Below are 72,055 nucleotides of genomic sequence, written 5' to 3'. Positions count from 1 at the left end.
GTGCCTGGTGCAGCCCCATCGTTCTGGTGGCCAAGAAGGATGGGACTGTGCGGTTCTGCGTGGACTACCGCATGGTGAACGACGTGTCACGATTCAACGGCGGTAAAACGGACTCTCTGTGGGGAGCCGCTCCTCCACACACCCAACTTTTCTCTCCCTTTTGTTCTGCAGACCGACTCATCGGACAGGGGGCTGGGGGCAGTTTTGTCCCAGGAGGTGGAGGGGGTCGACCGCCCTGTGGTTTACATCAGCCGGAAGCTGTCAGAGAGGGAGGCCAGGTACAGCACGGTGGAGAAGGAGTGCCTTGCCATCCGGTGGGCGGTGGACTCCCTGCGCTACTACCTCCTGGGACGCTCATTCACCCTCTGTTCGGACCACGCCCCGCTCCAATGGCTCCACCGCATGAAGGATACTAACGCCCGGATCACTCTGTGGTATCTGGCCTAAGTCGGGTGGTGGGGGTATGTGGTGGCGGGCGTGGTTCCAGCTCGGCTGCAGGGGGAGAGAGAGGGAGTGGCTCGGGGAACAGTGCCAGGTGAGAACGATTGATTGATTGATTGATGACTGACATGTGTATGTGTGTGTCCTCCCTACTTTAAAGGCAGTAAGGCGGGCGAGCGAGGGGGAGAGTACGAGCGAGCTGGAAGCCGACGCGTTTTATGGAGCAGTATCACGCAAATAAAAACATATTTAAAACTCGCCACGCTGGTGTGAAGTGCCTCTGTCCGGAGCCCGACCAACCCACATACCGTACAGCTTCATTCTTCTTCCCCCAGATATCCCGCTGATCCTAGGCCCGAATAGTTCCAGTTTTGTCTCATCGCTCCACAGAACAGAATTCCAAAACTTTGGTGGCTTATTTATATGGTTTTCAGCATATTGGAGCCAACTTTTCTTGTGCTTTTGGGTCAGTAGTGGTGTGCGTCTTGGAGTCCGGGCATGGAACCCTTCAGTGTTTAGAATGCGCCTTACTGTGCAAACTGAAACCTGAGTGCCTGCTGCCACCAAGTCTTGCTGCAGTTGTTTTGCAGTCACTCAAGGGTTTTTGACCACTTGCCTTCTCAGGAATCTGGTGGCAGCCGCTGATGGCTTCCTTTTTCTGCCACGTCCAGGTAGTGTAGCCACTGTTCCTTCAACTTTGAACTTCCAACTGTATTTCTAGGGACATTCAGTGCTTTTGCTATCTTTTTGTATCTGTTTCCTTATTTGTGCAAGGGAATGATCTTTTCTCTGAACGATTTGGATAATTCTTTTGACTTAGCCATATTTCTAACATGTTATTAAACGTCACTCTCAACAAACCCCTAGCCATACCAGGTATTTATGTGTTCTAACTCAAGCACACGTGAACTAATGAAGCCCTTGATTAGTTGCACCAGGTGTGCTTGATACAGGGAGTTGAATCATTTCAATGGGTGCTCTACTAAGTACTGAAGATGCTTGTCATGTAGGGGTTGAATAATTTTAAGACTGAAATAGTGATTAAAAGTAGCATTTCGTGTTGAATTTGGATGAAACCAATGGAAATAGTAGTTTTATTTAATTGTTCTTGTCTGCTTTGTTTTTTGCAAAAATTGTACAATTTGCCAATGAGCCTAATACGCAATGAGGGTTGAATAATTTTGATTGTACGTTTCACCAATACACACAGGACATTACAATATGGCGAACAATGAAACAGCCAGTCTGTCTGGTAGAATTTTGAACACTAACGTGTGTTACACTTACAGTAAGAGAAACACTAACTCAATGAATCAACAAATATATTTTGTGATGGTCTTGTTGGCAACTGAACATGTTCTAACAAAATGATATTAGTCGTAAGGATAGTGTGCATTGTCTCATTTTCTGGACAGTTCTTTTGCCAGTTGAAGGTTCTTTGTCCAAAAAAACCAAGCATGTCAACATGCTCTTCACTCAGCCTGGAACACCTAGGACTGCAGATAATGCCTGTTATGCTAAACACCAGGGCTGGGACAAAAAAATGGCCCTGGCATTTTTGCTCAGACCGGCCTACCACAATCGGTCGGCCACAACCACCAAACAATACACCGTCTTGCGTCCCCTGTAGATGTGCATAGCTACTGTTCCGTTCCCAAAAACCCATACAAAGCTGAGAACTACTGTTAGTGCCATGGACCAGTTTACAATTGCAAGTATAGGTTAATTTGTTTTAAAGGGATAGTTCACCCTAAAATGAAAATTGTGTCATCATTTACTCACCCCAAGTTGTTTCAAACCTGTATGATTTTTTTATTCTGCTAAGCACAAAGAAAGATATTTGACAGTTGATGGACCCCATTGACTTCCATAGTATTTGTTTTTCCTACTATGGAAGTCAATGGGGTCCATCAACTGTCTGATTACCGACATTCTTCAAAATATCTCTTTTTGTTTAGCAGAATAAAGAAATTCATACAGGTTTGAAACAACTTGGGGGTGAGTAAATGATGACACAATTTTCATTTTTGGGTGAACTATCCCTTTAAAGAGCACAAACCCCTCTTTAATATGACACCTAACAACATTTACCTCTAATTGTTGAGATACTTCCCATAAAAAACCTATACAAACAAATTACTCACACAAAACGTCCTGATAATATATATATAAAATTTAGAGTATTCACTTGCCGTAATATTGCATATTGATGATATTGGAAATTCAGAAGAAACATTAGAAAATATCTAGTTAGTTGAATATACAGCTTTCAAAATGCAAAGCGGGTTTTTAACCCCCAAATAACATACGTTAGCGACCTCTTCTAACGTGTAACTCGTTGTGGGCGAGTAATAAATAAAATAATCAAATGGCATCATTTCAGTTTTTTTCTAGAGAAGAAGGGCCGTCGACGTTATGAGTTTTAAATGTTTACATTAGAATATCCCAAGTTGCAATTGAATTAGTGAACTCTCAACTCTGCTAGTTACAAAAACAGTGCAAAATAGCTTATGCTGTGTTATTTGACTTTAGCTGGGTGGCCATTGCAGTAACTTTTAAGTGACAATTTGACAAATGGCAACCTGACACTCAGACTTTATAATAATAGCAACAACCGACAACGATTATGTTTGTTGCCTCATTATAATATTCATTAATTGAGGTAACTGTTAAATCGTCATCATATTGGTTGTGGCCCAGCCAGGCCCACACACACTATCCTCATGCACCGCCCTGATTAACACTCCCTCCCTGTTCATGTAGCTACCTGCTTGCTTACAGTTTCAATGACACTCTCCTGCTCACTCTGCCCCTCCTGGACTTCACTGTCAGACTCAGATACCTGCTGCACCTTCCCCTCTGCTGCCTGCGAAGCGTCCCGTATTACCCGGGACATCCCGAATTATGGGCAATTTCGATTTGTCCCGGCCGGGACAGCGCCAGTACCGATTTCCAATCACAGCCTGCTAAGTCAATGATGCGCGAAAAACTCTGTTGTTGTGAAGTTGTGACGCATCAGACCAGTGTGCGCGCGGGTGCCGGGTGAGAGCTGTCCTCTCTGTGGAAATGAGCAGTGAGGCTGGCGCTGCAAAGAAAAAATAGATTGTGCAAGCCCGGCCGCCAGCACCCCCCGTCAGCTCGCGAAAGTGTCCCTGATTTGGGGTTGGGAGAGTTGGCAACCCTATGTTTCTGCAACATGTCGTCAGGTTCTGTAGTAGTTATGACAACTCAAGCTACAGCACTAAACATGTCGGTCATTTTTGAACATGTTGAGGCATCAAGCTCTAGATTTTTTTTTGGCCCACAATTTCTCCGCACCCCCCTGCTCTTAAATCTTTGTTTCTCCATCCTAATCCACACATTTCTTGCTGGCTCTGAGCCACTGAATGCATCTGACTGACACACGGAGAGGGAGGGGGTGGAGCCTGCTAAGAGATGATTGGGCCCGCCCAGTGTCAGTATGGAAAATGAACCAATGGGCCGCTGTCCCTGCTTTATGGGCCGGTCGAAAGCAAAAAAATAAAAAATTGTATTGGCCTATCGACCGGCCCCCAAGTGCGTCGGCCCACCGGGCATTTGCCCGGTATGCCCGATTACCAGTCCAGCCCTGCTAAACACTCTTTCTGATGCACAGCTTGTGGCAGGAATGGACCATTACTGTAATGGTACTGTACTGGCAAAACAACACAAGCAAGATTTGGCAGAGTGGAGTGGCACTTATTTCATTCATGTGTTTGTACTGTAAGAATTCACTTCTTAGTTGGTCAGCTGGTTGAATGGGGTCAGGGTCACTAGCCTCTTCTGACCCCTTCTTTTTAGATTTGATGGTTAACAGCAGACTTTAGATAATTTTTCGTTTTTTTTGTCCCTCTTTGACCTTACTGTGTGTCTTCATATCTGGAGGCAAAGTGTGATTGTATGTGGTCTTTCATAGCACCTGCAATGACGCGTTCTCCATCCCTTTTCTCCAGACTGGACAATAACGTCCTTTTCCGAAGCAGCACAGAAGACAGAGTGGTACCTTTTCTCCACTGAGTGGGTCAAGTCTCTGAATCCGAATCTTTTGGCATCAGATGCCACTTTACATTACATCATTTGGCTACATTGCATTTTTAACCCATATTTTTAGATTTGCCTGTGGAGCAGTTAGGGGTTGGGTGTTTTGCCCAGGGACACTTTGACATTGGACATGGAGCAGCCATATTTTAAACTGCCAACCTTGCGGTTCCCAGCGAACCATCTCTTATCCATGCACCAAATCGCCCCATACTTCTTTGATTTCTGCCAGAACAGCACAGACAGCCGATTGCTGTTGACAGAATCTGTCCACCATCTCAAAGGTGGAATTTCATCGGGTGGGCTCATCAAGAATGATCTTTTGCACAGGAACATTTAAGATCGTCTGTTTTTCAGGCTCCTTTGAATCTTATTTGACCTAAAAATGCTGATGCCTGGAGAAGCTTGTTTAAATGTTGTCCAGGGCTAAAGCCTTGCCCACTGACAACTGTAGATTGTGTCCAAGGGAAATTTCAAATACCTTTTGTTGTTGGAGTTATTGTCAGTGGTTATAACAGCCATATTAGACATGTTCAATACCCATTTCTCACATACAATCGTCTCCAGCGCTTCATGAATAGAATCCGCCGTATTACATTACATGTCATTTAGCTGACGCTTTTATCCAAAGCGACTTACATTGCATTATAACCCATGCGTTACATTTTGCTTGGGGAGCATTTAGGCATTAGGTGTCTTGCTTAGGGACACTTCGACATGGCACACAGGGCAGGGACTCAAACCACCAACCTTGCGGCTCCCAGCGCATCACACTACTCCATGCGCCAGCATCGGCATCACCATATGGTCTAAATACAGAGGAGAGCGCAAAACAAGGCTGGCATTGAAGTTGTGCCTTTATAACCTGATTGTTCTCATTGTATATTTGTGGAATTTCAGTATTCATGAAATAATCTCTCCCTGGCATATTGTACTTTCTGTCGAACGCATTCACAAGATTCCTAAATCCATTTTTTTCGACGTGAACAATGTGTCACCATCGGACAATGGTCCTGAACTCAAATGCACGACGAAGTTCACCAAAAAAATCTGTTTATTAATGAAAAAGGGGCAAGAGCCGATGAAATGAAAATCACTTGTGGAAGAGGAAAAAACCTACACTAGATCGAAGAACAAAAACAAATCTATAATATAAACACTGGCTGGGACGAGGAGTCAAACGGTGGTTCCATGGCTTGGGAAAAGACGAACTGGCACGGGACAAAGGGAGACTCAGACAATATATGCACACAGGGTAGGGGCACAGGTGGAAACAATCAGGGGCAGGGCAGACAATCAGACCAACACAGGAGGAAGGGGCAAGTTGCCTGACACAAGAGGAAATAAAACAGGAACTCAGAAGACAGACAACTTGACTAACATATTTTCCTGGACATGACACAATGCTTCATTTACTTGCATATAGAGTTTGATATTCTTACGCTAGTGTCAGGATTTCTGATCCCTCCGAGTTGGTTGATGAGAAGAATCTGACATCAATCAATTAAAGGTAAATTTATCTAGAAGAGAAAAAAAATACATGAGCAATTCCCGCAGATAATCTGGAGACTCCAAACGCGCATCAAAATCCATCAAAGACTGTCTGCTGTCAAACTGTGACCTCTTTTATATTCACCCCATACCCTAAAAACCAATTTGAACCCTTTCGTCCTAGATGGTTGTTTCACAGGATGTTTCTGTGGTTTCCACTCTGTGCCAGTTTGTTGCAAGTGTACTGTTGCTGTTAGTTGTTTGTCTTTGCGCTTCTGGTATTCATCCCCAGTCCACATGTTTGCCTTATATGGTCATTACAAGCACAGCGTTATTTCCTGCATTGTCACAACATTTGTTCTACAAGAAAATATATATAAAAACACACAGACAGGAACATACATCTCACATTCGCCAACATAGCTACAGGGCTGCCAACTCTCATGGTTTCCCCATGTGACGCGCTTTTGCATGTTTTCACACTCACTCACGCCACACATCCAATTTCTTACGCAAAAATAAAATCTACGCTGCTTAATCTCCAACCTCGCCGATGATAAATTGTACGTCTGTAACCCTATTCACAGCACGTAGCGACAAAATCTCAAGGTTTTGTGAAAAGTTGGCAGCTCTGTAGCTATAGTAGATAGCTGCAATACCATAATCCATGCCACTGACGTCATAATATTCCTAGAAAAATCCAAAAGATTGCTTGTTGCGTGTCTATAGGAATGCAAACTAGATAGAAAATAAAGACAGTGGTGAGAAACATATCAAAACTTGCAGCAGCAGACAGAAGTCTTCCCCATTGAACTAGCAGCTATGAATTGTTCCCGGTGGCGCTCAAGGGCATTGATAATCAATCTTCGTGCTCATTTAGGGAGACACTGTTCTATCCTGGTTGAGAAGTGCAAGGTCAGAGGGCAAAATCAGAAAGTGCCAACAAGGCAGGCACAGATCTGATAAGGATGAAAGTTAGAGACACACCAAGCACTATACAACACTCACGCTTTGTTCGTTATGTTTACATTAATGTTAGGAGACCACACATTGTTTGTGGTTGGATCTTGTACTGTGGCGGGAGGAACTGCGCCTCCTTTTCTTCTATATCCAACAACAAGTACAAAATGTAATCTGTGATCTAACGAGATTGTCCCAAACCAGGCTTCCAATTTTTGATCACGTTCGTTCAATTAATCCATTCTTTCAGCATCACAGCCACAGAAGGATCCGGAAGAGCAAGAGATAAAATAAGCACATTGGTAGGATTATGCAACTGCTCAAAATGACCAATGACAATAGAGTTCCTTAAAATTTCTGACGTTCTGAAGCCAGACTTTAGAGGGATGCTTGCCGGCTTTCTTCATTCACACCAAACGCGACGCAAGCCTTTTGCGCCAGAGGATTACATACAAAGTCTATGCACAGACCCGATGACACTGAAGCTTTGCAAATCTGCAATTAAGTAGCGCGTTTCTCATGTTGAGTCGCTGCAATTTTAGCCGAAGTCGCGTCAAACACCCAAACGCTACGGCAACAAAATAGCCTGAAGCTGCGGCGGTGTCTTTACTGACATCCTGCAGACAGCCGTACAATCAAATCTACAATATAAGTGTACCTCTGACATCTGCTAAATTATTTTGAAATGAAAAAACACCTTAATGGTAACTGATATATTTTCAGACTGCTTTTCCAGACATTTTACCCATTATTCAATACAATTCATTTATTTTTACATTTTCATAGCCCAAAATCACAAATGTCGAAATATTTCCACTCTTGTGAAATGAACCGCCTCTCGCATAATTTGAAAACTCGCATAAACTGTTGAAAATTTGCGTTGTTCGCTACCATTTGCATCTCTGCATTGACTTTGTATGGAATCTACTTGCGCCTTGCTGGTGCAGATTGTTAGGGAGCTAGGGCCACAAGGACCGGGACTCAAAAACAGACTCAAGGCGGGGTAATCAGGGGCAAAAAAAATCTTTACTTCAGGCAGGGGTTTGGTACAAGGGTACTCAGACAGAGCAGGTGGATCAATCCAGATCGGGGGCCAAAGATTAACGGGTGGACAGAAACAAGTCCAAACACGGGAAGGCACACTCGGGAAAAATCGCTAGTAAGCTCATTAGACAAAAAAGACAAACTGGCAAAGAGACAAACTTCATACACAGGGGAACGAGACACAGGTTGAAACAATGAGGGTGGGGCTTGCAATCATAGAGGGCGGCGGTACACAGGGAGGAGGTGTCTGAAACAAAAGGGAAGGGTGAGTGACAGAAAACATAACAGACAACCACCCGTGACCGAACGCCCCAGTCTGGGTGTTACACAATTAGGGAGGTTTCCCAAGGTCTCTGACAATTTGAGCTCATGTACTCCTATAAAGCCAGGGGGATCCTGGAAACAACCGAGGAGTTATACTAAATAACTTAATTAAAGTTAAAAACAATAGTGCAAAAAATAGGAGAATTAAAAGGGGGTCTTTTGTCACGGAGGGAGCTCTTGAGGAGGACTTGGAAGCAGAGTAGAGGTTCAGCTGACAATCTTTTATTTTCCAAAGAAAATACACAGGGAAATCCTTAGAAACACACTCCTCCGAAGAGGAATGAACAGGGAAATGCTCTGGCTAAACTAATAGAGCTTGGCATTACTAAAGTGACGGAAAGCAAACAAAACCCTCTCTTAGCAAGGAAAGGAGAATAAAACAGGAAATCACAAAACAAACTTGGAGACAGGAAAATAATGCAACTTGACATACAAGTGTGACAGCTTTTGAATACTACTCATTATCAATAAAGAAAAAAGAAACTCCAGATGTCTCTTCAGCTCTGTAGCCAGACTGACAGAGAGTCACAGCTCTATCGAGCCGTGTAGTCCTTTGGACCTCACTAGTATTGACTTCATTATTTCCTTCAATGATAAGATTCTGACTATCAATGAGAAAATTGATGGTCTCCTACCTTCAGCCAATGCCGACCTGTCCTTGGATGTAAGAGCCATGCAGCAGTGGGCCCTGATGCCTGCTTGGGTGGCTTCTCTGCCATCAACCTTAATTCTCTGACCTGTACAATTTTGATCAAGGATATATTAGATATTATGAATCTTTCTTTGATGACAAGACTTGTACCACATTCCTTCAAGGTAGCTGTAATTAAACCTCTTTTTAAGAAACCTACTTTAGCTCCAGAGGTGTCGGCTAACTACAGACCTCTCTCTAATCTTCCTTTCCTCTCTAAGATCCTTGAGAAATCAATTATGTGACTTAATGATTTGTTTGAGGATTTCCAGTCAGGATTTCGAGTGCATCATAGCACACAAACAGCACTCATGAAAATTACAAATGATCTTCTACTTTTCTTGTCTTGCTCACCATTGATGTATCCTATTCATCAGATTGATCCCGAGCAAGACACCTAACCCCTAATTTCTCCCCAGTAAGCCAGGGGTGTCAGGCCAGATACCGCCGACTTCGACCGAACACGGGCCACTGACGATCGGCCCTGAACGGCTGGCGGGGGGGGGGGTGGTGGCGCTTGTAGGAGCCACGAAGGTGATTATTATATACGTTCTGACTAATATAAAATGTTAAAGTGGAATAGTTTAATGGTTTATATTTGGGACACATGGGTTGTTATATTTAGTTGTTTTTGTTAATTGCATATCACCGTAATTGGGGGCGGTAACTTTTTAACTGATTATAATAGCAGGCACAGACTGAAGTAGCGAGGAAAGAGAGAGAGAGGGTGAGTGACGGGGACGCCGAATTTTTGTTGACCACTGTTGTTGCTACGCTGTGATTTTTCTTTTACTTTGAGCACTTAAGGCATACTGGATTATGTTGGACTAATATTTCAATAAACCTGTCAAAACGCATCATCAGATTGGAGCGGACATTTTCTTTGGTACAGCGCGTCACAATCCGCTACACCCATACCTTAGCCGCTCAGCGACTGTTTTGTTTGAATACATGTCGCTACAGCGCTGGCATATTTTCAGTTTATGGGAAAAACCACAAAAGAAAATTACGGAGTAAATTGTTGTTGGTGTGGTTTTTTACGGTAAAAGGAACGATTCAATTCATTTTATTTTGTATAGCCCAAAATCGCAAATTACAAATTTGCCTTAGAGGGCTTTACAGTCTGTACACATGCAACATCCTCTGTCCCGAAACCGTCACATCGTCACAGGAAAAACTCCCCAAAATATGAAAAAAGCCTTCAATGGGGAAAAAAGGGAAGAAACCTTAGGGAGAACGTCAGAGGAGGGATCCCTCTCCCGGGATGGACAGACTGCAATGGACGTCATGTGTACAGAATCAACAATGTAAAAGATGTACAATACATTCAATTTCTTTAACAGAAATGATACAAGTAATTGCAAGTATCAGAACAGGTGTACGGCAGGACCACTGCAAGGACAACCACCATCAGGAACCACCATCCACAGAGGCTTCTGTGGGGAGGGAGAGCAGAAAGATGTTGGTTTATGATGACAGTAATATGAATCATATTTAAAGTAATGATGATGGCAGGTGTCAGCAGAGCCATGTCAGGAGTCAGAACCGGGGTTCGCATGAAACTATGATGCACGGAGACCTGCTAGGCGAGAAAGGACAAAAAACTCCCGGAAAGAAGCTTAATTAGTGATGTACATTAATAAAACATGGATGATTGTGGAAGGAGAGAGTGAGAGTGTGAGCGTGAGAGAGGGGCTCGGTCTGTCCTAAGAAGTCCCCCGGCAGTCTAAGCCTAGAGCAGCTAAACTAAGGGCTGGTCCAGGCTAACCTGAGCCAGCTAACTATAAGCAATATCAAAGAGGAACGTTTTAAGCTTTATCTTAAATGAACTGACCGAGTCTGCCCCCCGGACTGAAAGTGGAAGCTGGTTCCACAAAAGAGGAGCTTGATAACTGAAGGCTCTAGCCCCCATTCTACTTTTTAAAACTCTAGGAACCACAAGTAGCCCAGCATCTACGTAGTACAGATGCCTTGTAGGACAGTACGGTGTAACAAGCTCTTTAAGATAAGACGTACCTTAAATTCTATTCTTGATTTAACAGGAAGCCAGTGCAGAGAAGTTAATAGAGGAGTTATTTGATCCCATTTCTTACTTCTTGTCAATACACGTGCTGCAGCATTCTGAATCAATTGGAGAGGTTTAAGCGATTTACAAGAGCAGCCTGATAACAAAGAATTACAGTAATCCAGTCTAGAAGTAACAAATGCATGAACTAGTTTTTCTGCATCACTTTGAGAGAGGAAGTTCCTGATTTTCGATATATTACGTAGATGAAAAAAGGCAGTCCTTGAAGTCTTCTTTATATGAGAGTTGAAGGACATATCCTGGTCGAAGAGAACTCCAAGATTTCTGACGGTGCTGTTGGATACTAGAGCAATTCCATCCATAGAGACTGCATCACGTGACAGCTGACTTCGAAGGCGCTCTGGGCCTATCATGATAACTTCCGTTTTTTCCGAGTTTAACATCAGGAAGTTGCAGGTCATCCAAGTTTTGATGTCTCCAAGACAATCCTGAAGTCTAACAAGTTGGTGTCTTCTGGCTTGATCGATAGATACAGTTGAGTATCGTCTGCATAACAATGGAAGTTTATGCGGTGTTTTCTGATAACGTCGTCCAAAGGAAGCATGTACAGGGTAAATAGAATCCATCCAAGCACAGAAACTTGTGGAACTCCGTGACCGACATTGGTGGTCCTCGATGATTCACCGTTCACAAACACAAACTGGGATCGATCCGATTTAAGATTTAAACCAGCTGAGTGCAGTTCCTTTGATGCCAATCAAGTGTTCCAGTCTCTGCAGCAGGATACGGTGATCGATGGTGTCAAATGCAGCACTGAGGTCCAGCAATACAAGAAGAGAAGAGACAAGTCCTTGGTCCGATGCAAGTAGAAGATCATTTGTTATTTTCACCAGTGCCGTTTCTGTGCTACGATGCACTTGAAATCCTAACTGGAAATCCTAGAACAAAGCATTGTTTTGTAGAAAGTCACATAATTGATTCGTGACAGATTTCTCAAGAATCTTAGCGGAAGGGAAGATTAGAGATGGGTCTGTAGTTAGCCAACACCTCTGGAGGTAGAGTAGGTTTCTTAAGAAGAGGTTTAATTACAGCTACCTTGAAGGACTGTGGTACATGTCCTGTCAACAAAGACAGATTCATAATATCCAGTAGGGATGTGCTAATTAACGGAAAAACTTCCTTAAGCAGCTTAGTTGGAATCGGATCCAGGAGACAAGTGGATTTCAAAATTGTAGAAGTCAGTTGATCAAGGTTGATGGAAGAGAAACCATTCAAGTAGGTATCAGGGCCCGCGGCTGCATCCAAGGATCCTACATCCGAGGACGGGTTGGCTCCGTTTGGGGGTAGGAGACCATCAATTTTCTCTTTGATAGTCAGAATTTTATTATTGAAAAAAGTCGTTACTACTGAGGTCCACAGGAATACACGGCTCGACAGCGCTGTGACTGTCTGTCAGTCTGGCTACAGTGCTGAAGAGAAACCTGGAGTTGTTTTTATTTTTCTCGATTAATGATGAGTAATAAGATGCTCTTGCGTTACGGAGAGCCTTCTTATATGTTTTAACGCTGTCTTGCCAAGTTAGCCTAGATCCTTCTGATTTGGTGGAACGCCATAACCGCTCAAGTTTCCGTACAGTTTGCTTTAAGTTCCGGGTTTGAGAATTATACCAAGGGGCGAACTTCCTTCTTGTTGCCATTCTTCTTTTGAGGGGAGCAATACCGTCCAGTGCCATTCTCAAAGAGCCTGTGGCAGTATCGACAAGATGGTCGATTTGTGACGGACTGAAGTTTTCACAGGAGTCTTCTGATATCTTGAGACAGGACACTGAACTTAGAGCAGAGGGAATGGCTTCTTTAAATGAGGCTACAGCGGTATCCGATACACATCGACTGTAGAAACCCTTGGTAGGAAGAGGAGATTCTGGCAGTAGAAATTCGAAGGTTATCAGACAATGGTCCGACAGGAGAGGGTTCTGTGGAAAGATTGTTAAGTGTTCTATCACAATACCATATACAAGAACCAAGTCGAGTCTGTGGTTAAAACAATGAGTTGGTTTATTTACTATCTGACAGAAACAGATTGATTCCAGCAAAGAGAGAAATGAAGTACCAAGGCTGTCGTTATCGACATCCACATGAATGTTAAAGTCACCCACTATAATTACCTTGTCCGTTTTAAGGACCAAACTCGTTAAGAACTGTGAAAATTCAGAATAAGGACCTGGGGCCCTGTACACTATTACAAAGAGAACCGGCTGGATTATTTTCCAGGTTGGGTGTGAAAGCAAGTGACTATGGCCCCTGGTTTCGCTAACTTCACGTTTCTCAGAATGGAGCTACCTATAACCAGAGTTAGCTTCTCAGCGGGTGTGTCGCTGAGTGGGGAGAAGCAGTTTGAAACGTGAAGTGGTTGGTGGTTAACAGTGTGCTTCGACTTAGACTTATGCTTACTCCGGACAGTCACCCAGCCTCCCGGCCGCTCGGGGTTGCCAGGGGACGGTTAGCAGGAGCAAACGATACGTCTATGTGGTCCGCACCGACTATAGGAGATGGCTGGTTAACAGCGGCTACCTCCATGGTGCGGAGCCGTGCTTCTAACTCACTAAGCCTCGCCTCCAAGCGATCAAATATACTATACTTCTTACATGTACCATTATCCGTAAGGGAGGCAGAGGAATAGCTAAACATGTGACACACCAACCAAGAGAGAGCAGGGGAGGTAGGGAGGGAAGACATCACAAGGTTAGCTGCTAAGCTAATGCTAAAAGAGGTAGCGTTAACGCTAAACAACGTCTAAGCAACTATTCGTTTAAACGACAAAGTGCTGGGCGGTGAGGCGTTTAACAACGTCTCACGTAGATAATTTGCCGCTTGTACTGACAATATCACGACAGAATCAACTTGGTATTGCAAGAGTTCTGAAAAAGTTCAATGACATCAAACACGCTGTCGACAGGAAGTGACGCATCAGACTCATCAGCAATCTGCTGATAAGGTACACAACGAAAGTTGACAAAAGCGGTATGTAATACAGACTGTGAGGGGAGCTATCGCGGGCCCGCGAATGCGCGCCGACACACGGAGAGTGCATTATGGGATTTGTAGTATTATGGTGATGCGTGTGACATACCGGCAGGCCAGCTCTAATAGTAAATAAATTTGATCATGCGGGCCAAAGAAAATTCATTCACGGGCCGGATATGGCCCGCGGGCCATGAGTTTGACACATGTGATGTAAGCCATAGGTTAAAATGCAATGTAAGTTGCTTTGGATAAAAGCGTCAGCTAAATGACATGTAATGTAATGCAATCTCAGTTTGTGCTTGTAAACGGTGAATCCTCACACAAACGGTGAAATATACATGAATGCATTTCATCTCAGCAATAGGAAACAATGGCAATGAGCAATGAGGAAAATATACCCAACTGAAAGTCAGAATGTTGTAAAAACGACTTTTGTTAAGTCACAGAATGTAATTCAGCTGTTCATTTTTAATCCAATTTTTTATTTTTATTTTAGGAATGGTAAATAGAGATTGTTCATTGATAATTAAGAGCCTCAGGTTAGTGATTTAAGTGTGTTTTTTTTGCTTGCAATCTGCTACCTTACCAATAGATGCAACTAAATCTCTCTTAAGCTGCAAGTGTTGACATATAAAAAACAATAACACACACATCCCTGTTTTTCATGTGCTGTTTGATAGTGATGAATGGTTATGAGGATGTACTGTATCATCTTATTTATAATATGTGTGTGTATGTGTAGATTACCATGTCTATTCTTAATACTCAGATATTTGATCAATTGAAGCAGTCAAACGTGGACCATCCAGAAGTTTATTTAGCAACAAATAAACCAACAGAACTTTGCAAAGAGCACGTCGTGCAGCAGGCTTTACAGATGTTGCTCTGCATTGCAATACTGTACAGACATGTACAGTATGAGAGAGTATAGTGACAGTCCATGGGTCTGTGTGTGAGACAGTCTACAGTTGGACACTGGACGCTCAGCTGCAGCAGGCGCCGGAGCAGGTTCAAGTTTTTCTATGTGTTACTATAGCAATTTAGCCAAACCTGCTTCGGGGAACCGAAAAGCCTGATCTATGTAATTTTATTGTGAAAATTATCCAGCTAACTCAGTTAGCTGCGTACAAGGAACAGGGCCCTGGTATGATTAAGGCTTTCTGGTTATGTATCAGTCAACACATTCAAATTAACCACAATTAAGATAAGAACTAATAAGGCACAACAGTATCATAACAGTAGTTCTGGCCTTTCATAGACCCACCGCAGAGTCTGACCAAAAATTAAGTTCAGCTTTGTAAAATGAAAAATCTTGGAGATATATTCTTCAGACACTGGGGCCTCTACAAGGTTCCGTTTTAAGTAGGAGTTTTGCCCTAAACTCTGAGATGGGAAACTTTGAGTTAACCCGCTTTTTGAAAAGGACCCCAGGTCACTACTGTTGCCCTCTTTCAGAATGATGGGAGCAACATTACCCTTTTTTTAACATGATTTTTGTCTTCTTTTTGCTCTTTTCTTACTTGCTTCAATTCATAATGTGAAAAGAGTTGTTTCTGAAACATCAGCTTTAAACATGATGCCCGAGGTGAATAATTGAAGTGCCTTCCTGAACCAACTATAAAAGAATGCATAAATGAAAGGATTCACAGTAGAGTTCAAGTAGCCCAACCATACAAGCGTTTTAAACAATGCTGGTGGTGTGGAGTAACCAATAAAGGGATCAATGATGTTACAGACAAAAAAAGGAGTCCAAAAAGAAAGAAACGCCCCCATTATGATAGCAAGTGTTTTAGTGGCTTTTTTCTGGTTCATGTTTGATATTCCTTCACAGCACACACGACTTGCGATCTGTATGCTATGCAACTGTCTCCGGGCCACTAAAAAAATCTTAAGGTAAACGCTGAGCAATATTATTCCTGGAATATAAAATGAAAGCACTGATGATATTATACTTGACAGTCCAGTCTGAAATAAAATACATTCCTCTTCACACACAGTGTGGTTACTGTAAAATTCCTCAATATCCCAAATATTTAACTTGAGAAAAATCATTCCAAAACCAATGAAGCATGAAATAGTCCAACTGAGCAGAATCATGATCAACACAACATTAACAGACATTTTTTTCCTGTATAGTAAAGGTTGGCAAACGGCATAGTGGCGATCAATTGATATAAATGTCAAATTTAGAATTGATGTTGTACATAACATGACATCAGAACTCATGTAGACTTTACAGAAGACGTCACCAAAATACCAGCAGGACTCTACGCATTGAACCATACTGGGGAACATGACTAATAGCCCTAAAAGAAGGTCACATACAGCTAGAGAGGAAATCAAGTAATTGGTCGGAGTATGAAGCTGCTTAAAATAGGCAATTGAAACAGTGACCAAAAGGTTGCCAAACACTGTTAGAATGACTGTCACCCCTAGAATCATGTAGACAGTGATTTGTATGGGTAAAGAGTAGATGGTACTCAGACATGATCTGTTTCTGGACTCGTAGCAGAGCACTGGCTCCATCTGTGTGAAGGGAGGCAAAAAAGATAGGTAGTATTTTCAATAAAGAAATGTACCTTGTGCTTAAAAGAAAGTTACAAAATTACTTTGTTACTTTGGCATGAACCTACTGCAACAGTCAGTCAAGTAATTATCTAGTTTAATCAGATGTATACAGTGCTGGTAACTGGCACTGAGATGGACAATGGATAGCCTCTTTAAAAAAATGTAATTTGCGGTCTTGAATTTAACCTATTATTCTTTCAAACTGGTTTCCCTTGTCTTAATAATTAAGATAGCTTGTGCCTTTGATAAAACAGTTTAACAGGCTGATATAACTCCAGACATAAGATGATACATTTCCATTCACAGTTATTATCTGCATTTGTTCACTAGAAATCCAGAAATATGTGACAAATGTATTTCGGTGTCTCTTAATAAACCCATCGATCTTATATTGGCTGTATGCAGGAAAAATATTGTTTGGCTTTTTCAGTGGTGATAAGCTATAAAATCACTTAGAAAAATATTTCTGGTCAATGAATGAGTTAAATCCATTAAAAAGCACTGAAGTATGTCAATTAGGTAGCTCCTTAAAGCATATTGAAACCCAGTGTTGGCAATCCAACACTTACCTTCCATAGTAAGCATTTGCCTCAAAATGTGCCTCATATGTGGTCAATTTGAGCTTGTATCTATGAGTGCTCTGTCCCTTGAGCTTGTCACTTCAGATTTAAATGAACAGAGCCTAAGGGAGTAAGGTTAGGCATAATGTCCCAGTGGCTATTTTAATAGCTGAATATCCGTTCACAAAGCACTACATAATATTTAAAGATGAAAAGTAAATGCCATGCTGCACTGTAAAAAAAAATCTGGAAAATACTGGGAAATACTGGCAGCTGTGGTTGACTGAACTCCAACGTAAAAATGACAACGTCAACATATTAGACATTACAGTATGTTTTAACTGTAAATTTCACAGTTCAGAACCATTATTTGTTAACAGTAATTTACTTTAAAAACAATATACGGTTAAATACTAGTACTTATACGTCCACGTATAAAGCCTGGAACACACCAGACGGTCGGCTGTCGGGCAGTTTTTGTGCGTCGGCAGACTAAATCTTCTCAGTGTGTTCCGCACCGTCGGCCGAAGTTGGTCCTCGTCGGCTTTGTAACGCCGTAGACGCTGCCGACGTCGCTGCCGACGTCGCCACTAGTTTGTCGGTGTCGGCTTGGTGTGTTTCAGGCTTAAGATATTACGTTGTTTTTTGAGAGTTGTAATTTCACAGTTCAAAAATGTTATTAGCATACCTGCCAACTTTTCAAAAAACCTTGGAGTGAGATTTTGTCGGGGGTGACTAAAATCATGCCACGCACCCAGCCACACAAGTTGGTGGCTCATATAATCAGAAAATTGGAATTAATTTGCTGTTGAACCCATGTTGTACCCTGCATTCTAGTGGTTTGTGGGGAGGCACAAAGCCATTGATAGGGGCAGCCTATTGGAGGTGGACAATATTAGTTACATTTTGTGAAGCAGACATAGCTGAAGGTCCACCCCCCATGACAGTTTGGATTATATAGATGTGATTTCCTGCATTCTAGTGGATTTTGAGTGGTCTGCTAAACGTGCAATACCTGAACTTATTCCGATTCATCTTCAGTATTCTAGACTTGAGCTGAACATTCAGAAAACTATTGTCTAAATGACTGCCTATGCACCACATGTAAGCCTTATTCATAGACCAGTGTTTAAGATTTGACCTAGGTAGGTAGATTGATATTTTGATTAGAATGGTATTATACTAATTCTTAACTGAAACCATACCCATGTTGTGAATAGCTGTATTCTTAAAGAGCACTTCAGGATTTATGTTCACATTCACAAATGAAAAATTTCTTTCGAGATTTAAAGTTTAAGAGAGTGAGTAGTGAATTGGATGCTATTTCATTGTTACATACCTAGCTAGTCGGTAGTGACCGTTTCTTCGTCCGTTTATGTTTTCTTTCGCACCACTGGTATCTCTTCTTCTGTCACTTATTTCGGGGTGCAGCGCATATGGTTCAGTGGCACTCATCAGCGCCATCTATCTTGGAGTTTTGAAAAAGGAACGAAAGAGTTTCAGCTGGATTTTTTTTTGCGTGAGAAATTGGATGTGCGGCGTGCGTGTGGAAAGCGTGAGAGTTGGCAGCTCTGTATTAGTTTAGTGCAAATGAATATTAAAAAACTGAAATATTATAAACTTGTTGATTTGATTTAATTTGCATTAAAACAGCTTTTTTTGTTGAAAATACGGTAAAATACCGTACTGTGTGCTCATCTTTACTCAAGTCGGAGGAGAGGAAAACAGGCCGACTCGTTAGGAGACTCCACAAGCATGGTTCTCGCACACCACTGCCAGGAATCTTTCTCTCCAACATGCTCTCACTGTGCAACAAACTGGACGAACTTCAGCTGCTGGTGAGGAGAGACAGAGACTTTTCTTCATCCTCAGTTTTGTGCTTCATGGAGACCTGGCTGGATCGATACCGGATTCAGCGCTCCAGCTGGCGGGCTTCCAGCTGCTCAGAGCGGACCGCAACACGGAGCTCTCCGACAAGACGAAGGGTGGAGGAATCTGCTTCTACTTCAACAACGGGTGGTGCAACGACGTAACAGTGAGCCAACAACACTGTTCTCCTGCTCTGGAATCTTTTATCATCAACTGTAAACCCTTCTACTCCCCCCCGTGAGTTTGCTTCATTCATCCTGGTCGGTGTTTACGCGCCGCCACCAGGCAACGTGCAGGAGGAACAGCGGTCACTCGTTGACCAGATACGGCGTGTGGAGCGGACCAACCCAGACTCTTTGGTTATTGTCCTCGGAGACAAACTTCAGCCACGAACTTCCTAAGTTCAAACAGCTTACTAAATGCCCGACCAGAGAGAACCCGCTGGATCACTGCTTACACTACAGTAAGCAGGGCTTATCACGCCATCCCTCGTGGTGCGCTGGGACACTCCAACCACATCACGGTCCACCTGATTCCTGCATATCTGCAGAAACTAAAACTCTGCAAACCTGTGGTGAAGGAATCCAAGAGACATACAGGTATAACAACTGTCCATTGTCTGTTTCTGCCTCGAATTTTCCCATTTTTTATTAGGGGTTTTTCTACATTTAGCTCTGGAAAGACGTACCTTGTACATACTGGACCATTTTTTTCAGAATCCATAATGAAAACCGTATAAAGGATTTAAACACTCCTATAAACGAGTGATTTTATGTACCCTGAACTTTTTAAAGATTATTTCCTCCCTTCTTTTAGTATTTTGGCATAAATATATTATATAGCCATTATACTTTTAATCTCTTATTTCCGAAACAAAAGAACAGAAAATATAATACATAAGAAGGAATTAATCTCATAATACAGCAAGTTCACCCCCTCTTTTTGATTTTCTTTTTGTTGCTGTGAACAAGAATGTTACTATAACAAGTACTTACCTTGGATTACCATACTCATGACATCCACATGATGCATGACCTCACGGGGTCACCCCAATGGCTCCTCCAAGAACCCATGGTGGTCAGCTTCCGAACCACCTGAAAAAGTTGGAAAAGAGATATTTTAGATTACTGCAAGCAATCCACCATGCCAAGGTTTTAAATGACGCTCTTAGGCTACACAGACCTCCGACAAGTCCACCAGTTGGCAGTTTTCATTAAACCTTCATCCCCTAACCAAGAGACTACAAACAGAATCTTCACCACTGGATGGAAATGTGTCTTCACACATTTCAACAACATTGTGACCATATCCTTGTTAGTACGCGGGAGCGAGGGCAGGGAGGGAGGACTCAGACGCGGAGTAAATGGAAAAATAAAAGGACTTTAATAGTCAAAACTTGAAATCAAAATCACTCCAACCAAAAAAAGGACCGGAAGGAGGCAAAAACAAAACAGACAAAAACAGGGACCTGGACTTGAAAACACGAATAGACTTACTTGACATGAACGTTGACATGTAATGACGCCACACAAGACAAGAGACTCACAAGGCTTAAAGACACAAGGGACGTGCAGGTGATTGGACACAGGTGGAAACGATCAGGCACGGCAGACAATCACAGGAGAAGACAGGTTAAGGCAGGAAGTGAAGTTACCCAGGAACACAAGAGACATGAAAACTACAAAATAAGACAAGAAGCAGACCCAAACCGTGACAATCCTGAGTTGAACACTTACCCCCTTTTGATGAGAAAGCTATGAAAAAAGCATTGTCAAATGGAAACAAACGCTACAAAAAGCGACTTACGAGCTCCTCCATCTTGAGTTTCACAAATCTATTGAATGGTGGAGCCCAGTATTTACCATTGGAAGCTGACAAAATGGCTTTCGCGGACCTCATTGGGGAAGTGGGGGGATCCCATTCGGACCACGGCGCCACAGAGGTCACCCTCACCGACCCCCTGCAGTTCGCCTACAGAGCTAACAGGTCTGTAGACGATGTTTTCAACATGGCCCTCCACTTCGTCCTTCAGCATCTGGACTCCCCAGGAACCTACACCAGGATCCTGTGTGTGGACTTCAGCTCTGCCTTCAACACCATCATCCCGTCTGCTGCAGGACCAACTCTCCCACATGCAAGTGGATAACTGACTTCCTGTCCGACAGGAAGCAGCACGTGAAGCTGAGGAAACATGTCTCTGCCTCTCGGACCATCAATCACCATGTGGTACTCTGCAGAGAAGAGAGGGTGATTGGCTGAAATCTGTTTTCTCTCCAGGACTTGTTCGCTTCCGGGACTCTGAAACGGGCTAGTGAGATTGTTGCCGACTCCGCTCATCCCGGACATAAACGGTTTGTGCCCCTTCCATCCCGCCGGAGGCTGAGATCCATCAGGACTAAGACTTCCCGTCACAGTAACAGTTTCTTCCCATCGGCAGTCGGGCTCATCAACAGAACCTGGGTCCCCCCCTGACTGACTCTCACTCTCTAGATGTACATACACTGTCACTTTCTGATTTCTGGTGCACTTTTGAATTTTATCTGTATTTCTTAACTAACCCATAGATTTAGCATACTAACCCATAGCATATATTTCACTAAATTTAATTATTATATTTTTACTATATTTCTGTGTTGTCTGTTGTGCATTATTGTACTGTCTGCCGTCATGCACCAACCGCCAAGTCAAATTCCATGTATGTCTGACATTATGGCAATAAACAATTCCTGATTCCTAGTACTGAGAAATGATAGATAAGACATGGTATGGTGTTTTGGCAACTTTGAATTTCACATTTGAGAAAGGTTTTTCATTTACTCCAAATGCAAAGATGTAATGTATAGCTTTAAGTCAACGTCAAGCTATCCTTCACACAGGGTGGATTGCGGGGGAGAGGACGGACTCAGGCGAGAGACTGAGTGACACAAATCATTCAAACTTGCATCCACACTGGAGTGACCAATTAACCTAATTGTGATTGTGTTTTTGGACGGTGGGAAGAAGTTTTTGAGGGGAAGAACTGACACAGACACAGAGTAGAATCAAACCAGAGATCTTTGTGGTATGAGGCAACAGTGCTAACCACCGTGCCACCAGTAAAGGACTATTATTTTTAAAAGTATAAACTCATTTTCCTTGAACACATTTTTGAACTGTGAAATTTACTACTGCCAAAAAAAAGGTAATTATTAGGGTGTAGTTCTATCAACCAGTTTCACCGTATGAACAGATTTTTTTTTACAGGGTCTGTATAAAGTAATTTATGTAAAAAAATCGCAATACTGAATAATATCCATATTACGTTGCATTTCTGTTGTCAGTACAATTTCTAGTACGATTAACATTGATTAAATGTATTTATTACAATATATGAATGCCAAAATAACTTAGTGTTTCACTGTCAAATAACGTTGCAATCAAAATTATTCAACTCCCATTGCGTATTAGGCTCATTGGCAAATTGTACAATGTTTCAGCTGTTTGCAATAAACAAAGTAGACAAGAACAGTTGAAATAGTTCAATAAAACTATTACAATGGTTTTCATTCAAATTCAACACGACATGCTACTTTTAATCACTATTGCAATCTCAAAATTATTCAACCCCTTCATGACAAGCACCTTCAGTACTTAGTAGAGCACCCTTTGAAATGATTCAACTCCCTGTATCAAGCACACCTGGTGCAACTAATCAAGGGCTTCATTAGTTCAGGTGTGCTTGAGATAGAACACATAAATACCTGGTCTGGCTAGGGTTTGTTGAAAGTTACGTTTGATTGCATGTTAGAAATATGGCTAAGTCAAAAGAATTGTCCAAAACGTTCAGAGAAGAGATCATTGCAGTCTGTCCATCCCGGGAGAGGGATCCCTCCTCTGACGTTCTCCCTAAGGTTTCTTCCCTTTTTTCCCCATTGAAGGGTTTTTTCATATTTTGGGGAGTTTTTCCTGTGCCAATGGGAGGGTTTCGGGACAGAGGGGGGGCACTGACATTTACAAAATACAAGCCAAAACTTAACATCAGATCTGTACTGTCATCATCTAGGACACATGCCATCACACAGAATTATCAGTTTGATTTTTCATGCAAAGGCTGTGTCGCCATGGCAACAGTTTCCTCCCCAATATTCATGGTAAACTATCATCAAAATTTTGAGGCTTTCCTTCACCAATTTGTTGATCTGGTTAAACTGCTTGAAGTAGCACATCAAAGGGTAAAACCTTTGAATGCCCTTTGCCAGCAAGTGGCGCTATAATTTTTGAAAGTCCTTGCATGGCCACTTTAAGGCCTGCACAGGCATTCTGAATAAGAGATTTGGGCTTGAATTGAGAAAAGAGAGTACCTTGAGCATTTTCAATTTTATAGACACCAAGCCACACCCAGGTTGATGAACAAAAACTCTTAATTTTAATTTTTTTTTGACAAGAAAAGGAGTCAGGCTCATACCGCCAAAATTTTAAATTGATTGGGTTTTAAACTCTGAGGATTCTTTTTGTATTAAGAACCCCTAATCTAGCCTAGTTGTAGGGGTTTGTATCTAATAATCTAAAGTTTTGTCTGTAATTGTGAATCGCACATTACAATAACAAGTTATTTTTCTTTGTAATTAAGGCAACATAAACACCCTTTAGAAGTGATGGTCTTGAGGGTATGCAGGTAGATGTCAGACTTCAAACACCTCCGGACCTGGGAACTCATTACCACTGTCTGCATTCTGACACCTCCTCAACAAGGGAGCTCATTATTTTCATAAATGTAGTCAACATTAGCTATGCAATTGTAGATGTATAAATGTGTAACCTCACCTTACTCCAGAATGAATTAATCTCCCAGAGCTGGAAAGGCTTTTAGAAACAGCAGGTTTATTCCCCATATGTGTCAGGCCCAGACAGAAAACAGGCGCAGAGTCTTTTCAGGCGTGAGGTAGTCTTTATTGGTAAGACGGTGGACCTCAAACAAAAATCACTTCTAACGGAGGAAAACAGAAAGGACTATGAAATTTTAACACTACCACCAAACCTAGAATACAAAACTTAAAAATCAAAAGAAAGAAGACAATCAGACTGGTGACACATGAGGAAGGGTAAGTGACATGAAACGAGGAGTTATTTTTTCAAAATAAAGGCGGAAATAACGATACATAAAGATGTATCGTTATTTCCGCCTTTATTTTAAAAATAGAACAACCCTGACAACTTCACTGTGGTGTGACAATATGGTAGAATGGGCATCAGTTGTGGACAACAGCACATGCTATTTCTTGTGGACAATCCTTTTACTTTTAGAATTGCAAATACCATTCCAGAAATTGTGTACTATACTTTTTTAAATACACTGATTGTCATGGGAAGCTGGTGCAGGAACCGGAAGGGAGGACTCATACGTAGAGTTGCAAATGAAGACCTCTTTTATTGAACCGAACGGTGAATAACGCTGTCAGGAACAGAAAACACCACGTGTAACACACAACAATATGCAATGACGCGACAGGGGACACCAGGCACACAGGGGGACACCAGGCACACAGGGCTTAAATACACAAGGGAGGTGCAGGTGATTGGACACAGGTGGAAACAAATCAGACACAGCAGACAATCACAGGAGCAGGCAGGAAGTGAAGCTAACCCCAGGAGTAAGAGACATGAAACAACAAAAAAAGAAGAAAAAGACCCAAACTGTGACAGAACACCCCCCTCAAGGACTGAATTCCAGACGGTCCAAAAGGGAGGGCAGAACCAGGGACAAATCAGACAAGGGACGGGAGGGTGGGGACACGACGTCGGGCAGATCAGCGACCGGGATTGAGAGCCTCCGGGGGCCGGCCGGAACGGGCGTCGTGGAGACAGGACGGGCAGAGACAGGCGTTGTGGAGACGGGACGGGCAGACACGGGACTGGTAGAGACAGGGATCGTGGAGACGGCACGCACAGAGACGCGAGCCGCTGCGACCCGGCGCGGAAGTCTGTGCGCTGCGTGGAAGGCGTAACTGGCCTGGAGGTGGGCAGCCTGCTGGTCCGTATTAGTGCATCATGACACGTTAATAACTGCCAATGTCTGTTAGGTGCATGCGAGTTTAGGGGAAAAAAGTATTGTGACTTCGTCAACCACCAACAATTTTGTCTCGTTTCTTTAATGAAAGTTAGAATAGATTGTCTATTTTTTAAGATCCGTTTTCGTTACAGAAAAAGGTTAAGGAACATTTTTCATCATAGTTTTTGTCGACAAAGTATATACATGAATATATATCGCTATTTCTGCCTCAAAGATGCAAGATTATGTGTGTAGTTTTTCGTCTAAAATACACGCTTTCTAAAGTGATTACTCATTACTCATAAAATTAGATCTTTAGAAGAAAAACACCTTTAAATCGTAAAAGGAATTGTGATTAATTGCATTGCAATGCGCACAATCCAATAATTAATTGAAAAGTAGTGTATTGCACACTTTTAATTTTCAAGCCCTATTCCCTTTACACAGTAGCAGTTAAAATGTTTCTTTCAAACCTCAACTTAATCCAATCAGTCTTATTCATAAAGCACAGTTTAAATGAACACAAAAGGTTCCCAAAGTGCTGTACAATACAATAAATACAATTAAACATAATAAATAAATCGACTGTCCTCCCCATTTAAAATATCCGTGCACATAAAATCAACAACCTACGTAGTGTTGAAATCCAAAGAAAAGCGATGCATTTTAAGAAGAGTTTTAAAATTAGACGGTGAGGAGGCCTGTCTAATGTGCAGTGGCAGTTCATTTCATAGTTTTAGAGCTACAACAGAAAATGCTTCGGCTGGGTGTGTAGGTGTTCAGAGGTACGTTGGGGCAAGACCATTTAGGGATCTGCACAAGTAGCCAGTGGAGTGAAACTAAAATCCGTGAAATGTGTTCAAACTTCCAGTGCCAGTTAAAAGGAGAAGAAGAATCTGACAAAGTAAACATTTGTTTACAAGAGAAAGATTCTGTCTGCTGTCTGACCCTTTTTATAATCTCCTCATGCACTTGAACCGGTTCATCCTGGATGGTTGTTGCACGGGTGGTTCTCTGTGATCTCCCCTCTGTGCCATTCTTGGCCAGGTGTACTGTGTCAGATAGTGACTTATCTTCCTTCTTCCTGGACTCCTTCATCCCTCATTTCCTATATTTGCCTCATATGATCACAGCGTTATTTCCTGCATTGTCAACAACATCTGCTCTATTAAAAAAATGTAAAAAGCACACAAAAAGGAACATACATCTCACAAAGGCGTGTGTAGGAGGTGTGGGTTGTTCAGACTCTGGACACAGCAACTCAAAGTCAGGATTGGGTTTCAATAATGTTTTTATTTTCTTCTGCACCGGAGTCCGGCTCACTCGTCGGTCCCTCTCCTCCTCGCTCACCCTCGTCTTACTGCTTAAGTAGGGGAGAGCACACACACAATCACCGCCAGCTGGTTGTTATTGTTTCCACCTGGCACTGTTCCCCGAGCCACTTCCTCTCTCTCTCCCCTGCAGCCGAGCCGAAAACCGCGCCCGCCACCACAGCGTGCAGCTGCATTTTGCACCAGTGAAAGACGTGCAATGGAGGACCCACTGATACCCATATAAAGTGCGTTCCAGTAATCCAGCGGAGTGATCACAAAGGCGTGGATTACTCTTTCAAAGTGTTGTCTCCGTAGAAAAGGTTTTATTTTTGCAATCTGCCTTAACTGGAAGAAGCTTGCTTTCACCACAGCTTTGACCTGGCTGTCAAACTTAAGATCCACATCCACTTTTATCCCTAGATCGCTTACAATAGGTTTGGCATACTGTGCGAAGGAACCCAGGTCGACCAAAGACCATCACTTCAGTTTTTTTCTCATTAAAATATAAAAGATTTAGAGCCATCCAGGTTTTGATATACTCTAAACCAGTGGTTCTCAACTGGTCTGGCTCCGGGACCCACCATCACCCCTTAATGACAAGCCGCGACCCAAATCGAGGTTCAAAATCAATAATTTTATATTCAGGATGTTTAATTATCCTAAAAACCCAATGTCTCCCCCATATCAGAATGGTTTGACCCAACCTGGCACACGCTGCTGAAAACATGGCCGAGCCTGGCTGCATTAAAAAAAGTCCCTTCAAAATAAAATCACAGGAGGAATTTTTTTTTTTTAATTCTAATTTTTATTTTCCCATGCAGAGGCCCACCAGTTGAGAATCACTGCTCTAAACAGTTTAACAGTGCCTTAAGGGGTACATATCTGGCTGTCATCAGCATAACAATGGAATAAAATGCATTGCTTCCTGAGAATGGAACCAAGTGGGAGAAGGAACAAAGAAGAAAAAAAAAGAGGACCCAGCACTGTACCCTATGGGACCCCACATGGGAGAGGAGCTGTGGAGGACACAGAGTCACCAAGGCTGATACAGGATGAGACAGGTAGTACCTGAACCATTCCAGCGCCGAGCCTCTGATGCCCACCCACTGCTCCAAACGATCAGGATGTCATGTCCAAGAGCACAAGGATTACACAGTGACCAGAGTCAGTAGCTAAAATGGCATCATTAAAAACTTGAAAAGCACTGATTCTGTGCTGTGCAATGTTCTAAAACCAGATTGGAAAAATTCAAGAACATTTTGTTTGTTTAAAAGTCCATGAACTCCAAGTAGACAATCTTCTCTACGGAGAATGGCTGCTCAACTGCATGTTTGACTATATAAATACCGAAGCATTGGTGACTAAAAATAGCAAACGCCTTTTCATTCTATCCAGCATAATGGCGAGAGCGATCAATAACAGACACAAAGTCACGATAAGGAACCACTCCTGAGGACAGACTGCTATTAATGATGCAGTGTAAATATGGCCCAACAGTGGGGAAAACCTCCTTAAAAAGTTGAGGAACAGGGTCATTGGGTGGGCTTTTAATATGCCCTTTCTCAATATGTGTTCTTGTGGACTCGTGAAACGTCATCAGTCACAGCCCGAATACTGTTCAAATTCTAGCCCACATCTGGCCGAGAACGGTCATAATACCCGGATGTGACTTGCCCGGCCCATTTTACCAGTGTTGGGATTTTCAATCCCTCCGAGTTGGTTGATGAATGAGCAGAATTCATTTCACCTCAGCAACAGGCAAAAAATATAGAGGAAAATAAACACAACTGTATGCTGAAGTTTAACAATGCTTCTATATTTAAGTAACAGAATGTAATTTTAGGACTTCTTCAGACGAGAACTTAGTTGTAAAGCAGCATTTCTGCGGTCGGTTTGTCAACATTCAGCCTCAGGGAACAATTTGCTCCGTGGATGTCGCAGATGTGAGATGTAGTTAACGGGACCGTCAGACCCTCCAGCACCGGGCTGGAGGGTCTGCGGCCCGGAGATAGCAGCCTGTTTTCGCAAGTCTTCTGTGAAATAATCCGCTGGTTTTCACATCTCCGCAGCGGTTATACATGAGATATAACTATACTATAACTGGGCTGAGTCTTCATAAATTTTAATGTGGTGACTGATGTTGTTCACCGGTAACGTTACGTCTGTTGGAGGGCAAAGTTGAGATTCATAACTTCATATTTAAATGTAACTTTAACGTCTTGTCTTTACCCACAGAGTGCAGCTTGTTATTGTCTATCATTGTGCATTAAAACTAACAATGATTTAATTAAAGGACATAAAGAGACCGTCATTGAGACACTAAACCGGCAGCAGGACTTCAGCTTCAAAAAAACTCTGAATTGTAATAATACTGTCGTGGTGTGATTTTTGATACTTGTTGTTTTTTGTGTTCTTCCATTTTCCTGGCAATAGGAGACGGCGGAGGGCGAGGTTGGTGCTGAACGAGACACAACTTGTTCCCATCCCACTCAATCACTTGTGCCATAAAGACAGGCTCTGCTCGTCACTCCAGTGCCAGAGTATCCCCGCTCGTAACCGCTACAACTCGTGGCTCCCGGCCTTTTTCCCCCGTGCTCGACTCCAGCCCAGCCAGCTCAACCTCCGTCGTCTCCTCCGTTTCCAGCGCTTTGTGTTTTTTTGTGTATACCCTGCTGTGAGGATTAAACCTTTTGAAGACCATCTCGCCTCCTGTCTCTGCATTTTGTGGTCCACCGAGAACCGCACCGTGACAAATACATTTTTAAAAATTCTCTGTATGATATTTAATGTCTGGTCAGCTACTTGCATATGCTTTAAAATGTTTATATTTGTTTCAGTGTTTGTACAGGCTACAGTTATTTTCAATCAAGTAAAATATATACTGTTAATTGTTGTTACTGTACCCAATGTCCTCCTTCATGAAACCACTATAAAGTGTGAGATGTATGTTCCTGTTCGTGTGCTTTTTACATGTTTTTTCTATAAAGCAGATGTTGTGACAATGCAGTAAATAACGCTATGACCATATAAGGCACACAAGAGAACTGAGGGATGAAGGAGTGCAGGAAGCGGAAAGATAAATCACTATCTGACACAGTGCTCCTAGCACAGAATGGTACAGAGGGAGGGGGGACACCTGGGCATCTTGTACATTAGCCGTCTGAGACCAGAACTAGCTCAAACTAGTCTTTCGATCCTCTCTGCAGTCAAGCAGGACAAGCTAGGCCAGCCACTCACTGTGAAACAGTTTTAGAGACTGTTAGGTCTCCTGGCATCCTACGGGATCCTTTGCATCCCGTTACACTTGAGACCGTTGCAGTGATGGCTCAGGGCCAAAGGGTTCCCCCTGAGTGGGAACCAGCGCCGTCTGATCAAGGTCACTCGGCGTTGCCTGCGGGCTCTGGCCATATGGGGGGCAGACGCCCTGTCGAGACAGGGGCCGAGGCCCGGGGACTGGACATCACCCCGAGGTGGTGGAGCTCCTGTGGAAAGGCGGTCTTACCGAGGCTGACCTGTTTGCCTTCAGAGAGACTACTCACTGTCCTCAGTGTTTCTCCGTCGCGCATCCTGCAGTGCAGGTGCAGGCATGGCCGAGGTCATGTCTGTACGCCTTTTTCCCCGGTTGCTCTGCGCCCGGGGATTCTGGAGAAGGTCCGTCAGGACGGTGGTTGGAGCCCCGCTCTGGCCGGCCCTAGTATGGTTCGTGGACCTTTTGTCGCTCCTCGCAGGTCCTCCGTTGGAGACCTCCATCAGGGTGGACCTGCTGTCTCAGGCGTCGGGGTCCATTGTTTGGAGCTATGGAAACTGTCGGCGTGGCCCTCGAGGGGACCCGCCTCCTAGGAGCCGGTCTCTCGACCGAAGTCGTGGAGACCATCCGCCACTCCAGAGCCCCCGCCACGAGGAAGGCGTACACAAGCGGTAGATGGAAGCTCTGCCACTTGGTGTGGGCAACGACAGCTGGACCCAGTTAACTGCCCAGTCGGTTCAGTACTGGAGTTCCGGCAGGAGCGTTTTGCCACAGGTTTATTCCCATCCACCATCAAAGCATATGTGACGGACCTGTCGGCGGCCCATGCCCCACTAGACGGGCGTTCTCTGGGGAGACACCCGCTGGCATCCCACTTCCTTCGTGGCACCCTGAGGCTAAGGCCAGCAGCCAGCACTAGAGTTGCGTCTTGGGACTTGGCCATCGTACTAGAGGGTCTCTCCGATGCTCCCTTTGAGCCCATGGCGGAGGTTGCAGTGAAGTATGTGGCTTTAGATCCTCTTCCTGCTCGCTATTTCTTCCCTCAAGAGAGTTGGAGATATGCAAGCCCTCTCGGTGGCCCCATGGCTTAGAATTTGTACCCGGCATGGAAGGCGTTCTTTCTACCTTCCCCCGGCTATATTTCCAAGATTCCGTCAGCTACGGTCGGGCCTTTTGTGCTGCAGGCTTTCTGTCCTCCCCCGTTCCTGAGAAGAAAAGCATCGGACCAGGCAAAGCTAACCTCCTCTGCCCATTCAGAGACCTAGAACTGTACGTCCGCAGGACCTCCCTGTGTAGGCTCTCCGAACAGCTGTTCGCGTGTTTCGGGCCTCCCAACACTGGCGGCCCGGTAACTAAGCAGAGGATGAGCAAGTGGGTGTTTGAGGCCATCACACTTGCTTTCTAAAGCCCTGTTGTCCGGAAGAGTATCGCTACACAACGTTTTCATGGCGGCAGGCTGGTCCTCTCCCCACACGTTCGTGAGGTTTTACCACCTTCGCCTTAACGCTACACCTGGAGCACAGGTGCTCTCGTCTGAGTGTGCGTCTTAAAAACTTCACACCACGGTCACTTGCTCGTATGGTGTGGGAATTGGGTTCCCACAGCGTCTTTACGCAGCTCGAGTTCCCTGGGAGGGAACGTCTCTCGTTTACGTATGTAACCTTCGTTCCCTGAAGGGAACGAGACGCTGCGTAAACGTTCTGCCATACTCCCGGCCTGCCCGTGGCACTCGATTCTGTCACGTATTGCCTCCACTGGAAAAGACCCAAACGCAGATCTGTTAATCACCATGTACTTTATTCGTGAACAAAAGGGGGCACCGGACTAGGAGGTGACGGGGTGGTGACGGCGGTCCCGGATTCCCGGGGAGGTGCGTAGGCCACGCAGCCCGTTCAGGTGCCTGGGTTGAAAAGAGGAAGACAGGACACTGGTTAGTTTAGAACAGCGGCCTCTGACTTCTTGCTGTTCTTCGACCTGAGTTGTCGGTCTGACTCACAAACAAGACTAGCAATCCGGCGGGGAGGAGGCTTCGGGGCCGCTCCTAAATACCTCCCCTGATTGGAAGGCAGCACCAGGTGCGTGATTGTGGATGAGACGCAGCTGGGCCCTGCTTTCACCTCCGTGCTGACGTCCGGCCCCCTCGAGTGCTGGTTGGTGCCAACACACCGACGCCTCCTGAGGGTGGCGACCTGACAGATTCGGCCTTTCAGAGATGAATGGTCCTGCCCTTCGGGTCCCTTTATAGCGCCCTGGTCCCGGCGTCCCCGCCTATAACGTACCAGCTCGCCATTGGTTAGATTTCACACGTGCTTCATGACGCGGTCACGCAGAGGCGTTCCCACAGCGTCTTTACGCAGCGTCTTGTTCCCTTCAGGGAACAAAGGTTACATACGTAACCGACAGACGTTTTCTCTAGGAAAGAGAAATCAGTTGGAAACCAGAGGTGAGGTCACCAGCTTGAAAGATAGGACTCCATCCAAGATTTTCCCAGGCCAGTGCAGAGATATAATCTCTCCACCTAGTCCTGGGTCCCTGCGGTCTTTTCCCAGGTGGCCGTCTCTGGAACACCTCCCTGGGGAGGCGCCCTGGGGACATCCTTACCAGATGTCCAAACCCCCTCAACTAGCTCCTTTCAACGCAAAGGAGCAGCGGATGTACTCTGAGCTCAAATGGCTGAGCTTCTCACCCTACTTGCTTCACTACTACTTGCAACTTGCTTCATTTGAGCAAGATAGATAGAAATAATATATATGTATTGTAACCGCTGGGTTCGTGGGGGATCGAAATAACAGCCGGACACGTATTCATCGTTTGACGATCAGTTTATTCTCACAGGTTTATCCCACCCCCTCACTCGCTCCCCTCTCACTCCTAAATAGCTTGGGGAGTCATTGTGTCAATTGTCCTCAGCTGGAGGTTCATTACCTCCAGCTGACAGATACCGTACCTCCCTCCGTCCAACTGCACACTTCCCCGGGTTGGCGGTGAGCCCGGCCTGCCTCAGCGACACCAGCACCGCGTCCACTCGCCGCACATGCTCCGCCCAGGTGGTGCTGTGGATGATCACGTCGTACAGGTACGCGGCCGCATATGCGGCGTGCGGACGCAGCACCCGGTCCATGAGGCGCTGGAACGTGGCCGGGGCACCGAAGAAGCCAAAGGGAAGCATGGTAAATTGGTACAAACCATACGGAGTGGAGAAAGCCGTTTTCTCTTTGGACTCTGACGACAGGGGAATCTGCCAGTAGCCCTTAGTCAAATCCAGGGTCGTAAAGAAAGGAGTTCGTCGACCCGGGGCATTGGGTAGGCATCGGATCGTGATACGTCGTTCACCTTGCGATAGTCCACACAGAACCGTACAGACCCATCTTTCTTGGCCACCAGAACGATGGGGCTACACCAGGCACTGTTGGACTCTTCTATTACCCCCATCTCCGCCAATTCTTCCCGAACCACTTTTCTTTTGTGTTCGGGCAGTCTGTAGGGTCGTGACCTCACCGTCACCCCCGGGGGAGTCTCGATTCTTTGCATTATCAGGTCGGTCCGGCCTGGCAGGGGGGAGAACACATCAGCAAACCGCTTTTGCAACTGGGCAACGTCTGCCCTCTGGTCCTCAGAGAGCCGACCCTCACACGGGAGCGGGGTGGGATCGACCGCTTTTGGCACCTCCGGCCCCAGGTCCTCTCTTTCCGATACTGTGGACACCAGAGAAACAGATTCCGCCTCCCTCCAGGATTTAAGGAGGTTGAGGTGGTATATTTGCGTAGCACCGCCCCTGTGAGACCGCACCACCTCATAATCGACATCCCCCACCCGGCGTGTGACCTCGAAGGGCCCTTGCCACTTAGCCAGGAGTTTAGAGTTGGAAGAAGGAAGTAATACAAGTACCTTTTCTTCCGGTGTGAATTCTCGCAGCCTGGCTCCTCTGTCGTACAGCGGTTGTTGTCGTTCCTGGGCCTGGAGCAAATTCTCCCGTGACATCCTACCCAGTGTGTGGAGCTTTGCTCTGAGGTCCAGAACGTACTGGATCTCGTTCTTACCGTGGCTCGGACCCTCCTCCCAGCTTTCTTTAATAAGGTCCAGCACCCCTCTTGGTGATCTGCCAAATAAAAGTTCAAAGGGAGAAAATCCTGTGGAGGCCTGGGGGACCTCCCGGACTGCAAACAACAGAGGATCAAGCCATTGGTCCCAATTACGTTCATCTTCGCTAAAAAATTTACGGATCATGGACTTCAGAGTCCTATTCATGCGTTCCACCAACCCGTCGGTCTGGGGATGGTACACGCTTGTGCGGACCGACTTAATGCCCACTAATCCGTAAAGTTCTCTCAGTGTGCGCGACATGAACGAGGTGCCCTGGTCTGTTAGAATCTCTTTCGGGATTCCAACCCGGGAGATGACCTGAAACAGAGCCTGCGCGACGCTCTTTGCAGAGATATTGCGCAATGGCACTGCCTCCGGATATCGTGTTGCGTAATCCATGAGGACTAACACAAAGCGATATCCGCGTGAGCTCCGGTGAAATGGCCCGATTAGATCCATTCCGATTCGCTCGAACGGAACCTCCACCAAAGGTAGCGGCCGCAACGGGGCCCTCGGAATGGCTGGTGAATTGACCAATTGACACTCCGGGCAGGACGCACACCAGCGGCGCGCGTCTCCCCGGATGCTTGGCCAATAAAATCGGGTCATTATCCGGTCTAGTGTCTTCCCGTATCCCATGTGACCCGCCATCGGATTATAGTGAGCCGCCTGGAAAATCATTTCCCGGCGGCTTTTCGGCACCAGCAACTGGGTGTTTTCCTCCCCCGTCCGAGTGTCACGACTCACTCTATACAGCCTGTCCCTAATCAATGAGAAGTGCGGGTATGACTGTGCTGCGTCAGGGCGCACAAAATGACCATCAATTCTTATCACTTGGTCGTAGGCTGAGCGTAGAGTATCGTCACGAGACTGCTCGAGTGGAAAATCTTCCATGGAGCGGAACTCGGGAACCGCTGGTGTCTCCACGGGAGGCTCCGCCGGTTCCCCCTCCCCCTCGGCAGCGTCGGACGACCTTGTGTCACCGCTGAGCACAGCACACATACCGCATGTCCCTGTCGGTCGTGAACGCACCCCCGCAGCCTGCCCCATTAGCGTGTTAAATCCCGCCCAATCCGTTCCCAAAATTACGGGGTGCGTCAAGTGGGAGCTAACCGCGACCTTTATCCTATATTTTTTTCCCTTGAACCTAAGTTCTACGGACACTATGGGATACTCGTGAACGTCCCCATGCACACACCTAATTTTCACCCGCGATGCCTCCACCAATGCCCCGGGCCGAACCAGGCTCTGATGGATCATAGACTGCGAACAGCCCGAATCCATCATCGCCTGGCGTATACCCCCCTGGATTCTTACCGGAACGCGGTACGTCGCTCCCGGGCCGGGGGAGGGTGATGGAGCGCCGGCAACCCGGATCACCTGCCCCACCTCCATCAGCGGGCATTCTCTCCGGAGGTGTCCCGGCTGCCGGCACCTCCAGCACGCCTGCCCTGACGTTTGAGACACTCCCGGTGGGTCGGAAATGGCGTCGCTGTCTGCTGCGGCCGGTGTGGGTCGCTCCGCGGGCCCCGGCTGTCTGGCTCCTGGTCGGGTCGCGGTCGATGCTTCCCCTTTGCCTCCTCGCCCGCTGGGATGCACGGACAGATGGTCCTCCGCCAGGGTAACCGCTGCTTCCAAGGTCGGGGGGCGGTGATACTGCACCCACGCGGCCGTCTGGTCTGGGAGCCCCGCCATGAACTGCTCCAACACTACTTTATCCAGTACCGCCTGCGCCCCACCCGGCCCGTTCGGGAGCAACCATCGGTCCGCCGCGTCCTTGAGCCGCTGCCCGTATGCAAACGGCCGATCCTGTGTGGAGTCTGCATGTTCTCCTTGTGTCTGTTCTCTCCAGGTACTCTGGCTTCATCCCACAGTCTAAAGACATGTCCTGGGGATTAGGTTGATTGGAAACTTAGGTGTGTGGATGTGAGTTTGAATGGTTGTTGCTCTCTGTTAGCCCTGCGATTGGCAGGGTGTACCCTGTCTCTTGCCCGAAGATGGCTGGGATTGACTCCAGCCCCGCCACAAACCTGTGTGCAGGATAAGTGGTTTGAAGATGGATGGATATTGTGTATAAAAACAGAATGCAATGATGTGGAAGTTTCACATTTTATTCAGAATACAACATAGATGACATATCAAATGTTTAAACTGAGAAAATGTATCATTTTAAAAGAAACAAGTTTATTTTAAATGTCATGGCATCAACATATCTCAGAAAAGTTGGCGCAAGGCCATGTTTACCACTGTGGCATCCCCTCTTCTTTTTATAACAGTCTACAAAGGTCTGAGGACTGAGGAGAGAAGTTGGTCAAGTTTAGGAATAGGAATGTTGTCCAATTCTTGTCTAATTGTCTTTTAGTTACTCAACTGTCTTAGGTCTTCTTTGTCGCATCTTCCTCTTTATGATGCGCCAACTGTTTTCTATGGGTGAAAGATCTGGACTGCAGGCTGGCCATTTCAGTACCCGGATCCTTATTCTACGAAGCCATGATATTGTAACTGATGCAGTAGGTGGTCTGGCATTGTCATGTTGGAAAATGCAATGTGTTCTCTAAAATAGACTGGGAGCATATGTTGTTCTAGAACTTGGATATACCTTTCACCATTGATAATGCCTTTCCAGATGTGTAAACTGCCCATGCCACACGCACTAATGCAACCCCATACCATCAGAGATGCAGGCTTCTGAACTGAGCACTGAAAACAACTTTGGTTGTCCATGTCCTCTTTAGTCCGAATGACATGGCGTCCCAGTTTTCCAAAAAGAACTTCAAATTTTGACAGAACAGTTTTCCACTTTGACACAGTCCGTGATGTGAATTACAATCTTAATGTATTTACAATTATCTATCTATCTAAGTGCATTTTGGAAACCTTAATGCAAGTTGTCTTCATGTTTGGATTTTTACTCAGAGAAGAACTGTAAATTATAGGTCCTTACATACCTAAGATACCTTGATCTCGTTCAAAACACTGCCGCAGTACCAGTCAAGTTTTAGATGTCTTTATATATTTTAATCAGGGCAAACCGAATCTACTTGAGTTTAACTTGGTTTGAATAGTTGAGTTAGTTAGTTGTTAGTTAGTTAAGCTTGTACCTGGCTTAATTGTAGCAATACTTACCCTACAATTTAAATGTTACAATGGGAGGTGATTAGCATAAATCTCAAACTGAAGCTGGAATTGGTAAAAGATTGAATGGCTGTCTATACCAGCCCCAGAAGAGTGCAACGTGTAAAGAATAGCTGTGCATGAGTATTTATACATTCCATGACTAAATGAAATTTGAAACTTGATAACTGATAACTTGTTTTATGAACAATAATTTATCTTACAAAATGAAATAACAATTATTTAGTTATTATTAGCTGGAACATCACATATTTGTATCACAGTACATATAGCATATTTAAAGATAAACATGCTTTACAATCATGCTGATTCATTGTGTTGATACACCCCATAAAATTGCAACAAGTCATTTTGCAGTAAACTGCTTTTATAGTATTCATCCCTTGTGTATATGTGTGTTTGTGTATGTATACTACTGTTGTATAGAATATTTAAAAGAGATAATCCACACAAAATCTTTTCACTAGAAAACACTTTAGGCTCTGAAGGTGACTATTAGTTTGTAGTTATTTCTTTGACAGAGAACAAAGATTGCTTCTGACTGGTGTAAAATGACACTTTACTATTATATGTTATAATAGCAGTGGGTAATGCACAGGAAGGTGCCACCTGTAAAATATTATATATTAAAGTATATCTTACTGCAATCACACTTTCTGATGTCTGTTTGCTATATTTACATTCAGTATATTCTGTATAGCAAGTTATGAGTTATTCAATCAAATTATTCTTTGTGCATTTCTATTGCCACTGATTAATGTGATATATTCTAGTCCATTAATGTGTTTGTTTTATCGTGTGATATCTAAGAAGAAGATCTAGATGTGTTGCAGAAGCTCCTAACATGGCGCCAGCTGAGCAGGAAGCTTGTGCATAGGGCGGTAACGTACGGAGAAAGCAAACAGTGGTTACCTTAGGGACAGTGGGTGCTTCTCCACTGGTCAAGAGTTAGGTGTTATCAGCTCTAACAGCTGAAGGAAAGCGGTTCAAAATGGCCAAAAAAGGCTTGGTTCACATATACATTACTCTATATGTTTGCATAGACACTATTTGGTTGCCAAATTTACCACTCTGCACCCTGGCAGAGGAGAGACATTCAAGAAAAATGTATATAAACATACAATATGCCTTCAATATCAAAACTGAAAAAACATTGCCTGGTTTTTAAGTGTATGAAATTAAAACATGAATACATTTAAGGTTAGATTAGCTCTAAGGGAGATGTGATTTTCTTTCATCTCTTGTAATGAACTACATAAATTAAAGAGACATAACATTCAAGTAGATGAAAACAGTCTTTTGCACATATTTCCCCACTTTTCTTCACAATCAAACTAGTCTTATGGAATAAAACAGAAGAGCATGATTTAAATATTGTGGTAAATATAATGCAATTTGACAAGGTTATTTATATCAGATCTAATGTAACCAACCAGGGGTCATGAGTAAATTGCAATACAATGGCTACGCTGCAGCTATGTCCTTCTAAAACAATAAATCTGGCCCTAAAACAAACTCTAACTACTGTAAAAAAACAGGGACAAGGAATTTAATTTACAAGACTTGTCAGATGTCATTTAAATATAATTAGGTGTGTAGACCATAACAGACTGAGTCTGTTTTGATAAGGGTATGTATGTTCTGATCAGTCACCTTGCCAAGCTCTTATACTGTTCGTCGTTCTACATATGAAACATTTTAAAGCCAGCAATCAATTCTGGATGTGAGCAGTGTTTCAAATTCAAAAGATTTTTGGTGGAGTATCATTCCAGTTTTCTCAATTATTTGATTAGTTATAGGTGCAGACTTGATTTTAAATTCACGAAAAGTGGTCCTGTAAGCTAAATGCATTCCATATATTTGCTTTGTTTAATCTATTAGATTTAGATGTGTTTTACAGTGAACTCTTGTGGTTGCGTCGCAGTACACTTAAATGTTTGTGTTGTGGCTGTGGGGTATAATTTATGGTATTTTTTAATGAAATGAACACACACAACTTTTAAAACATGCCCATGCGGATGAATATTGTTTACACTTTCTTTACAAGACTTTTAGTGTATTTGCCATCCCCAAACCAAAACCTGAGAGCTTGCCCCATGTAATAAACATCACTGTGCATGGGCCTACAAAACACCTTCAGCGTGCCTTTGTATGAGACCTGCAACATCGGTTCTAAAACATCGACTCTTAAGTGAAAATTTTCGCATGGGATTTAAGACACATGTATCCTGATTCTTTTGGTTCATATGGCCTTAAATGTTCACATTTATCACTGTTACTGCTTTTCTGTCTTTCTTCATTAATCTCCAAATTTGATCCATTCAAGGATTGGAGAAGGTGGAGTACTTTGGAGTGCGTCTCACGGCCCTTAACCCAATCCTGGCTTCAGTTTGCAGAACTCCCCCACCTTTCTGGGCCTGCTGGATTCTGAAGGCCTCTCTCAGGTTCTGAGCTCGGACCTCCTTGCTCAGGATGTCCTCTACTAATCGACAAGGGAACCAGCCCCTTTCGCCATCATGGAGCCTTTCCCCCATCATCCAGCCTGAAGTACAAAAGACAAAAAAAGATCAGCGTGAAATGAAGACGGAAACAATGCATAAGATTAGGATATGAAAATATCTACACACCGTCATCTGTTCTTTCTAGGAGGTTTAAAACATCAGCTGTTTCAATGGAAAGTTCATCCGGCTCCTGAGATGAGTATGAGTGGATACATTGCACCTGTGGAGAGTCTGATGTATATCACAGAGAGTTAGTTCGCATCTCCACATCTGCGTTATGAGGACTGTTTACAAATGCTGTGGTATTCTGTCTTACCTTGTTGGTGGGCACTAGTAGACATAAAACGTGTGCGCCTGTTAGGAGTGAGGGCACACGTCCATCGTAGCTTATCACTCCTGTTTTAGAGGATGTTATGATAAGTAACCAGTTAAATGTTAAACATTTTTAACAACCTTGATTGGTATATTAATAATTTTTTCAGGTTTTAATAATTCATAATTTGGCTGCTGAAGGTACAAACAAATTGTCCCCTAGCAATGAATAGTATGTGAAAAGTTTTTATCTATTTAAATATCTTGTTCCCTCTCAGGGAACTCGAGCTGCGTGAAAATGCTGTGGGATCGCCCGTGTGAAATCTAACCAATGGCGAGCTGGTACGTCATAGGCGGGCGACGGCAGGACCAGGACGCTATAAAGGGACCCGAAAGGCAGGACCATTCATCTGTGTGCCTTCATCTAGTGCGTGTGAAGTCTGCTTGGGCGTGGAGCACGCTCAGCTAGCCCTCGAGGGGGCTATCTGTGTAGACTGCGAGCGCCTGTCTTGGCGCTCCCGTCTCTCTCGTCGAGCCCTTTTCGCCGGAGGGGGCCCTGGCGGGCCATGTATCCCCCTCGGCCGTGTCGCTTAGGACACCGCTGCTGCCCACCAAGCCTCTGAAGACCACCTCGGCGTTGGTGGCAAGGCTTACTCGGCGGCAGGGCAGGCGGCCTCCTGCCTGCATACGATGGCACTCGTCCAGGCGTATCAGGCAGAGCTGCTTGCCGACGTGACCGAGGGGAAGGAGCTAACGCCGGAAGCAGTTCGTGGGCTGCGGCACTTGCTGACCTCGCGTTGAGAGCCACCAAAGATACGGCCAAGTCAGTTGGCACCTGTGGCTGAGCCAATCCAGCCTCAAGAAGGACAAATCCTTCCTCCTTGATGCCCCCCTTTCTCTGGCAACCCTCTTTGGGGGTGCCATTGGGGCTGTCGCGGATAAGCTCCATGCAGAGAGGCGGCAGGTTGAGGCGCTCGACTCCTTCCTTCCCCGACGACGCCACGTCCGCGGGGCTGCTCGAGGGTGGCCCCGGCCGTCGGCAAGCGCCGCACCACCTGGCGCAGCAGGAGAGCGTCGCGCTGCGTGCACCCCCTCGTCGAGGCTGGAGGACAAAGCTTACCAATACCGGGTTCTTCCGTTTGGCCTAGCCCTCTCACCCTGTACGTTTACCAAGTGCGTGGATGCATCTCTGGCACCATTGTGTCTCCAGGGCATCCGCATTCTAAACTACATAGACGACCGGTTGATTTTAGCGCCATCCGAGCGGCTGGCGGCCCAACATCGAGATGTTGTGCTTGCCCACATCAACCGTCTGGGGCTGAGACTCAAAAGCAAGTGTGCTGTCCTCAGTGCAGAGGACCACCTTCCTGGGCGTGATTTGGGACTCGACCACGATGCGGGCACATCTGTCTCCCGCTCGAGTAGTTTTGATCCTCTCTGCCGAGGAGAAACCAGCGCCGTTTGATCAAGGTCACTCGGCATTGCCTGCGGGCCCTGGTCATATGGAGGGACCCTTGTTTTTTATCCCAAGGGCCGGTGTTAGGAGCGATCTGTCGCTGAGTCACTCTCACGACAGACGCTTCCCTCACGGGCTGGGGTGCGATCATGAGTGGTCACTCAGCCTCGGGGCTGTGGCAACATCATACCCAGCCTGGCACATAAACCAGCTGGAGATGTTGGCAGTGTTTCAGGCGCTGAAACACTTCTGCCCAGCCTTGACGAGCCAGCATGTTCTTGTCCGGTCAGACAACGCATCAGTGGTCTCGTACATCAACCATCAGGGGGACCTGCGCTCACGGCTGCTTAGCTAGCCCGCCAGATCCTCCACAGGTTAATCCCTGTCCACTATCAAGGTATACGTGGCGGCCCTGTCGGCAACTCATATCCCGCTTCCTTCGTGGCACCCTGAGGCTGAGGCCAGCAGCCAGAACTAGAGTTCCGTCCTGGGACCTGGCCATCGTACTAGAGGGTCTCTCCGGTGCTCCCTTCGAGCCCATTGCAGAGGTTGCAGTGAAGTATGTGGCTCTTAAGACCCTCTTCCGGCTTGCTATTTCTTCCCTCAAAAGAATTGGAGATATGCAAGCCCTCTCGGTGGCCCCCTCGTGCTTAGAATTTGCACCCGGCATAGTGAAGGCGTTCTTACTACCTTCCCCCGGCTATATTCCTAAGGCCCCATCCACTACGGTCGGGCCTATTGTGCTGCAGGCATTCTGTCCTCCTTTTCTGACGTCGGACCAGGCGAAGCTCAACCTCCAGTGCCCAGTTAGGGCCTTAGACTTCTACGTCCGCAGGACCACCCTGTGTAGGCTCTCCGAACAGTTGTTTGTGTGCTTCGGGTCGCCCAATACTGGGGGCCCGGTGTCTAAGCAGAGGATGAGCAAGTGGGTGGTTGAGGCCATCACACTTGTTTACGAATCGGCCGGCAAGCACGCACCTTTGGCTGTCCGGGCCCATTCTACCAGGGGTATGGCGGCTTCTAAAGCCCTTTTGTCAGGAAACGTATCGCTGCACGACGTTTGCATGGTGGCTGGCTGGTCCTCTCCCCACACGTTCGTGAGGTTTCATCGTCTAGACCTTAACTCCACGCCTGGAGCACAGGTGCTCTTGTCTGAGTGTGCGCACTAACTTCACACCACGGTCACTTGCTCATATGGCGGAGTGGGTATTGGCGTTCCCACAGCGTTTTCACGCAGCTCAAGTTCCCTGAGAGGGAACGTCTCCGGTTACGAATGTAACCTCAGTTCCCTGAAAGGAACGAGACGCTGCATGTTGTTGTCATACTCCCGGCTTGCCCGTGGCACTTGATTCGGCCGTTCTCTAATGCAGCGGAGTGTCTGTGTTTTTCCGACCCGTCCGTCCATGTTTTCAGTCAGCGCGGCAATTAGAACGCGGAAGCACCCCCCCCCCGTCGACACCGCTAGCGAACGCGGCTCGTCATTAAGGGGTAAAGGTGGGTCCCGGAGCCAGAGAAGTTGAGAACCACTGATCTAAAGCTTATATGTCAAATTCGCAGCCCGCGGGCCCCTAACGTTCGCTGGTCGGATCGTCAAACCCCACCTCTTTATGTGAACTCGCTCAGAGACAGAATGAGAAATTATGGTTGATTGACCTAGTGGATAACCAGCTTTACATACCCGCTGACTTCTGAAACCAAATAACCAAAAGATACCCTATGTTCCCCTCATGTTGTTTTAAACTAAATGTATTCAACCTTTTTAGTACCAAGCGAGTGATTAAGAACCAATTATCATTCATGAAGGTGGAATGTTAAATTGCTCTAATATATTTTTAATTGATTCATATTTGTGTGTCTTTGGATCTCTTATCATTAGTTTGCTTTCTAAACAGTTTACAATCAGCCGATTGATTTAAAACTAATTCAGTCCCAAATCTATATCACAAATAACCATGATTATTTTGACCCCCTTCATCATTCATAACCACTTAGTTGAACCATAAGCTCTTTCTGCCTCAGATACTCACATACTCGAGGTCTTAAGCATGTAGTTGACCGCACGCTCCTCTTGGTTCTCCAGCAGTTTCAGATTAAATACATTGGCTAGAAGTTGGCCCTGGTCTTCAAGGTCTTCGGTCCTCAACATGGCTCGTGTGCATGAGTCAATTACCTGGAACTTATCCCCACTGACAACAAGTAAACTGAATTAACATTATGAATGTGAACATGTATACAAGTTTCTGGTACTTTTGAATTGTGTTGGGTTGTATTATTTTGTCCAGTCCATCAATCAATGAGGGTAGGCTAAATAACAAGGGATATTTATATATTGCAATACAGTGACACAGGAGCACAGGCTATATCCTCCATAGTGATCATTGAGTTGGAAAATAATAATCTTCATGTATGAAGTATTTAGAGTTCAATTGAGTATTTTCCTGTTAACATTATGAAATGCTTACCTTGAGCTGCGCTTGGTTACGAGCAGCAGATTGTTAAAAAGGAAGAGGTAGACTGGTTGGTAGAGTTTACGACTCCGCATGGTCCTAGTGCTCTTAGGACCAGTCATGTGCTGCACTTCACCCTTCTTTAGCAACCAGCGCGAGTGTGAAATGATGGGCACAGACTACAAGGAAAGAGATACATGCTTATAATCAGGGTTACTACAATAATTCCTAATTTTCTTAAATAACTGAATGTGATTTTCTGATTGTGTAATTTTTATGTATTGGTTTGACACGATGTGGTCACTTTCTAAGTTTGTGTTTGTGGTCGTTGCCATGGTAAATCGTTGTATCATGGCTCTATTCATGCTGCCTTCAGTGCACGCTAAACTCTGAGTCAACCTACTCCGAGTAGATTGAACCAAATCTAAACAGCTGTTCTGAAACCCAAAACAAAAAGAGTTTACCATATCAGTGTAAATCATCTCAAAGTTTAGGGTTTGACTGAACCTCCTACTTGGAACGGACCCCTGATCCCTCCACATTACATTATTTGAATGTTTTTTCTCACAATAAATTATTTCCTCTTAGCACCTCGCTCATTTGTTTCCCTTTTATGTCGCAATCTGAAAGACGGGCTATAACAGTATGTACCTATGCTAAGTAAACATTTTTCTCAAAAATACGTTTTTTGCATTGTGATGATAGTGGAGAGAGAGGTGTGACACGTAACAGAGAACATCCTCGTCCTTTAATTACGTTGTGTTTGTTGTAGGTGGAAGTACTGTGTATTTTTGCTTTAGCCATACGTTTCCTCACAAGGAACTATTCACTGGCTGTCAATGTAAGCTTTTTGACTTTTTTGTTTTGATTGAATAAGAGTGTCACCTTAGCTTCCATTCAATCACCACCTTAAGTTGAGATAGTTTTAAGCTAGTGAAGTCGTTGATTGTAGAGTGTTCTGATATTACACTATTTGACTTAATCACAAATGAGTCACCTGTGCTCTTCCTCATTAACTTTTAAAGTACTCTCAGCTGAGCTGTAAGATTAGATACGGTAGGGTGCAGATGTGTTGTTCTATTTCCTGTCTGCCTGCTGACAAAATCGGACTCATCTGGCACCTAAATTGGAAGAAAACTTTGTGGGCTGAACTATTTCTCAGACCATCATCTAAACCTGTTTCCCATACACTGACCTATATAATCCATTTGTGCCCTTCAATGGCTACTCGTGTTGGTGCAGAGGTACATTAAGGGTTCCTTGGCCTTGCTGTGGTACATGACTTTTCCTTGAGGTTTTCTATATCAGTGTTCACGCAACCAGGGCTGGACTGGGACAAAAAAAGGGCCCTGGCATTTTCAGACCGGCCCACCACAATCGGTCGGACACAAACACCAACCAGTACACTATCCTTGCGGTCCCTGTAGATATGCATATCTACTGTTCTGTTCCCCCCCCCCAAAAAAAATACTATGGAAGTCAATGGGGTCCATCAACTGTCTGATTACCGACATTCTTCAAAATATCTTTCTTTTTGTTTAGCAGAATAAAGAAATTCATACAGGTTTGAAACAACTTGGGGGTGAGTAAATGATGACACAAATTTTCATTTTTGGGTGAACTATCCCTTTAAAGAGCACAAACCCCTCTTTAATATGACACCAAACAACATTTACCTCTAATTGTTGAGATACTTCCCATATAAAACCTATACAAACAAATTACTCACGCAAAACGTCCTGATAATATATATATAAAATTTAGAGTATTCACTTGCCGTAATATTGCATATTGATGATATTGGAAATTCAGAAGAAACATTAGAAAATATCTAGTTAGTTGAATATACAGCTTTCAAAATGCAAAGCGGGTTTTTAACCCCCAAATAACATACGTTAGCGACCTCTTCTAACATGTAACTTGTTGGCGAGTAATGATTAAAATAATTAAATGGCATCATTTAAGTTTTTTTTTTTTTAATGGTTTTAAATTTTAAATGGTTACATTAGAACAGTGATTCTCAACTGGTGGGTTGCGGATCTGTTTTTAGTGGGTTGGGCCTTTGCACGGGGAAAAAAAAAAGAAAAAAAAAATCATCCTGTGATTTCATTTTGAAGGGACTTTTTTAATGCAGCGGAATATGAAATTCAGCTTATGAACTTGATTTTGAATACATTTGAGATGTTGAGAAAGTTCCTCGATTTGTTCCCTTGTGCTTGTCATTAAGGGGTGATGGTGGGTCCCGGAGCCAGACCAGTTGAGAACCAGTGCATTAGAATATCCCAAGTTGCAAGTTTAAGTAAACTCTTAGCTCTGCTCGATACAAAAACAGTGCAAAATAGCTTATGCTGTGTTATTTGACTTTAGCTGAGTGGCCATTGCAGTAACTTTTAAGTGACAATTTGACAAATGACAACCTGACACTCCGACTTTATAATAGCAACAACCGACAACGATTATGTTTGTTGCCTTATTATAATATTCATTAATTTAGGTAACTGTTAAATCGTCATCATCTTCGTTGTGGCCCAGCCAGGCCCACACACACCATCCTCATGCACCCGCCCTGATTAACACTCCCTCCCTGTTCATGTAGCTACCTGCTTGCTTAACGTTTCAATTACACTCTCCTGCTCACTCTGTCCCTCCTTGACTTCACTGTCAGGCTCGGACACCTGCTGCACCTTCTCCTCTGCTGCCTGCGAGCCGCAAGCACCGCTATCACTATGGCTAGTCACCTTTCCTCCTCCATGTGCTATGTTCACCTGCTGTTTCTGTAGGCCAACCGTCCCGTATTACCCGGGACATCCCGAATTATGGGCAGTTTTGATTGACAGCTCCAGTCCCGATTTCCAATCACAGCCTACAAAGTCAATGACGCGCGAAAAACTCTGGGTTTTTGTTAAGTTGTGCGCTGCTCATTGTGCAAGCCCGGCCGCTAGCACCCCCCTGTCAGCCCGCGAAAGTGTCCCTGATTTGGGGTTGGGAGAGTTGGCAACCCTATTGCTATGGCTAGTCACCTCTCCTCCTCCACGTGCTATGTTCACCCCGTTTCTGCAACATTTCGTCAGGTACTGTAGTAGTTTTGGAAACTGAAGCTACAGCACTAAACATGTCGGTTATTTTTGAACATGTTGAGGCATTTTTTGGCCCGCAATTTCTCCGCACCCCCCTTGCTCTTACGTTTTTGTTTCTCCATCCTAATCCACAGATTTCTTTCTGGCTTTGAGCCACTGAATGCATCTGACAGTCCCTGGCTAGGCTTAATCACTCAGCGGACTCCAATCGTCTAAAGATGCCTTCCCCTTCAAAATGAGTAGGAGAGACAAAGGAGCGAAAGGAAGCACAGAAACACAGTCCGCCGGGCTGTACACCAGACATGGGAAACGGCTGAGAGTGCATATTAAAATAGAGGTTTGCAGTGTTGTGCCTGAACGCGTTCATTGAACGATAGTTCATGAACTCGTTCATATTTTGGGCGAACGTGAACTGAACGTACTGTATTAATGCCCGATGAACGTTACAGTGAACTCGTTCATTCTGGTGTCTATGAACGGCACTTTCTTTCAGGTTAACATCGTTCAATGGGATGCCAGATTTCTATAGAAAACACACCGTAAACGCGCCTTAATAAGTAGCGGAAAAAACACCCATTCTGGCAACACCAGCCACCAGTGTCGCACCGCCACTTGCGTCATCAAAAAAAAAAAGAAATGCATGGAGGCGACAGCTACGTGTAGCAAAGAGGCGGCGTATAATAATTTAACAGAGTTTTATGAAGTTACTGACAAGGTCGGTGAGGATGGGAGGAATCTGACCTTTCTTTGCAAACATTTGCACCTTAATGATAACTGTCGTGTTTTTATTCCTTATTTAAAAAAGACCATTCAAGCAGCATGTGTTTGAGAATGTACTGTAGGGGTGAACGCTGCAGCTGTTGCTAGTGTGGAGTGAATGGACAGCAATATTAAAGCAACAATGGGGAAACGCTGTCCCCTCAATGCTAATGTAAACCCTGGTTGGATAAGGATTGATTTGAAGATTAAATCTGATGCATAACTTCAGTGTCAAAACTGATAAAAGAATTGCTGTCTGTGGTTCTATATGGGCTGTGGCAATAATTTTGAAAAATAATAGCTCGCAGCAACGTATGGAAAAAAAGAACTGAACTAGTTGGAACTGTGAACTTAGTTCAAATATTTGGAAGTTTGACCTATGAACTGAACAAGTTCATTTTAAAATTTGTGAACTGAACTTTGAACTAGTTCATGTAGAAAGTGAACTTTCCCAACACTGGAGGTTTGCTCCTATTGAAATGAAGATTCTTTAGAACTTTAACACTGATTGTATGTACATTCATGTGCTAAAGGGACCCACGTTGCAGAGCAATCTTACAGTTACTAAAAACATGTTGCAAGATGAATAAGTTACTTTTGTCATTAACAAATATTTCCACCCATTCTGTTGGCTTTCACTTGGCTTTGTTGGCTGACACTGTCATTGCTCAAACTGTATATTCATTGATCTTGATGATCGGATGTATGTACAAATGAATAATGACCATCTGAATGCAATTGGGAAAAACTAAGACTACTGTGATTTTTCTAAATTTTCTCTATAATTTCAATTAACACACTCTTTAAACAGGCATAGATTGTGGGACATAAATTGCTAGGAAGAAGGAACTAAGTGTCAAAAAGCTCCATTTTATTCCAAATTTTAAAAATGACTTTACTGATGACAAAGAAGGTCTTTAAATCCAGACTTGAAGGCAATCTCTAAATCGCCTTAATCCTGTATCTCACTTTGATTGGTACTAACAGATTGGGTTGATTCCCACTATGTTACAGCCACATAAGCAAGGGATGCAGGACAGGATGTGCCATCATTTGTTTACCTTTGATTTAAACTCCAGCGTTTTCTCAATGCTGATAAGCTCTTCGGTGCGACTCATTTTTCTCACCCCCTCGTTACATTCTTTCACAATCTGGAAAAGAGACAGATACATCATCAATTCATGACCAAATAATGTCCTATGGTTTTCTTTTTTCTTGGTATCTTCAATTTGGTAGCATTGTTTCAATGTTTGTTTTAAAGTAAAAGCTATTTTCAAAAACACCGTTTGCTGTATGGTCGGTTATTGTTTACTTTAGTGGATCGAGGTGTAACTAAATTACTTTTGTGAAGAAAAATGTCTGAATGTGTAATTCATGATGGAAACCAGTTAAGGGACTGTGCTTGATGTGGTCCACCACAACCAGAAGCAGGGAAATAAATCATGCATGTAGTATTAGAGCATGTATGATATGGCGAAACTGAATAAGACTCAAAAATGTCTGTCTTGTTTCACATTAAATCATCATCGGAGTTCACTTAAATGGATAGTTTAAATGGATAAATGCGATGAACGTTGTGCTTTCTTTCCTATTAAATTGAACTTGCTTTTCTCGACTAATGTGAGATGTAGGGCCTGTGTATGAATGTGTTATTTTTACTTTTTCTGTTTTCTAGCCTGGGCCAACGTCAGAAATGACGCTCTGCTGATATGCATAAACAGTCAACACTTGCTGTGGTGTGTCTTAGGACCTTTTAGGGTAAAACAGTATAATATCCCATTGGTTTTCTGTGTTAGGGTAGAGAAACACACAGTTTGATGAGCTTTTCTGGAGCCATTTAGCCCAAGCTCTTCTAACTTTAATGGAATGCAAAGTCATGGCACGCTCACCAATCACACCTAATTTATCAACTCCATTGGTGAGTGATTTCTAAGAAGCTGGATGTCAGGGGTGCTGACAGCACTTGTGGCCTAACCCAGTTTTAGCTGGTCATACTTTTATACAATTACACGTCACTAGCTGTGTCACAAAGTTGCTAGGCTTCATCCTTGAGGACGCTTTTGTCGACTGCATTTGTCACATCTGCCCCGACAGCCTATGCGGTTGTTGGAGGACCTAGCCCAGGTCTACTGTGAAGGCTGCTGAAGGCTGGAGGCTACAAGGATGCAGTCTACCTGTTCTGCCTTCAATATTAAAGGAATAGTTAAGTTAACGTTAAGGTTTGTTTTGTTGTTTCAGAAATAAAGTAGTGCAGCCATTTTATTTTGACATCGGCAATTAAACAGGAAGTGATGCAACAGGAAATAAGAAGTTATACAGTCTCATGACTGGTGTGTCTTGAGAGTCACCAGGATTTATTGTGTTCTATATTGACAATCTATACTAGAATAAAAGGAAAAAGTTACGAGATTCAAATGGCTGGGATTCCTGTTCAAATTGGCATTGTGGGAAATGAGAGAGTAGACAAGTTAGCCAAACAAGCTGTTAAAAAAGAGTATATTGAAGCAAATATTAAGCTGTCAAAATCTGAAGGAAAGAGTGTAATATGGAAAGAAACCATTAGAAATTGGCAACAGCAGTGGGATAGGGAAAATAAAGGAAGACATTTGTATACTATTCAAAATAAAATTGGGGTTGTGAAGAAAAGGGGAGGAAATAGAAGAGAAGAAATTGTTAGGAGCAGATTAAGGATAGGTCACAGTAATTTGAACAGCACACTTCATATTATAAAGAAGCAGAGGTGGGAACAAGTCACTGTTAGGCAAGTCACAAGCAAGTCTCAAGTCATTGCCCTCGAGTCCCGAGTCAAGTCGAGTCAAAGACGAAGCAAGTCCCAAGTCGAGTCACAAATCAAAGCCAACAAGTCTCAAGTCGAGTCACAAGTCGTACCATTTTAGTTTCGAGTCATTTCGAGTCATTTTATTATAGTGGGGACGGGGAACCCTGGGTGATGGTGCGCTGCCTCACAGACCTAGACTACGAAGGGAGGGGTAATGGTGGATCGACTGTGACTGTGTTATAGTACTGTAACGCTCACCCCAATGCTGCAGCGTAAATAAGGAGGCGATGACTGGCTTGCAACTCCGCTGCATTTATTTATATAAAACAACTCAACTTCGGTCACTGTTGGCCGTCACCACGCCGAACGAACACTTCCGCATACACGGCCCCCCGAAACTCGGGTTGTCTCGCGTAACTACAGCTGGTAACAGCATAACGTGAACACATGCAACATCTGCATAACTGATTAACTAATAACTTTAACTCAGCTCATTACACTACTTTAAAACGGACGTTGACATAATGTTGGCGAGGATTTCCATCAGAGTCTGAATCCGGGTTCAAAAATCCAGATTTTTATAACCATGAACGAGCTGTCTCGTTGATACGGTCAAATGGACTGCAGTGATTGGATGTCGTGCAGGCAGCGCGCGCTCTCTGCATACAGGTGGCGCACATTTTTTTGACAGATGCAGATAAACAGAGCGGCGCGGCCGTGTGAAAATGTTTTCCCCCAGTTTTCATGGGAAGTAGCAAGTCTTCTCGAGTCAAAAGGCTCGAGTCCAAGTCAAGTCACGAGTCATCGATGTTCAAGTCCAAGTCGAGTTGCAAGTCTTTGTACGTTTTGTCGAGTCGAGTCTCAAGTCATCAAATTCATGACTCGAGTCTGACTCGAGTCCAAGTCACATGACTCGAGTCCACACCTCTGTAAAGAAGCACCCAACGGGTTTTTGTGGTTTTTGTCCGGTTGCAGAAACAATAGAGCATGTGTTAATGAATTGTAAACAATATGAAGGACATAGGAAAAAGATGATGGAAGAGTTAGGAAAAATTGGAATAAAAGGGACAGGAGTGAAGGAAATACTAGAGAGTGGGGAGAATGAACAATGTAGAGAAACTATTTTACATTTTTTATTAAGAACAGGTCTGGTGAAAAGAATATGAAATAAGGATATGATATAACAGAGAAATAAATCTGGAAGATGGCGGTAGTGCAACATAAAAGGATGCAAGCTGCCGATAAACCCTAAAGAAGAAGAAGAAGAAGGACATAAGAAGTTGCAGAGCAGTAAACAGCAAAGGGCTTAATTGCAGCCGTGTGGCAATAAATCTACAATCTATATCAATCCAGTGTCTGAATTCCCCAGAAAAGCGGCTGTAATGGATGTAAGTGTATATGTTCTTTATCTGTTGAACAATTAGTTTTCACTCTGATTCAACCAGGTTTGTTTGCCCATGTTCCTGGCTCTTGAAATGGAGTTTGGCTGCCTGTTAATTTATGTTAACACTTTTCTGAATGTATAACACATGAAGAGAACAGTACACTAGCGACTTTGAGACACAGATATTGTTTCAACAAAAGGAAAATCAGCAACAAAAAGCAAAGCAAACATATGTGTAACATGTGTATTTAAAGGGTGTTGAAGAGACATGCTCCTTATTTATGAATATTTTATGATTTTATAAACAATAGTGAGTGTGTTAGTCGATCATCAAAAATTAAATAAAAATTAAGTAAATAATTTGTCTTACTGGAGGAACAAGTGGTGAGTGTGTGGGGGCTTCAGATTCATGGTTTCAGCTATCAGTGAGACAATGAGGCTAGTTTTAAATATCAAACTAATGAGACCAATGCACTGTTCAAAAGTTATCATGGTAACAATGATTGTATCCTTCAAGTCAACAATCAAAGTAAATTACGTTCATCATACAGTAATATAATGGGAATCCTGTGCTTGCGCGTAAAGAAAAATGCTGATAAAAATAATGATAGTATATCATTATAATGGTAGTTATAGAAATATGTTGACTCAATCCTTTGGCTCCTGTGTCTTTAGAACCTAGCTTGAGCCCTACCCCTTGATGCTCACCTGCTCCAGTTGCTGATGTGCTTTTATAGCATTTTGTTCAATTTCTGAGTTTTCATCTGCTTTTTTCAGGATATTCTGGAATAAAAAACAAAAGGACAGGTGAGCCCTAATTATGGCTGCAACATTGTGTTCAGTCTCATTGCTGAATCTGGTCAGTGTGTATTTAGTTTAAACTCATGTTGGCACACTCACTTGTACAAGCAACTTGAGCCTTGTGATCCTCTGGAAAGGAAGAATGAGGAATGAGGTAAAGGACAGGCCCCTGACGCGTGGATGGTTCTCAAGTAAAGCCATGGCTTCCCGAAAAGCCTGATTCCCCTCTCTGGAAAGGCATGTTAAAACAACTCAATGCTTAATTGATCCTATATTAAAAACACACTCTCTATCTATTGTCTCATGCTTTGATCAAAGACGAAGAAAATAACCCTAACTCAGGTCAGGTTTTTGCTAATCATCCATGAATTATGATCCCCTTAGCTGTGTTTGGAGCTTAAATATTTTAATTGTATTACCCTGAGGTTCTTTTCCTCACTTAAAGATAAAACTATTTTATTCCCACTGTAAACAAATTAAGTTAATGAAAATACTCAAAACATCTATCCCATCGCTTAGTACTTGTGTTTCTCATCACTGGACCACAATGGGTCCCACCAAAGACTTAAAGAAGGTAAATGTCTTTCATATCAATATGTACAGTTGTTAAGCATGTTATGTAAAGAATACAACAGAATTGTTTACCAGCTTAGTTTTTAACTTAATGTTGTTGCTGTAATGTTGGTATTCCCTCCACACAAATTAAGACTAAAAGCTGTACATCAATCACATATTAAAGGCAAAACCCAGTGAAGTGCAGCAGCATTCCCTTACAGCAGGGGTGTTATGACCCAGAGCGTCATATTAAAGTTGCGGTTCCCTGCCTGAGGGGGTTGCTGTTATGTTATCTGTGTGCCTCTTTTGTTTGCAGTTAATTGGACGCCAGTTTGGGAGCCAACCCGCCCTCTTTTTGCCTGTCTCTCCATCTTCCAACCACAAAGCTTTGGGTGGTGGGGTTAGCAAGGGGGTCGGCAGTGGTAGGGGTGAGAAGCCCTTTTTGTTGACCATGTTTTCTCCTGTTTCGGGGTAGGAAGAAGGGAGTCGGCCGTGGAAGGTGTATGAAGCCCATTTTGTGGACTATGTTTTCTCCTGTTTTTGGATAGGGAGATAGGTAAGATACTTTTACTTTGGTTTGTTCCTTTGTATGTTCTAGGGAAGTTAGGGGATCTGAACAGATTGTTTTGTTTGTTGTTTTGGGCCACGCTCACCCTGAAGGGAGCTCACGACCCCGCACTTGCAATAAATAACGATTGTAAACCATAACGCTGCAGCATTGGTCGGAAGTGAATTCATATTTTAATGCATTTGAACACATCGCATCCACTTTAAAATGGCCGACAGATGTTTGAACTTTTCTGTTCCAGTGTAAGTTGACGGGAAAAGCTCAAGAGGTATGTGAGTTTGGACTATGATTTGGTTATGGCGACAGTGTTGTGGGCATATGAAGTAGCGCCTGAGGCATATAGGCAAAAGTTCAGAAGTGGTGAAAAGCATGAGAGCCAGACCTATGTAGAGTTTGCATGTGGAAAAGGCATGCTGTTTGATAAATGGGGTCGATCCAGTAAAGTTACGGAGTTTGCGCAGCAGCGGGAGCTGATGCTGTTGGAAGAGTTCAAAAAGTGTCTGCTAGCGCGCATCGTCTTGTATTTAAATGAGCAGAGAATAACAATAGTTACTGTGGCGGCTGTCCTGGCAGAGTTTTTCCTGACTCACAAAAGTGTTTTCCCATCTTCTGTGCAGCGTGGGCCGCCGGTACCTATTGTAAATAAAGCAAGGTCACCTAAAAAATTCTGGCGCGGTAACATTTCGGCCCTGATTGAGTGCTTTTATTGTCATGAACTGGGCCACTTGTTGCAAGTTGCCCAATATTACAGCAAAAGGAAACATCTGAGAGAAAGCCCTCACAGTAGGGCTAATTAAGAGCGAGTAAAAAACTAGTCGGTTTGATCTTTGGACAGAGGAATCGCAAGAAACTCATGATGCTTTCAAGCCATTTTTTTCACACGGTTACTTTTCCCTGAGTGGTACAAGATCGCAATCAACATTTTAAGGGATACAGGGGCAAAGCATTCTGTGGCTCGACGTGGTGTGGTGCCATTCTCTGACCAGTCCTATTGTGAGTCCAACCTGTTGGTGTGGGGAATTAAATTGAGTGTCTTGCGTGTGCCACTTCATGCAGCTACCCTCTCCTCCGCTCTTGTGTCCGGTGCGTGTGACCGGGATTTGAACCACCAACCTTGCGGTTTCCAGCGCGCCAACCGTCGCCCGTTTCGTTATTTGTCTATTATTTTGTGCTCATAACTATGGAGTTCTCCAACAGATTTAGTATAATTATACCGATTATTTAGAGGATCTTCCCAAACATATAAGATGTGGGCAGTGGAAAACAAAGTGAGAAGCCCTTTTTGTTGACCATGTTTTCTCCTGTGTTTAGGTAGGGAGATAGGTAAGATACTTGTTTTGTTTGTTGCTTTGTGTGTTCTAGGGAAGTTGGTCCTTTAGGAGGGCAGGCGCGATCAAAGAGGTGGCACTTTTTCGGCGCCTGAGGTACTTTTCTATCAACTAAATCAGCTCGGTCCATTTGCCCGATAATAATGAGTAGCAGCTTCCAGAGCAGGCAATCAGAGAGATCAATGCAAAGGACAGAAATGAAAGCAAAACATGCAACAAATTCTTGATTTTGAGTTTCCAGTAGTCCCATCTGTAGTTTCCTTAAACCTTAGAACCATGGGCAATTCTAGGATCAATCCACTGGTTTCGGTCACTATCCTTAGAATGTACACAGTGACAAAACAGGGAAGCCCCTCAAGTGATAACAATTCATATTCAGCCCAGAAAAATCTGTTTTGAATTTAGCGGCAACCCTACAAGAGTGGACCAGCCTGTTTGTAGGAGGGGCATGCTTCAGAACTGAGAGAAAATGAAACCACCTTTTTCCCCTGAGTATCACAATAGTTATACATGTTTTTGAACGGTTTTGTCATATTTTTCTAAACAGATCAAACTTTTTCTAAAATGTAGCTCAGCCACTGATGGTATTAGTTGTGAAGTAATTCAGCTTGGTACTCCCATATAAGTCTGATTAGACTATTACACCAACACATTTGCATATTGTACTGCACGTTTCCAAATCAGATGGACAATGGCACCAAAAATATATATTCTTTCTTTTTGCTGCAAAGTTTTAGCTTACACAACAGTTGCAGGCTTTAACATCTTCCAATTTAAATTTGAAACAACCGACAGGTCTCAGAAGTTGTTTTTTTATTTTCTGCAAGCTGGCAGAATTCCAATAATGCCTGCCATCAGAGGAACGCGTCATCCCCAGGGCGTGGGAACACTACCCTTTTACTCAGGTATGTGTGGTTGATGAAGAGGACAAATGCATTATATTCATAGTCAACCACACCCTGCACACCCCATTTGTTATGATCAATAGAAAACCTGTCTTTTACTTTAAAGCCAGGCTGACAACACAAAAGAAGCAGTGTCTGAAGTCCCAATTCCCCTCTCATCACAAGTCAAAGAGAATGCAGAATTTGTCTAAACAGTGTATGAACAAGATATAATTTACATTGTTCCAATACTCAATACTCACAAAATCCGCCTATAGTTCTTCTCCTGGTACACCTGGTTAATGACGTATTTGATGAAGACATTAAAGTGTTCCACAGCGTGATGGTAAACAATGTCACACACTTCCGATATCAAGATAGACTTCTCAATTCGGTGCTCAAGATCCATCAGGAACCTGAATATAATAACAAGGGATATAACATAAGAACTTGTTTTCTGGACTGAATCATGAACTCATTTGTGTTAAACAAGACCATGTCCTACCTTTCACTAGCCTTCATCACTTCCTCGATGTTGGAGAATAAAAAGTGCACATCAGATTGGCTGAGAGTGTTGATTAAATGTGGGTTACGTAGGAAGTGAGTCTCTAAAATTTCCAAACTCTTGTAGTACGATGCTTCTGAGGTAACAAGCTCAAACATGGCCTGGACAGAAAAAGGAAATCACAATGCCATATTAATACATTAAAACCGAGGAGGCTATACGGGTATACAGTTGTTGTGAAGACAATCTGATGTTCTGATGCATAACTGGGTACGGTTCATTGTTTTCTTTTTATTGATTTTTCACTGGAAAAACTCCCAAATTACCAGATTAAAATGAAACAACATGTGTATTTGTGTATTTACTTTTTGATGGAAGATGACATATCACAGCATTTTGGCATGCATATACTGTATATTAAGTAATTTTATTGTGTGAGCAGGCAGTATCGCTTTTTCGTTTTTATTATACTGTCACTTCAATTGTCAGTAATGCTAACCAATCTAGCAACGTGGCTCTAGGAATGGCAATGTCAGTTTGTCGGAAAGGCTTTGCAACAGTTTGATCCAGACTTAAATATCTCAGCAACTATTGGAGGGATCAACATTCCTGATCCCCAGATGATGGAAGTCCACCTTATTTGGTGAATCCCTGACTTTTCATAGAACTATAAGGGGTAAGTTTTAACATTTATGGATTCTAGTGAATGTCTTTAAAACTGTGTGTGCCGATGGATCATGCATTCCTGAATTTGGTTCAGGAATGTATGATCAGGATGGATGCAATAACGTTGGTGATCTCATAGCAAACATCAGGTTAAAATTTGAATTAGTCTAATAACTTCTTTTGTCCAAATATTTCATGAATGCCATTCTTATTACCACCTCAGCTGTACTGCAATATCTCTAAATATCTTTACATAAGTGTTCACCCGGTCAAAATTGCTCACCTCCTGCATTATGATTTCACTCTGTGGTAACCGCGCGAGCAGGCCGCTGGCCTGCACTACTTCCAGGTTCTGCCATAAGCTCAGTGACTGAGCATTGTTCCTAAGTTGCAGTTGTAACACAGGAGGGGACGGGACAGCGGACCCTTCCATCAAAGTCCCCGGCGGGACCTCAGGAGAAAGGTTCTCACGCTGCCGCCGCTGCTCGATCTCCTGCTGCTTGGAAGTGTCCCGGTATTCCTGGTAGAGGAAGGCTGGAGAGGAAAAAAAACAATAAGCCAGGCATCAAGTACAAGTAGGATTTCCACTGTCAGCAGAGAGCTAATGAAAAGTGGCATTTAGATCACCAGGTTGCAAGCCTCCATGTTGATGTGTTTTTTTTTAAATAATAAGTTACTGACCACCCCCAGACAACGTAATAAATTATGATGAGGGTATTCATCTAATAAGTTTTACTCTCTGATTTGAATGTCTTTCAGTCAATTTCCTCATAAAATGATGAATGAATTTTACGTTTTAGACAACATTTTATATTTTATGATGAATGAATATCGTCTGATTCTTTTTTTCTCCATCTTCCCTTTATGTTTTAAATATATATATTTTATTTTGACAGTCCGAACACGTGTGTGCTGTCCTGTTAAGTCACTGTGCATTCACTGTTATCCTGTTTTCAAGATCACAATGCAATGACAATGTAATTCCTACCAGCATCCAATGCTGATTTACGAAAAGGATTCATTTTGACAATGGAACAGGCATAAACCCTCACAGAGTTAGCGGGAGCGTGCCTCAAAGTCCATGAGTGCGTATGGGTGCAGAATGAGATTGGGCGAACCATCCCCATATGGTACTAAATTTGTGTCTTCCACTTTTATTTTCTCATTTTTTTAATCTTTTGTAAAATATCTAAAGTTTTACAATATTCTGTAGAGTGTGAAGGAAAGACCCTGAGAGAGACTTCACTCCAGCAGTATAGTTATTTTTAATGCTATTTACAGAGCAGCCCTAACTCGTTGTCATTTTGCTGTAATAACATTCATCATGATTGATCAGAATGTGTTTTGTTACATTACATGTCATTTATCCATGGTTTATATTTTGCCTGGGGAGCAATTAGGGGTTAGGTGTCTTGCTCAGGGACACTTCAACATGGCACATGGAACAGGCAGGATTAGAACCGCCAACCTTGCAGCTCGCAGCACATGACACTCCTCCATGTGCCACCATCGCCCGTTTTGTTAATTGTCTATTATTTTGTGCTCATAACAATGGTGTTCTACAACAGATTTAGTATAATATGATTCAATCATTATTATACAGATTATTTGTAACCAGTTTTAAAATCAATATTACATTTAATATATTTGGTTGTATAGTACGTTTTATGAATCAATTTTCAGGACAACAAAGGTGTTTCCTTGATTACAGATGTATAAACGTTAAAACGTCATTAACATTGACCTGCATCATCATACTGATAAATCAACCACTCCGTTTGTGTCTGTCAGCACAAAAACAATACCAATCCATGGTCAACGGATCTTAATCTTTGGTGGACACATATATTAAGCAAACCCTAAAACTAATGGCAATGTACTGCTGCATTACAGGGTAAATGAACATCAGGACTATATAGGACGTTGATCTGTAGTAAATATGCTGGTGTCAAGTTATACAAACTCCTCTTCTAAAAAGCAAAAATTGTGGAACCAGATTTGAAAAAGTTAGCAGCTGTTTGAACCATACAGAGGCCAAAAGACCAAAACTGGAAATGTTGCATTGAATAAAAATACCTGTACATATGTCCACCAGGATTAAACTGAAAAATAAGAACAGCCGCGCTTTTCAGAGAACATTGGCTATATGTATATCAAGAGGGAAGGTGATTTTGAACAACGCGAGCCTCTTACATAACCTCCCTCAGTCATATACTGCAGATTGCTTTGGTGGGCGTAGAACCGGACTGACACTTACGTAAGGGAGGAAAATGTGCATATACAACCAAGAAATGTAACGCTTGGAGAAAAGAAAACTGCACATTTATTTGTTTACCAAAGAGTAATCAGTTACTGTTCATGCCCTTCATTATCATTCTGTATGCACAGTGAACAATACATGTTGAGTGGTCAATCAACACAGCTCAGTGGCTGTGCTAAGCCTTATCATGCCTGTTGTGTGTTAATAAATTCATCATCAGAAATAATTGCTTGTGTTGCTTGCAATTGTGTGTGTCTTAACAATATAAGTCTTGGCCATTTAAAATGTATTCACAAATACGAGCTGATTTTGTCAGCTGTGGATCTGGCAACAGGTCAGTGGAATACATACTACCCTCAGATCATGTCTTTCTCACCAATATTTTTGACGATGTTGAGGCTGTGGCAGATTGTCTGGGAGCTAGCACCATTGCTCGGCAACCTAAAATTAAAGGAGATATGGGAATATAAGTTTGAACAGGCAGGCAGGAAAAGACCTTCCTCATCAAACCCAGCAAAGTGAACCCCAATGGCAGGATTACGCTGCACATTCTATAAAGAAAATACAGAAAATATTTATCTGCGCATCTTCAAATTCACTCTCTAGCCACACAATGAGTCATGAAATAATTAATTATTTCAGTCCCTCCATCACCTGTTACTACAAAAATTCACATTGCATTTCTATCCATTACAGCTCTCTGTTTCACTGGAATCAGATCTGACCTGAGGTTGGCGTTGTCCTGATCTGCTCCGTGAGAACTGAGCTGTTGAGCACTCATAGTTTCCCTTCCGACTTCCTGTAAAGTGCAAGCTGCAGTTGTTTGCGCTGACAGGTTTTTTATGTCCGTGCTGTGAATGCCGTGAGTCCGGTAAGTGATCATGTCAGCTGTACAATTCTTATGCTGGCTATCGGAGGCAGCAGATATGTCCACACTTCTCCCTCCTCCTCCTCCTCCTCTCTTATACACATCATCCCTGGCCCCACCATTGCTTGGCAACACAGCTCTGGAATGATGGAAAGTAAAAAAAACAATTTAGAATCTCATCCACAACGGCCGTGTTCACATGTCTCTCTGCATTTTCTTGTGATAATCACAATGTACAGTATATCTAGTTGTTTAAGCCACAGACTCCTTTAGACATTCTGTCCTAAGATTGCATTTTTAGTTCAACTGTTTTTTTAAGTTCTGACAGGAAATTCATCTTTACCCAAACAAATTAATCCTTAGTTTTTCTGAAAATAGCATAACCTATAGTAAATCTGACTAAAGCCTTTTGTTACATTTTGGTCTCCATTTATAGTATATAGTTCATTTATCTTTTGCCTTCAAAATTGGAGAACCTATAGGATTTGATAAAATATACTCATGAGGATTGTATAGGTCATCAGACACCTCCACACCTGCCAAGCAGAACTGAAAGTGAAGTTGAGATGGAGGAGAGCAGAGCTAAAAGCTAAACGAATCCAGCTAAGATCTAAGGTCATTCCGCCAACAAGTGTGCTCATAGCTTATATTGGGCGCAAGAGAGTTTAGGCTAACCAAAAAAGCGAGGTCAGTGACTTTGGCGCCCACGTCTCCACAGAAAGCTGGCTTCATCAAGCTGCACTTGACAGACAGACCACAGGACCGAGAGCAAGGTTCCGGTGGGACGAGACATGTACTGTTCAAATGCTCAAACATAGTTAAAGCTGATAGAGGATGTATTTATATTATTAAATTATGTGGCAAAGACAATGCACATTTGGTGAGGATTATAACCTTCCCTGTGTGTCAAGTGTTCAAGTAGTTTTCAATAAAAGCTTGTTGTGCATACTGAAATCCCCAAGCTGTGAGCCGGTTATCACAGACGTGATTGTAAACAGCACCGCGCAGGTCCTCTTTCTCTTGTTGATAAATGGATTAAAGAGTAACATTGTTTTCATTGAGGGTTGTTGGCAGCTGGTTGTTCCTTGTTTGCCATTCAGTCTTGATATCATCCTGTCTATTATTTGATCCTAATATCAGCTTTCTTTAATAGCATAAGGGCAACAAGCTCATTTAATCTCTGATTACGTTTCTTTTTTTTTAGAGACACACAAGTGATCCAAATGACGATGAGGTTTAATTATTTACTCATAGATACTGGCTATCAGCTTGTGTTGACAGAAAGGGGAACAGTCCTATCACATTACTTGGGCTTGAACACATTGCTTCATATTCCTATAACTGAATGCATCCCGGTACTGTTGTTTTAGTGTTAATAAGGCTTGTAATACCTTGTGTGTTTATCAGAGACATGATAAAAAATAGAGTGTCAAGTGTAAGAGTGGTGTATGTCCTGTGTTTAAACCAGCACTGTACGCACTGGGTTGTTTTCTGGGCGTGTTCCTCGACAGGGTAGGGCAGTAGGACTCACCGTCTATCCATGGGCAACAAAGGTGATTTGTTGGATAAGGGGACTCCAGCTCTGTTCGAAGGACTTTGGTCCAAACCAGGACTGGTAGAATCTGAGAGAGATAGGGAGAACTGCAGTCAGAAGGAGACAGTAAATAGACTGTATTTATATATCTCTTTTCTAGTCTTGTGATCACTCAAAGCACGTTCACACTACATTTCATCAGTCACACGCATATATGCTGATGACAGGAGCTACCATACACAGTGCCACCTGCCATTCAAGAACTAACATTCACACTATTTACTCAGGGTTGACATAGCTACCGATTCACCAAGCAAATTGGCGGACCCTGGGATCAAACCGCCAATCTTTTGATCACCCACCATAGACCATAGTCTATATATCAGCCACAATAGTGTAGAATGTTGTCATTTAATTATTTCAATCAGTCAGTCTCACACATGCACACATCATGCTTAATGGCGCCACTGATGGCAGCCTGAGTACCGCACTCGCTCATATTTTTTCTGTTTTTGTTTGTTGGTCCCGTCTCCAGCTCTTCTTCTCTGATCACATTCAGCACTTTTAAACTTTGGACAATACAGTAGTCAAACTTTTCTGCCGTACATCATTGAGCAAAATGTTCCACAGGGCTTTTCTGTTTGGAGCACCAGCTGCTCTCATCGTGGTTTATGTGTGAGGCTGTCTAATCAATTCCTCTGGTGAACGCTCTCTGGCCAACAAGATGGATGAACTACTGCTCCTCAAAAAAGCACACACAAACTTAAGCAGATCCCTTACCCTGTGCTTCACTGAAACCTGGCTCAGTGAACACATGTGGACAGCATACTATATCTGTCAGGCTGTAGTATGCTACAGCCTCGGAGCGGACCTTTGATTCTGTGTCATGTAAATATTTTACTGTTATCATGGAGTCCCATTTTTACCATGGTAAAGAGAATATTGATTTAGCCGATTTGAATTGTTACATTTTCATTTCTGAATCCTAAAACAAGCCAGCTGGACGGAAATGCATCACTAATTCATCAATCGGATCCAGAAGTTGGAAACAGCTTCATGATTGTAATTTTTACATCTTTGTGATCGTCCTTAAATGCATTATGTACAATGAAGGTTTCTGTCAGAAAAAGCAATCAAGCCTAATTTAAATATTTAAATAATAACATTTTATGCTAGATGTCTTATATAAATCATATGCACAGAGAAGAGAGGAGAGACAACAGACAATCATTTACATCTATATCTCTATTCTTTTCCCTAAATTTGTCAAATACAATGTCAAACATTCAATTTGTATTTGCATTTTTTTATTTAATTGGGAGTCTACACACAACTTTTGTTTGTGATGTCTTCTTTTAGTCATGATTCTTCTTTTCATGAAAGAGCAGAACTTTTATTTGTTAATGAACACAGCAACAAATGGCAGAAACATTCTCCATTGTTGTGGCCACACTGTGCTAGTATCTGGTATGCATTTATCAGGCATTCTATCAAAGCAAATACCATCTCATCAAAGTTATCAGTGCCTGTGTAAATCTTACACAAAGTTAGCACTATGAGATAGCTGGCAACTGTTGATAGGATCAAAGAAATGTAAATGTAAAACATAATTTATTTTTAAAATGTATTATTATTACAGGTGACTCAATTTTACATTTTTCTTTGTAAAAATGTTTTAAAACTGGCTGTGTTATGTCTACTAATCACGTAATCCCTCCTTTTGAGGCCTATCTGAGATGCAGGGCAAAGTCTAAGCTGAAATGCTTTATTGTTGCGTTTGGTGTGGCTCTATTGAATGAATATGGTAAATTCCTTTCATGGACAATGACTAAGACTAACATTGTTCAATGTTTTTTCAGTTTCCTGGGATTGTGCCATTGACAGAAAGAGGCAGGGCGGCAGAACTCCAATCAGAAGAAATTAAAAGATTTTGGACTATAACAACAGGTTAACAGTGACACCTTGGTGATTTCATTTCCACATACCAACTTCAAGTTGTTGCTTAGTTGAAATAAAATGGTTGATCATTGTGCTTCTTAAACAAAACTAGTTTCTCAGGTTGATCTCGAATGAATAAGATGGAAGTACCTAGCCTTTTTCCCCTTTCAAAAACAAATGCATCATTGCCAACTGGCAACAATGCAGAACAACAATACACAATGATTCTTCAAGCAAAACCATGCTGCTGGAGTCTGATGCTCTCTATTCAATATGCATTCAGTCGAATAACAGGTTTGAAAGGCATGCTGCTTAGTGACCAGAGAACTTCTAGTAAATGTTGATTAAGGTGTGAGAATTCCCCACCTTTGAGGTTCTGTGCAAAAACAATGAGACAATGCAAGGAATGTGGCCTGATGTGCGCTTACTTTGAAGCTGCTCAGATGAACCCAGCCTCTTCTTCCTCATTGACCGATAGAAGCGGGAGTTCCTGCGGATAGGCTCTCTGGTCAAATCTTCATCGTCGTCCTCTCCGTTGCTGGGTTTAACCAAAGCTGCTGAATGCTTCTCTGGGGGTGGCTGTGACTTGTGCCCCCACTTGAATAGAGCAGCCACAGACATGGTAAAAGATTTTCTTTGCTATTCAAAACAAAGTGAATGTAGAAAATAATTATTAACTTTGAGGAAACTGGGATAAAAAAATATGTCATGATTAACCAGAATCCAGGAGAAAATCCATGACTAGAGAAGGAAAGTTGTTGTAAAATTAAATCCTACAACCGAGTCGAAGAACAGAAAAGTTCCTGAGCCGTCTCCTCCTCCTGTCAGTCCGAACAAAAGTGTTGTTAGCTACAAAGGCAGCCTTTGGAACCAGAGTGCGTCACTCATTTCTGCCTAAGCTGTAATTATTGCACGTATGACTCTCTTTCCTGCTCTTTGCCCCTCCTCTGATAGACCGCCTGCCTCTGTCTCTCTCTACACCAACCTGTTACGTGCTAACATTCCTGAACTCCACCTGGTCTTGCGAGCCCGCCTGGCACCTCTGAAACTCCTGTTCTGGAATCTGAAAAGACACCTACTGACAAACTACAGTCTGTTCACTTTTCTGTGCCTTCAAGGTTTCTCAGATATCTCCACAAAACATTTTCATGTTCTTGCTCTTGGGCTTTCTATTCAGGAAGAGTTTGAATTATTCAAGTTAAAGAACAGAATAAATTCCAAAGCACAGCATGCATGTATTTTACAGAAGGCATCAGTCATTTTTTTTGTTGTATATGATAGTGATGTGTGCTTTGTTTTAGCTCCTGTTAAGTGCTTCATACAGCAGGGCTAGTTGTATTTGTAGTAAGATGACTAGGGCAGGTTTACAGTTCATTGTCTTTCATAATCCTTACAGCAGTTGCAGACCGCCTGCCTTTACTGTTTTTCCATTACAAGATTGGTGAAATCAAAGTGACGACCAAAATAATATCCTCAGATGCTAAGAGCATTTAGATGCAATGCTGTCCCGTGGTAAAATAATGCTAAATGTTTCATTAGGTTTTGGATTGTCGTCTAATGTATTATGATTTAGATTAGGAAAAAATATTTGTTATTTTAATAATAACAACTGGCTGGCTGTAACGCACCACAAGAGACAGGAGTGAAACCCAAGCGCAGAGCGCAGCTTTATTGGGGAAGTAGGCGTAGTCGAGTCCAGTAGGCGGGCAGAGGGTCGAAAGCCAGGAGAGCGGGGATAAACAGAGGCACCGTCGGGGGGTCAGGCGTGGTCGTATCCGGAGTACAGGCGGGTGGTCGAAAGCCGGGATTGCGTGGAGCTAGGCAGAAGTACCGTCGAGGATCAGGCAGGCAGGAACGAGGTCTGGGACAAACGAGAGGTCAATAACAGGCAAGAACAGGAGATCGGGAAAACGCTCAGAATGTGATGGAACATGCACAAGACTTCGCAAGGAGCTTTGGGGAGTCACAGGCTTAAATACAGGGCCGGTCCTGATTAGTGACGAGCCCCAGGTGCGTCGGTGGGCTGATCCCAGATGGCACAAACCATTACGGCTTGAAACAGAGGGGTGACTGAGGTCTCGATCTTCGAACCTCAATATTCTGGGGACGGGGAGCGTCTGCTTGTGACACTGGCATCACTTCATATTCTCTCTTGGTTCCCGCTCAAGCTATCTTTTTAAAAAGCAGTTAGTTCTGCTTAACCTGCAGCAAGATATATTTGATATCTTTGGAAAATTTGGAGTGACGAAAATCAGATGACGGTATTGGAGTTCCTGGGAATTAGGACGGATAAGAGAGCGTAGCTGCATTCTTTACATTCCCACTCGCATTAATGTAGAATTATCACTAATTTTTAATCCTACATGGAGAGTTTTTTCATTTACTGGATTGAAAGCTTTATCCATGCAGCTGCATACCCACAATGATTTTGTGGACAAAGACAAAGAAAAGACTAAAATAACTTCTTTCAGGATGAAGAAGTAGGACGGACAAGATGGACATCATTGATAACATGTTGAAAAAAACATGTTAATTTATTTGTCATTTCAAACACAGTGTTGCACAATTTGGTAATGAAGGTGGTAATGAGCTCAAAAGTAAGTCTGTATGTGTACTTCTAGTTAAATCCCGAAATACTCACTTATAGTAAGAAAAGACTAAAAAGCGAAATACATTTTTGCGATTGTACTGTGAAGATTAAGAAGTATACACAACGCAACTTATGTTACAGAGGCAATTACCTTAAGAAAGTGACATCCTGATGCCTATGATCCTTACTACATCTTTAGAGTTCATGTTTTATCTATACACGTAGCTCAGAGTCAATAATGACACAATCTGTTGTGTCACTGTAAGATTCAAGCGAAAAACCATTGGTTAGAGTGAAGAAATATTATTTTGATGCCTAGAGGGACCAGACAGTAGAAAACAAGGCTGTCCTACGTATAATAACAATCAAACAAGTGGAACCGCCCCGGAGATGACTTGAATTATTGTTGTGATCAGTGGCGGCTGGCCCATAGAGGGCCACGGGGGCTGGACCCTCCTTGGGTTGTTAAATTAAAATACATTTAGTCAATATTTGGGCATTTTTGTTTTTAAAATATGAAATATACCCAGTAATATTTGTAAAATACAATGTCTGCGGAAAATATATGCTTTTTCTGCATGTCCTCCTCGCCTGCATGTCTCAGCTGGGCCGTGGCCAGGCTGAAAGAGGCAGATTTAGCTAGCAGTTTAGCCAATAACATATACATTATTTAGCCAGTCAGCATCCCAAGAAGCCCGTTATACGTACACACTAAAACCGAGGGCCTCATGTGACAATGTAATGTAATGTACAAACGGTTTGTTTCGCAATGTGCACATAAAAGCATGAGCAAGAGGGAAAACGATACGTGCACAATACAGTTAGCAGGACAACTTGTTTTGCGTTTCTTTCTCAAGGTGTGGCGTGTGAACTGGGTGTCTCACTGTCAAGGCGTGAGGCTTGAGAAACCTGCAATCAGTTTATTATTTTAGATAATGGAGCAGGCAGGTCGACATGAAGATCTCTGCTGGACGGCTGTCTGACGAACAGCCCTGAGCTGTTAACCATGTCTTCATCTCCTAGAACGTCTTGAACAGGCGGCGCTTTAACTCTCTGAAGCGATTCAGCCTGCGAGCTAAACTGAGACAGCTAAGCGAAGGGACACGCGCACCGACGTCGTTGCAGTCCGTAGTCGAATTACGTCAAACACTGCTGCCACCAACGTAACCGGGCGTTCTGGGTTCGTTCACTCATGACACATTACTAACCCCATTCATAGCCTTCATCACTTAACCACCATTTTGCCTCTACGGAAAACCGGAGGGGCATACTATCTCAGACGCAAAGCCATCCCAAAAATAAAATTGCACCCGCCAAAGTGGCTAGTGCGATGACTGCTTTACCCGCCACCGCCGAAATCTACCCGTATTTAGCGGGTGGACGGTTGCCAACGTCAAGCCCTGGTTACAGCACTGCTGGTGCTGAAGGCAATGAGACGGTGTTACACCAAAATCTGTGACCCATCAGGAACTGTGACCGCAGAGGGCGCTGTTCACATCGTCTGCTCGTGCGTGCTAGACAATGGAGGACGAAGAAGAGCGATGACACAAACGGCGTAGACGTTAATACACTACGTCCACGGATGAAAGCATCATATTGTAGTGTTAAGAAAAGAAAGAACAAAATATTTAATGGACCAGCACATTGGCTAAGTTGTCTGAATGTGTGACCCTACTGTAACTGCTTAATAGAGGAGTTAAACTTCAAAATATTGTTTGGGGTTGTTATTTCATCTCTTCACATTACTCTGGACACATAGGCCCTTTCTTAATATGCGTTCTTGTGTGGACTTTTGTTCTCGTGGACTCGTGAAACGTCATCAGTCCATTTTACCGGGCATGCATCGGAGCAGGCTCGTCTGTTCTTGTGAGAGCCAAATATCCCAGAATGCATTTCACCTCAGCAACAGGCAACAACGACGAGGGAAAATAAACAACTTTATGTCGAAGTTTATAAATACTACTTTATTTAAGTAACGTAATGTAATTTTATGACTGAAGTTAGTTGTTTAAGCAACTTTTGTTGTTACAATCTGCTCCGTGGATGGAGATGTGAGGTGTAGTTAACCGACCGTCAGACCCTCCAGCACCGGGCGTGTAGCATCCCTTGCTGAATTATGGTCTAGTCTTAAACTGATGGTCCATAGGTATTTTATTGAACACACCGTAAGAACTAAGAGAAAAAATAAATATTAACACTGATTAGCATCTTATATAGAACAGAAAGAAAACTTAATAACCTAAAACAATATTTTACAAACTTGAACAAATACTAACCTTGTGCCCCTGTCAACCGGGTGCTAAACTAATGAAACCGTGACTCTTTCTGTGTTTTTCTATAGTTTTACCCTCCTTTTAACGTCTTATAACGTCTTTTAACGTCTTTTAATGTCTTTCTCTCGCTTCTTCACCCACTTCCGGTTTTCCAACCTTCAAAATAAATGCGCAACCGGAAATACTCCGATTGCCGTAACAAAATGCCTAAAATAAAATACTTAACCCTATATTCGAATACTCCTCCTATCAGAGGTCCTTTACAGGGCGGTCAGCTCATCTCAGCCCACAGAAAGCACCCTGTTTTCGGCGAGTCGTCTGTGAAATGCTCCGCCGGTTTTCACGTCTCCGTAGCGGTTAGATTTAACTGTACTATAACGAGTCTTCATACGTTTTAATGTGGTGTCAGAGACTGATGTTGTTCACCGGTTACGTCTGTTTGAGGACAGAGTTTAGATTCATAACTTCATGTTTAAATGTAAGAGTGCAGCTTGTTTATTGTCCATCATTGTGCATTAAAATTAACAATGTTTTAATTAAAGGACATGAGGGGACCGTCCTCAAGACTCTAAATCGGCAGCAGAACTTCAGCTTCAAAGAAACTCTGAAGCTCTGAATTATAATAATAATGAATAAAAAAATTCCACATATGAATTATTGTATAGTTATCTGTAAGATCTTTTATGTGTGGTCAGCAGCTTGCTGTACGAGGACCACTACACTGATTATCAGCCTCTTGATGTTTGAGTAACAAGACAAACGGTATGTGTGTGTGCATTCAAATATTTTAGTATAATAATTTATGTTTTGTTACTGTATCCAACCTCCTCCTCCTAAAATGATAAAGCTAATTATTTTATGACTGATATATATGGTGCTCAATATTATATATACCATTTCTAATTTTAAAGGAGAATTAGACAAAAGCTTGTTAAAAGTAAAATATTTAAGTCAAAACTAAATTAAAACGTATTAGCAAGACCAGCTGACGTGGTGACGTCATAAAGTCAGCTGCTGTTCCAATTGCGGAAATGACCGTTCGCCGTTCTCCCGAACCTGCGAGTCAGGACTCCCGAGTCTGTCTCCCAAGTCTATTCTCGCGGGAACGCAAGTCCGTTCTCGCCGTCTCAGGTATTGAGAAAGGGCTATATATTCTTATTTGGAGTCTTCACAGAGCCAGTACCTCAGAGGTCACCATATCTGACAAGTAGCAGCCGTCAGAATGTGTGACCATGAGGCTAATTGCGAGCAAGGTTACCTCACCTAAATATGCAGTTCTTTCTTTTGCGCCGTTTGCGTAGGCGCTCTTATGTTTACGCCGTTTGCGTCGTCGCTCTTCTTCGCCCTCCATTGTCTAGCACGCACGAGCAGACGATGTGAAGCAGCGCCCTCTGCGGTCACAGTTCCTGATGGGTCACAGATTTCGGTGTAACAACTGTTGCTAGTTCTGAAAGGGGCAGTGTGCAGCTGTCCCTTATCAGGGTGGAGTGTTGTAGCATCAGTACAAAGATGGATCATGTGAACACTAGAATCCTGGAGTCTGTACAACATGTACGAATGTACTGCGGCTCTGTGCTTTGGAACGAATTGTATTTAGTGAATTAAGTAAACTGAGAAAAAATACCATTGTCTCGTTGATGATATGTCTCAAACTGAGTGAACTAGGACTAGAAGTCATACTATTGCTTACGATCCCACGATCTAATCCGCAATATATATTCATATCAAAGGGCAAAAACTACAATGACAATTCCAGACCTGTAGGAGACAGCAATGCAATCTAGTCAGCCGAAAACTAACAAAGAAGAATGTCCCACCGGATGTCGGTATTGGAAATATTAGCAAGTGTCACAACAGCAATGGCTGGCAGCCGACTTGAAAGGTTTGGAACCGTGTTCACCCGGTAAGAAAGCTGCATTTTACTGCATTTGCTGAAAGGCTTGTGGTAGATAGGGAGCTAACAGGAGCTAGTGTTAGCAATATCCTTGACACTCTTATAAGCCATCGGATCAAGTTCAATAAAAATGTTTGAGAGAAACGACACGTGTTGATGCATCGATATACTGTGAATTCGGGGATAGGCTCACTGCTAAATCCGTAACGGATTTCAACATAGATATGGGTTTCAAGACCATCCCAGGTCAAACGAGTATGAGGATAGGGTGTGATGACATCATAAGCATGCGACCGAGACTCGTGTCACGGGGCAGTTTTCTAATGAGAATGATGATAATCGGATCAAAGGAAGGTACGAGGTCCTTAGCATACGAAGGCGATCCTAGTGACTAATGGGAATTTAGTGTTCTAATGCACAGTATGTCATAACTTACTTATTCATTATTCCCATTCTACGAATTGTCGAACACAAGAACTCAGCCTATTTTAGCGCAGTTATATACTTACCATCTTTAAGTTTAAGCTATCAACATAACGTTAATTCACCTCTCTGCATTCTCTTATTTACTATGAATTAATTACGTTTCCGTAAAATGCCATTTAAATGATCGACAGGGTTCGAGATCTGATGCGCTCTGCGGTCATTAAGCCGATAGAGAAACCTATCTGGTATGATGTATATGAGGCTTTCCCCCCTAAGAGGGACCCACTTCATGTAAAGCCGCACACCAGACTTGTCACCAAGAAACAAGAAACTGTGTCTGAAATCTTCTACAGAGAGGATGAAGTCAGAGCGTAAGTACCCACTTTAGTGACTATATGTGCTTCCATGTCACCTACTTTCTCCTGGTGTAAATAATGTGAAAAATAACACATGGATTGTGAGCAATTTTATTGGTCATTGGTATTTAATTTAGTGGAATATCACTTTTAGCTCTGCTGTCTCCATTGAGAGATTTTTTACACTCTGTCCTCTGGTCTCTAATTGTGGGTTATTCTAAAGGAATTTCATAGTTTTAAAATGGGGTTGTTTGAATCATTTATTTTTGTTAGGATTCAACTGCTTTATATGTCATAGCACATATATTTACGAGAACACTGAGCTTGGCAGTTCCGATGTTTACCACCGGGATACAACAAATCAGTTAATTAACTATCATTTATACATTCATACACTACAGCGCAATAGCTGGTATCCCATCATTCTTAATTCAGTACTTTAATCACTGTATATTGAGGGATTTACAGTAATGACATGGCAAGTTAAATTCATGAACAGTACAGTTAAAAAAATATATTGTATTATTCTGAATGTCTGTTTGTAACTGGCTCTGAACACAAATACAAATAAACAATGGATCACAGCACTGGTGGGGAAAAGGGATAACAGATTATTGATATAGATTATTAATATTGTTTATGTTGCTCCCTAATAAAACAAACCTGTTTCTGCTGGTTCCTAGTGTATTAAGTATTTTTATTTTTTATTCGATTAAATTTAAGTTGATTTTACAAAAACTATTTAACCGCTAATGTGTAAAGGGAATACTGCTGCTAAAAGCGTGCAATGCACTACTTTTGAATTCATTTAATGAATTGAATTGCAAGATTAAGAATTAACTTAATGTATTTGTTGCCTGGCACTAAAAATATTACATTTATGAAATTCGCCAGTTCACTTGAGAGCTCATCTGAACTCGCAAATAATGTTTAAAAAAATAAAGTAGTTAAAAGGCAGTGCTAACCATAAATGCGTTTTGCCAAAAAATAATGATAATCCGTATTTAAAGCTTGTGAGTGCTGTACATTTATCAT

At 43.1% G+C, this 72,055-nt stretch overlaps 3 protein-coding genes across 3 annotated transcripts in view; 1 reads left to right on the top strand and 2 right to left on the bottom strand.

Annotated features, from left to right (window-relative positions):
* Positions 1-15,538: 15,538 nt before the first annotated feature.
* On the bottom strand, positions 15,539-20,122 carry LOC119209943 (trace amine-associated receptor 1-like). Its single transcript, XM_037459598.1, has 2 exons — positions 20,049-20,122; positions 15,539-16,582 (listed from the first exon to the last, which is right to left on the bottom strand). The coding sequence occupies exon 2, from the start codon at positions 16,580-16,582 to the stop codon at positions 15,587-15,589; it is 996 nt and encodes a 331-aa protein (XP_037315495.1). The 5' UTR covers positions 20,049-20,122; the 3' UTR covers positions 15,539-15,586.
* A 15,697-nt stretch (positions 20,123-35,819) lies between these two features.
* ngef (neuronal guanine nucleotide exchange factor) lies at positions 35,820-64,356 on the bottom strand. Its single transcript, XM_037458899.2, has 15 exons — positions 63,910-64,356; positions 61,541-61,631; positions 59,867-60,148; positions 59,518-59,582; positions 57,165-57,415; positions 56,216-56,376; positions 55,974-56,126; positions 52,475-52,604; positions 52,283-52,357; positions 48,473-48,562; positions 43,591-43,754; positions 43,156-43,314; positions 39,677-39,756; positions 39,487-39,591; positions 35,820-39,401 (listed from the first exon to the last, which is right to left on the bottom strand). The coding sequence occupies exons 1-15, from the start codon at positions 64,100-64,102 to the stop codon at positions 39,181-39,183; spliced, it is 2,220 nt and encodes a 739-aa protein (XP_037314796.2). The 5' UTR covers positions 64,103-64,356; the 3' UTR covers positions 35,820-39,180.
* A 5,504-nt stretch (positions 64,357-69,860) lies between these two features.
* Positions 69,861-72,055, top strand: part of mrps23 (mitochondrial ribosomal protein S23) — a 4,887-nt gene continuing 2,692 nt past the window's right edge. Inside the window, exons 1-2 of the mRNA XM_037460003.2 lie at positions 69,861-70,247; positions 70,856-71,035. Of these exons, the coding sequence (XP_037315900.2) occupies positions 70,153-70,247; positions 70,856-71,035 (275 nt within the window). The 5' untranslated portion in view covers positions 69,861-70,152. The remainder of the gene's footprint in view (positions 70,248-70,855; positions 71,036-72,055) is intronic.

Source organism: Pungitius pungitius, chromosome 3 (genome assembly GCF_949316345.1).
Source record: "Pungitius pungitius chromosome 3, fPunPun2.1, whole genome shotgun sequence".
Lineage (NCBI taxonomy): Eukaryota > Metazoa > Chordata > Actinopteri > Perciformes > Gasterosteidae > Pungitius > Pungitius pungitius.
This window is presented reverse-complemented; position numbering and strand designations above follow the sequence as displayed.

Coding starts and splice junctions, on each gene's coding strand:
- LOC119209943 (XM_037459598.1), bottom strand. CDS start 16,582: ATGGAGCCAGTGCTCTGCTACGAGTCCAGAAACAGATCATGTCTGAGT.
- ngef (XM_037458899.2), bottom strand. CDS start 64,102: ATGTCTGTGGCTGCTCTATTCAAGTGGGGGCACAAGTCACAGCCACCC. Junction 57,416..59,517: donor CAACATCGTCAAAAATATTG/GTGAGAAAGACA, acceptor TTTCCTCTCCAG/CCTTCCTCTACCAGGAATAC. Junction 56,377..57,164: donor GTGAAATCATAATGCAGGAG/GTGAGCAATTTT, acceptor TTTTCTGTCCAG/GCCATGTTTGAGCTTGTTAC.